Source organism: Panthera uncia, chromosome D4 (genome assembly GCF_023721935.1).
Source record: "Panthera uncia isolate 11264 chromosome D4, Puncia_PCG_1.0, whole genome shotgun sequence".
NCBI classification, from domain to species: domain Eukaryota; kingdom Metazoa; phylum Chordata; class Mammalia; order Carnivora; family Felidae; genus Panthera; species Panthera uncia.
This window is the reverse complement of record NC_064807.1, coordinates 59,012,021-59,083,213: the sequence shown is the minus strand read 5'-3', so window position 1 is coordinate 59,083,213 and position 71,193 is coordinate 59,012,021. Positions and strand designations below refer to the sequence as shown.

At 47.4% G+C, this 71,193-nt stretch overlaps 1 protein-coding gene across 3 annotated transcripts; it reads left to right on the top strand.

Annotated features, from left to right (window-relative positions):
* Positions 1-11,855: 11,855 nt before the first annotated feature.
* Positions 11,856-68,642, top strand: TBC1D2 (TBC1 domain family member 2). Of its 3 annotated transcripts, XM_049627138.1 has the most exons (13): positions 11,860-12,505; positions 16,847-16,988; positions 23,125-23,272; positions 32,110-32,243; positions 37,073-37,263; positions 45,281-45,673; positions 53,045-53,155; positions 58,368-58,555; positions 59,684-60,160; positions 64,048-64,168; positions 65,581-65,766; positions 66,528-66,649; positions 67,347-68,642. In XM_049627138.1, exons 1-13 carry the CDS (start codon positions 12,140-12,142, stop codon positions 67,552-67,554), a joined length of 2,787 nt encoding a protein of 928 aa, XP_049483095.1. In that variant the 5' UTR covers positions 11,860-12,139; the 3' UTR covers positions 67,555-68,642. The 3 variants fall into 3 exon arrangements, with proteins under 3 accessions (XP_049483103.1, XP_049483095.1, XP_049483111.1); XM_049627154.1 differs by lacking the exon at positions 16,847-16,988 and having other exon boundaries at positions 12,434-12,505; positions 67,347-68,641; XM_049627146.1 differs by lacking the exons at positions 65,581-65,766; positions 66,528-66,649 and having other exon boundaries at positions 11,856-12,505; positions 67,347-67,531.
* The last annotated feature ends 2,551 nt before the right edge of the window (positions 68,643-71,193 follow it).

The window sequence follows — 71,193 nt, the reverse complement described above, 5'->3', positions numbered from 1 at the left end:
AGAAGTCAGACAGAAAGAGGACGTACTGTAAGATCCCATTAATATCAAGTTCAAAAACAAGCAAAGCTCATCTATTAGACATGAGAATAGTGGTTACCCTCGGTGGGGATAGGTAGTGGGAAAGATGATATGAGGAGGACCTATGGGTGCTGGTAATGTTCAAGTTCTTGGTCTGAGCACTGGTTACAGGCCTGTGTTCACTTCATGAAAATTCTTTGATCTGTACACTTACGATGTGTGATTACACATATATACACATATGCATATAATCACACACACAAATGTCTATAATCACACATCATAAGTATATACCTCAATAAAATATGCCTCTTCCTGGGCAGGAAAAAAAAAATCAATGTAGAACCTATGAAGATTCTGCAGCATAAACACAGACAAACAGCACACAGGTGCGCCTGCATGGCTCAGTTGAGCATCCGACTCTTGATTTCAGCTCAGGTCATGATCCCAGAGTCGTGGGATCGAGCCCCACGTTGGGCTCCACGCTGAGAGTGGAATCTGCTTAAGATTCTCTCTCTCTTTCTCTCTCTCTCTCTCTCTCTCTCTCTCTCAAAAAAAAAAAAAAAAAAGACAAACAACACACAATACGCTAAGCCTGAACGTGCTTTGGGAAAAGATTTCCTGTAAGAAGCAGAAGTGAATGTCAAATCTCATTCAATCTGTAGTCTCAAGGAAAAAAAAAAAACAGTAAAACCAGGTTTCTGTGAGACAAAGTAGATTTATGGATCAATTGGTGAGGCAATGGGCTGAGAAGAAAAGGAGAGAAGGGAGAGAGGGAAGGCACGGGGGGGAAGATTCTGGGATCAAGGTAGAGTCAGAAGGCCATGCATTTAACTCCTTCCCTCCTAATTTCTTGCTACAATAGCCTACCCAGTAGGGAGAAAGCCATATGACAATTCTACCTAGACCATTTCTGGAAACTAGAGAAAAGAAGTCTCATGCACACTCCTAAAAACTCAGTTTCCACTGTGTGGGCAAGAGTCAGGGAGGAGAGCACCTTCGGGCCAGCCTCTTCCCAGCATCCGTGCAGAAGGCCGCTTTGGGAGTCAATTTTAACTCCACAGCAGGAAAGCCACTGGAATGTTACCAGTGTTTCTGGATTGGGTTTCAGAGCCTCTGCTCTGAGTTCTAAGGACTACCAGATGTGAGGCTGTTATCTCAGTGCAGGGCCCACAGGGAGTCATGATTTCATATGATTTCTGCAGAAAAGACCTGCAACATCCACCTTCACTCACCCCCAACCCTGTACGTACAGCCTGAAGGTGGGGGCGAGGTAGGCTTTGTGGGTGAAAGCTAGAGGAAGCAAGAGAATGTAAAGTTCACGGATCCGCAGCCATCGCTTTCTCATCCCTTGGGGAACAGGGTGGGCTTTAGACAAGTTCTCTTCCCCCGTAAGATTAGGGGTACCCAGAGTATTCCTACGTACCCTTTCCCCACCACCAAGTAAAGGATTCACAATGCCCTTTAGCCAAAAACTTCAGAACCACTGGTCTGATACCCAGGGCTGATGCTGCTGGGGTGTGGAGAAAGGGGCCAGAAGAAGATGGCCCAGCTGAGGAGAGGAGGGGTCTGAGGGTGGCCAGCAGCATTCCCCGTGTGGCTTGGCAGGAGACGTGAGTTTCCCATGGAGTGACTGAACACTAAGGAAAATTGCGGGGGGTTCATTCATCTTAAAGGAGGCTAAGGAGTGGTCTGCCCGTGGGCAGGCTGAAGAGAAAGAAGAGGGCTGAGCTTCCAGAGTAGGCTGCTGTATCTCCTTGCTGTCCTTAGAGCATCCCGAGGCCCCAGGTTAAACACAAATGCAGTGTCATTAAGAATTCCATGGTCGGGGTGCCTGGGTGGCTCAGTCAGTTAAGTGTCCGACTTCAGCTCAGGTCATGATCTCACAGCTTGTGAGTTCGAGCCCCGCGTCGGACTCTGTGCTGACAGCTCAGAGCCTAGAGCCTGTTTCAGATTCTGTGTCTCCCTCTCTCTCTGCCCCTTCCCTGCTCATGCTGTGTCTCTCTCTGTCTCAAAAATAAATAAACATTAAAAAAAAAAAAAAGAATTCCATGGTCATCTCCAAGGAAACTCCCTCCCCAGTAAAATCCTTCCACTTTTCCACATGGCTTTGCAGAAAGTGAGATCTTTCCTTTCCCCATTGTCTGATCTCTTCAAAATATATGTCAAAGGGGGAAGATGTGACTCAGCAAGGCAGATGTCCCCATTTGCTTAGCATCTTGGAGATAAAAGTTACCAGGGGTCTGCATTTATCTCCCTGCCGTCACACCTCCAGTTCTGGCCATGCGCTTTCTGAAGGGGCAGTTCTGGAGGAGGGGGAACTAATTAGTGACAAGCCTAGAAATCATGTCACGGGGGCAGTGGGAAAGCATGGCATGACAACAATTACCTTCTGTGGGAAGCAGTCACATATAAAACGTGCCATCCTCCTCCTTATTGCATCAAAGTGACAAAGGAGGACGGACTGCAGTAAGTTCCAGGAAGACAGTTTTGGCTCAGCAAACGTTAACAGTTTACATAATGGAATAGGGAGCCTCAAGAGAAAGTGGCCGCGCCATCTCCACAAGGATTCATTCAAATCAGGAGGCTGGAGAGGGAATTCTTCCACTGAGTCAGAGGTTGAAATGGGTAAGTCTGAAGACCTGTGTTTCAGTTTGCAAATGGACAACGCACGTGTCATGTTGGGGCAAACATGTGTTTGCTTTTGTTAGCACAACGTTTGCCTACGAAGTGGTTTTTTTATTCAAATTTTTTATTTAAATAAAATCTGCATTTCCAGTTTCTTTTGAAAAGTAGAATAGAGCTGAGTAGAGGTACTCCTTTATATAGGTCATATGTTCTTTAATTCACCATAGCCGCACTGTTCCCTATTATTGTACTACATCAAAGCCAAGTGTCAATTGACATTTACCATCCTGCTTGTACTCTGGGGTTTTTTTCCTTACGCCCAACCTACTTAACTCATATATATTATTACCTGCCTTCTCTCCATAGGCATTTGAGTGGATGATCTTTGTTAAATGCTATGGCTCTCAACCTTCATTTGAAACAATGGTATAGAGCTACGTTCATCTCAATTCTCCCTCTCTCTCCATGTTCACTGAAGGTTTGCAGCGCATGTGAACAGGACAGGAAGTCACAAAAATGCCATATTCACCCAGCCCTGGACCTAGTAGCTCCCAGTAACCCAGTGGAGAGAAGAAAGGCAATTCCTGGGGTATGCTTCCACTGGTGGATCATGAAGCCACACTACGTCTTCAGGACAGTGGCCATTTTCCATTTTTAAAGAAACATTAGGGGGCATCTGGGTGGCTCCGTCAGTTAGGCATCTGACTCTTGATTTCGGCTCAGGTCATGATCTCATGGTTTGTGAGTTGAAGCCCCACATCAGGCTCTGCGCTGATAGCACAGAGCCTGCTTGGGATTCTGTCTCCCTCTCTCTCTGCCTCTCCCCCACTTGTGCTCTATATCTCTCTCAAAATGAAAATAAACTTAAAAAAATAAGAATCATAAAGAGACATTATTCCTCATTGAAGGAACGTTACTATCTAGTTGACTCCATTTAGAAGAGCTCAGAGACCTCTGTTACTTAATGAAACCAGTAAGAAACAGGAAAACTTTTTTGTCTGCTAGCTTGGAATAAAAATAAGAATTTGGACAATGACCTGGATCAAATGCATGTTGGGAGTTCCCTATTAGCTTAAAGGACCTATGATTCTTAGAATTCTTACTAATATTAGTAGCTAGCACTTCTTAAATTCTTTCTATAGCCAGATACTATGTAAGCACTTTACATGGAATATCTCCCATAATTGTGTAATAACACTGCAGGAGAGGTATTATGATTATCTTCAGTTATATAGATGAAGAAATTCAGGCACAGAGAGGATAAGTAACTTGTCCAAGGTCACACATCTAGGGATGATGGAGCCAGAATTCAAGTCCAGACCATCTAACTCCAAAGACAGGAGAAGTGATTAAAGTACCACCAAGATTTGATACTTAATGTCCCAATGGGATTTCCTCTCCCTACCCATTAAATGATGTTGCTACATTTCTTGCCAAGCATACCAGGAACGTAAAACACAAAAGTCTCGTTTTCTTTTCTCTGGCTTATAAAGTTGTGAACATTAAACTAAAAATATTCCTCCGTGTTATTTGATTTTAAAATATAAAATAAATTAAAAAGTGGGACGCCTGGGTGGCTCAGGCGATTGAGTGTCCAACTCTTGATTTCAGCTCAGGTCTTGATCCCAGGGTTGTGGGATCAAGCCCCGCATCAGGCTCCATGCTAAGCATGGAGCCTGCTTGGTATTCGCTCTCTCTCTCTCTCTCTCTCTCTCTCTCCTGTCCCTTTCCCCCTCTTGTGCTCTTTTTCTCTCTCTCAAATATAAATAAAAAATAAATAAATAAGATTTTTAAAAATGAATTAAAAAACAAGTTTCCCGGGATCAGAGTTCCTTTGGCAGAATTTGATTCACGTTCAAATTCAAAGAATTGGAAATGGAATATAAAATAGAAGAGCATTCTGGGAATGCAAGCTGGTGCAGCCACTCTGGAAAACAGTATGGAGGTTCCTCAAAAAACTAAAAATAGAACTACCCTACGATCCAACAATTGCACTACTAGGCATTTATCCAGGGGATACAGGTGTGCTGTTTCGAAGGGACACATGCACCCCCATGTTTATAGCAGCACTATCAACAATAGCCAAAGTATGGAAAGAGCCCAAATGTCCCTCGCTGGATGAATGGATAAAGAAGATGTGGTATATATATATATATATATATATATACACACAATGGAGTACTACTCGGCAATCAAAAAGAATGAAATCTTGCCATTTGCAACTACGTGGATAGAACTGGAGGGTATTATGCTAAGTGAAATTAGTCAGTCAGAGAAAGACAGATATCATGACTTCACTCATATGAGGACTTTAAGAGACAAAACAGATGGACATAAGGGAAGGGAAACAAAAATATAAAAACAGGGAGGGGGACAAAGCAGAAGAGACTCATAAATATGGAGAACAGAGTTACTGGAAGGGGTGTGGGGGGGGATGGGCTAATGGGTGAGGGGCATTAAGGTATCTCCTCCTGAAATCATTGTTGAACTATACACTAATTTGGATGTAAATTTAAAAAAATAAAATAAAATAAAATAAAATAAAATAAAATAAAATAAATGTTAAGTGAAAAAAATAAGATGGGCCATATATATAGTTTGATCTTATTAAATAAAAAGAAAAAACTGAAAAAAAGTAAGGGGAACTAATGATATTAATAAAGTATTTTATTTAATCAAAAAAATTAGAGCATTCAATGTCTGCAGTATCCAGTCATTCCTTCCAGATTCTATAGCTAAACGCTGTCAAACTTGTGCTTGACGTGTGGAGCCAAACCTCCGTTATGTTCAATCATGCAGACCTTAGCTGAGAGATGGATACTCTCTATGGTGATCCTTCCAGGTAACTAACGAGCTGTTTTGACCTCTGAGGTTATATTATGATGACATATCCATGCAAAACTAAACACTATCTCTCTGTTTGCATAATTCAGTATTTTGCAGGAAAACTGCCAATGAGAATCCTATTTGCAAATGACTTGTGGGTTTAAGTGAACCTAATTCCCTTTAAAAAATATGTATTTAAAAATCGTATGCCCCAAGTAAACTTGAATCCTTTGGGCTTATTATCAATTGGAAATTATATTACTCAAAAATAGGTCTAATAGAAAGCATATGATGATGTTTTGCTGACCAGAACACCTAGAGTTTTAAAAATGTGTTTTCAATAAGACTGTACTCCTTCCTTAATAAGAGAGCTAAAACTAACCCCTAGTAAGACGGAAAAAATTTGACAAGGAAGACAACTCCAAATAACTTGAGGCATAATGTTCATTAGTGCATGTAATAAGCCCTTATATTGAACACAAAGAAAGACACGATTTCATTGATAGAAATTCATTTCTCTTGCCTTCACTAAATAAATGGGTTGAAGGAACATGTAAAATATATTCCCTTTAAGGATGTCAAAGTATTAACATGCCTGTTTGGGATAGGATGTGGGGGAAGGGGATATTGTTTGGTGCCTCTTTTAAGTAAGCCCTTTGACAAAATTGAGAACACTCAACATACCCAAGGGCAGTACAGAATAAAGGCCACAAGGGGTCGCTTTCTGCCAACCTCTTGCTTTGCAGCTAACAATATTCTTGCGGGGAAGTAAGGGAGGGGGGGAGAGATGTTAACTATATTTTGATGTAATAACCAGAAGTGCATTTACTAGAATGCCTAACAAACAATATGTCTAGATCAACAGAAGTTTCCCTACACCAAAACTTCAATCGTTTTTTTTTTTTTCCTTTTTATTTTCTTTCCCCCCCCGGGGCAACCCTAAGCCTGTTGGTATTATTAAAGATGAAGAATACTGACGAGAAAGTTTTCTGTAATTACCTTTTGGTCTTCAAAAACATTCGGTGGGATGTCCTGGGGACAAATTATGATCCCTGTCTTACCGGTGAAGAAACCAAAGCCCAGAAAGGTTGTAATTGGCCAATGAAAATTCCAGTGGCCCGGCCTCCTGACACCCACCACCCCTAACTGGGAACTGTATGCCCTGCCTCTCCCCACATCCCTCAGAGTGTAGATGGTTGGGAGTAGGGAGTGACTATTTTGCTTTTCGGAAATTAGTGTAAATAGTTTATATAAAACTGTCTGATATGAACTTGTATTTGATTATGTTTATAAAATAAGGCTTCAGAGAGTTTTCCTGGGTGCTCTAAGCCACTTTGAGCTGTGTCTCGGATGGGTTTACAAAGAGGCTCATTTTGTCGTTAGGAGTGTGTATTTGTTTGTTAGGGCTGCCAAACAAAGTATAGTTTGGGTGGTTTAAACCACAGAAATTTATGTTCTCACAATTCTGGAGGCTAGAAATCCAAGATCAAGGTGTCGACAGGGCTGGTTTTGTCTGACCTTTTGTAGTCGGCTAGAGGTCTTCTCTCTGTCTTCACATGGTCTTCCCCCTGTCTGTGTCTGTGTCCTAATCTTCTCTTCGTATAAGGATACCAGTCATACTGGCACCTCACTTTACTTTAATTACCTCTTTAAAGGCCCTGTCTTCAAAAACAGTCACATTCTGAGGTACTGGGGGAGGGAGCGGTTAGGGCCTCAACATGTGAATTTGGAGGAGATACAATTCAATCTGTAACAGGGTGGAAAAGTTGAGAAACCTTCGTTACCCCTTCCAACTCTTGACCATGACAATGATAGTGTTCTAGTGTGTGTCCTTAGGCTACAACTCTGGAGAGTTGGATGTTATGTATTTCTTTCTCTAGAAAGCTCCTTAATTAATCTTGTTTTTGTATGTAATTTTCTTGATTGTTTCCTATGGGAGTGGAGCTCGAAGAACAGGTTTATGATCTCCATTCTTTTACTTTTTTCTTTAATGCTCTCCACAATAAGGGTAGTTACCATGTGTCAGCATACAAAGTTATTACAACACTATTGATGATATTCCCCATACTGTACCTCCATCCCTGGGACTTCTTTATTTTACATCCAGAAGTCTGTATGATCCCCGTTCTTCAAGTAAGAATTATATTCAACTTTGGAGCAACTTAAAAACAGGAACAGTTGTGTACTTACAAGTACATTTTTTTGAAGTTTATTTATTTTGAAAGAGAGAGAGAGCAGGAGAGAGGCAGAGAGAAAGGGAGAGAGAGAATCCCAAGCAGGCTCCACACTGTTAGTGCAGAGCCCTATGCGGGGCTCCAACTCACGAACCATAAGATCATGACCTGAGCAGAGATCAAGAGTCGGATACTCAACAGACTGAGCCACCCAGGTGCCCCACAAGTACATTTTATTTAAGATTTAAATTACATATTTTTTTAACTGTGGAAAATACAGAAAGCAAAAAAGAAGAAAATGAAAATTATTTTTAATCCCACCCCTAGAGAAAATGCTACTAATATTATGCATGTTTCCAATCTTTTATACATATACATAATACACCATACATATGTAAATATGTAATATATATATATATGTATATATATATATACATATATATATATAATATATTTACCAATAGTAAGTTTTGTGAAAATGGTTTTGTGGTCTGCTTTGTTAACCTAATATTTTCCTTTATTTTAATTTTTTTTTTTACGTTTATTTATTTTTGAGATAGAGAGAGACAGAGCATGAACAGGGGAGGGTCAGAGAGAGGGAGACACAGAATCTGAAGCAGGCTCCAGGCTCCGAGCTGTCAGCACAGAGCCTGACACGGGACTCGAACTCACGGACCATGAGATCATGACCTGAGCTGAAGTCAGACGCTTAACCAACTGAGCCACCCAGGTGCCCCTAACCTAATATTTTCCATATCATTTCATATCCTCCTGCAAAAAGTAATCAGTTACCTAACCAACTTCAGATTTTGGGACATTTATATTGATTCAAATTTTTGAAGTAATAAGTAATACTGTGATGAACATATTTGTAAGCATGTATGATTTTTTTCTTATGACAAATTCTTAGAGATGGAACTTTAAACCACAGGACACACAAAGTTCCAGGACTTTTGACCTAGCTGCCAAGTTATTTTCTGTGTTCCTTGTCCCAATTTACATCACTCTCCTCTGATCCCTCCTCTAGGAGACTGATGTGCCCCCATTCAAGGGACAGATTACATACAAAAAAAAAAAAAAAAAAAAGCTGACCAATATTAATTATAGGTCAAAATTACTGGAGTGGTTAAAAGGTTTTGCTCTTTACACATTTAGTCTTTTCTTTTGTGAATGGATTGTTGATTTGTCCATTATTTTCATTGCTTCTTTGACTTACTGACTTGTGTGTGCAGCTTATAAATATTAACCCTGCATCATATGTGTTACAAATGTGTTTCAGATAATTTTCTCACCTTGCACTTGTCTTTTCAGGTGGTTCCTGATATTTTCTGGTACACACATTTGGAATATGCCTAAGGACAGTCTAGCAATCTTTAGCTTTCTGTGTGCTCTTTTTCATGTTATGCTTATAAAGGCTTCCTTCCCTCAAACCAAGATTACATATACATTTGCCTTTATTTTCTTCAAATACTTATGGTTTCACTTAAAAAATTTTATTGTGGTAAAATTATACATAATAAAATTTACCATTTTAACTATTTTTAAGTGTACAATTCAGTGGCCTCAAGTACATTCATAGTATTCTACAACCATCATCACTCTACATTTCTAGAAGTTCTTCATCATCCCAAACAGAAACTCTGTACCCATTAAACAATAATTCCCCATTTCTCCCTTCCCCAACCCCTAGTAATTTCAATTATACTTTCTTTCTCCGTGAATTTTCCTTTTCTAGATACCTCATGTAAGGGGAACTATGCAACATTTGCCCTTTGGGGTCTTGTTTATTTCACTTAGCAGAATATTTTCAAGGTTAATCCATGTTATAGCATGCATCAGAATTTTCTTCCTTTTTAAGGCTGAATAACACTCCATTGTGTATATATTATTGTTTCATTTTTATGCATTATGTTCTAATCTACATAAACACTATTTTTATACACAATATTAGGTGAATACCTAACCTAACTTACTAAATAAATAGCTTATCATGTCCCCCAATGTTTTGAAATTCTAACTTTATCTTATACTCCAATCACATGCATTCTCAATAAGGACAATATCACCCCAAGGGGTTCAAAATTGGTTCTTGGGGTACAAAAGAAAAATCCTACTCTTTGTATATATAAATCACAGATATACATGCAGTTCATTAAGAGATTCATATTATATTTATGGTGTTAAAATTTTACGGGAGGTGATGATCAGGGGGAAAAGCCTGAAAAGGCTCCTTTAGGGATAATAAGAAAAAAAAAAGTTTGAAACCCTTCCCTGTGCTACATTTCTACACTTATTTGTATGTTTTTCTGAATTTACTTTGCTCCATTTATGTGCCTGCCCCTGGACCAGAAATACTGCATTCTGTTGTTCTTATAATTCTGTTTATTTTCTTCCCAGAAAGTATGAGAATCTGAAGTCACCATGTTCATTTACTTGCTTACCTGTCTATGGCCTGTCTCCTTGGACTACGGTGACAGCCCCATGGGATCTGGGACCTTGTCCCATTCATCACTGCAGCCCTGTATTTTAAATGGTACCTGGCAGTAGGTGCCCACTAAATACTTTTTGGTTGAATCAATACATTTGTGTATGTAGTAGGCCAGATCCTAATTGCTCTTTTTCTTCAAAATTTTGGCTATTCTTGGGGCGCCTGGATGGCTCAGTTGGTTAAGCGTCTGACTTCGGCTCAGGTCACGATCTCACAGTTTGTGGATTCGAGCCCCACATCGGGCTCTGTGCTGACAGCTTGGAGCCTGGACGCTGCTTCTGATTCTGTCTCTCCCTCTCTCTCTGCCCCTCTCCTGCTCATGCTGTCTCTCTCTGTCTCTCACAAATAAATAAATGTAAAAAAAAAATTAAAAAAAAATTTTTTTGGCTATTCTCACCTGCTCACCCTTGGAAATAAGCTTCAGAATCATTCTAATAGGCTATACAAAATGAAAATGCTACCAAACGTCCCCAACCCCCAGAAAGTGGAGCTTCTTGTGGTAGAGATTCAGGGACTCTATTCCAAGGAACAGAGTGTTGAAAGGGGAAAATGGTAACTTTATAGCCAAGGAATCTGGCAGAAACCATCTTAACCAAGGGACAGAGGTTACCATCACCATGTGTGTATCACATAGTTGGATATTAGGTGATGAAAGAGGCACTTCCCCTCTGTCCTGGTCTCCTCCAAAACCTATCACCCCCCTCTCATCATGAGAAAACACCAGACAAACCTAAATTCACAATATTCTACAAAATAGTTGACTAATACCCTTCAAAACTGTCAGGTCATAAAAAACAAGGAAAACCTGAAATATGTCATAGTTCACAGGAGACTAAGGAAACATGATGAGCAAATGTGGAATCCTGGATTAGCTCCTGGAACATTAGTGGGAAGACCTCTTTAGTTTTTCAGATGTAAGGCATATATTTGAAATTATTATAATTGTTCCTTCAAATACCTATCATTATTTAGCTAGAAAATCTAGAACAAGATGTCTGATTTATTAAGAAATTTTGAAACATTATTTCCATAATAATAGTGTTAAACTTCAGAAATGATGTTGAATTTGATCAAATACCTTTTTAGAAAATATTAAGATGCTCATATTTTTTGCACTGCAGGTGTAATTTTTTTATTGTTATTAAAATATCCCTAAAATAACTCCTTCTAGGTGTAGCATATAATTCTTCGTAAAATACTAGAATTGATTTGTAAATATTTTATTTAGGATTTTAGCATCATTATTTAGCAGCAGCCAAGCCTGATCGCCCTACACAACCCGACCAGAGCCGTTGGGTGGTGAGTGGAAGTTGGGAACAGTACCGGGGTAAGCCGGGGAAGTCAGGGGGGAGTCACCGAGGCGCTAAAGTAACGCGGGATACAAGCCTGCGGACAGAGCCCTAGACCTAGAGCGCCCCGAGCTGCGCCGGAAGTGGCGTCACCGAGCCGGCGTCCCTCTCAGCCAATGGCCCCGGAATGCGCCGTCCGACGGTAACCCGCGCGGCACCTGCGGGGTAAAGGCGGACTGCCCTTAAGACGCAAGAAGAACCATCCTTCTACCTTATTACACGAGTTACCAAGGCAGTCTAGTCAGAGACAGGCATCTCTTCCCGCTTCCCTGCCTCCAGTTAACTTTGCTCAGTGTCACCGTGTTTTCAACCTGAGGGCCCCCACACGCCCTGCAGCTGCCCTCACTAAATATGGCTGACTTGGCGGAGCCTGAAAGCCGGAAGCGGGTGGGATGGGGAGAGCCGGCCGAGGGCGTGTCGGGGTGTGGCCTGGCTGCGGAGAGCTTGGGAGGGGCGTGGCCAACCGCCCCACCTGAGTTTGCAGTCAAAGGTTAACTTACTGTAGCCATCCGCATTCCTGCGGTTTCCAGGGGGGCGCGTCACCCGTGGCCCCGCCCCCGCCCAGATTTCTCGCTCTTGGGAGTTACCCGCTGAGTCTCTGGGATTTGGCCAGAGTTGGCTGCGGACCTCCAGTGCCTCGACGGTCTTTAGTGGAGATGGAGGGCGCCCAGGAGAATCCCGCAGAGTCTAGCTCCTCGGTCCTCAGGTCCGAAGAGCCTGCCAGGGGCCCAGAGGTGTTGCCTCAGGAGGAGTCGGAGAGCTGCTCCCGTTCCCTGGAGGCGGCCCCCAAGAAACTCTGTGGTTATTTAAATAAATTTGGCGGCAAAGGGCCCATCCGGGGTTGGAAATCCCGCTGGTTCTTCTACGACGAGAAGAAACGTCGCCTGTATTATTCACGGACCGCGCAGGATGCCAATCCCTTGGACAGCATCGACCTCTCCAGTGCGGTCTTTGACTGCAAGGCAGACGCCGAGGAGGGGACTTTTGAAATCAAGACTCCCAGCCGAATTATTACCCTGAAGGTAAATGGGGCAGTTTTTTTTTTTTTCCTTTTAAAGCCGGGATGAGTTCCCAGGGCACAGCCTGGCACGTGTGGGTGGTCACAGTAAATTTACTGGAACGAGTATTACAGACCCTGATCTCACCCAGTGAACCGTGGGTGCCCAGGATTTAGTGCATTCCAAGACGCATTTGCACCCATTTTCTCATTGAGCTCCCATAACAGGCAGGAATGATGTACCCACATTAGAATCAAGAAACAGAGTCTTGGAGAGATGAAGTAACCAGCCAGTTACTTCAGAGGTCAGGCATCTAGTGAGTGGTGTAACCCACACTTGAAATCCCTTAGTCTTTGTACCTCTCAGTACTGTTTCAAAACTTTTACTTTTTGGTGTGCCTTAACAATGCAGTTACATTAACTTTCTTACTTGGGGCCGAAGGATAGTAAAGATATGAGCTGTGCAGTCCTCTCAAGACAAGGACTCTGAATCACTTTTCTTGATATTTTGGCGGAGGGAATTGAATGCTGAGCAAACATTGGCAGGGATTGGGAGATAAAATACTTAGGTTTCACTGATCGGCCTAGAAGGTTCATACAGGCTTATCTCAATGTGTTTCACCATTAGTAGGTTTTGTTTTATTATCGTCTTTAACTGAGAATGCCTGAAACAGTGGTAAGGCCATATGCTTTGAAATCAGACAGGCTTGGATTCAAATTTTACATCAGCTACTATTAACTAGCTGTGTAACCCTGGGATAGTTACTTAATCTCCCAGAATCTAGGTAGTTTGTGAGATTTAAAACAAGATGTGTAAGCATCCAGGACCTACAAATTTAATTAATCCCAGCATCTAGAATACAGCCTAGCACCCGAGTGGGTGCTCCATAAATGTTTGTTTAATGAACCCACATGGTAATAGAACTGAGGTCCTAATGTTCATTTCCGGAGGAGTTGCCCCAGAACTTAAGTGGAAAGACAGATCTGGGTTAAGAATTCCAGGATTCACACACCCCAGAGAACAGTGTGCCAGGAAACAGCCTCCCCAACCCCACCCCGTCTTCCTGCTCCTTGACCCCCTCTTCCAGCCAACTGGGAATCTACTGAGCACCCTGTATGTAGCCCACAGCTTCAGTTCCCCTTTGATGGCTGGGCCTGGCCAGTGACCAGGCTGGGAAAATCAGACAAAATAATGCAAACCAGGAATTCCAGGCCAGGGAAGGCAGGCATTTTAGAGATCAGGTGGTTTACGGGTCATGTGTTTCCTCCCACAGGCTAACTGCTGTCTACAGAGTCTTGAACACATGGCTTTTACTGTTCCATTGATCTATGTGTGTGCCTGGCTCGGTGCTAAGCACCAGGGTATGGAGCCAAATCAGACCTGCCCCCTGGTTCTCAAACAGCTTAAGGTCTGGTGAGAGAACTCACAGGGGGCCTGGCACACACATGAAATGTTCCTTAGAGACGCCCTGATAAGTCTGTACCAGACAAGTATGGTGAACAGGAGGGTCAGTTCCACTGAGTGGAAGGGTCCATCCAGGAGCGCAGCACAGAGGGGATGACATCTGAGTCCTGAAAAAGGGATTCGGTTTTCTATGAACAGACAAGAGGAAGAAGGGCATTCCTGGCCGAGAGAGCCCCATGAGCAAAGACAAGAAACAGGATACAGCCCAGAGTGTCCAGGCAGATCACAGGAGCCTGGGGTACAGAGGGGCCCAAAAGATGGAGTGGGAGAGTGGAGGCCCAAGCGTGGGGCATTTGTGAGGTAGGCCTGGGAGCTTGGACTTTGTCCTATAGGTTGTGGGAGATTGTTGAAGAACTTTAAGCAAGGAAGCCCTGTGAGATTAGAATGTTTAGAAGGTTCAGTGTGGCTGTTGGGTAGAGAAAAAATGAGAAGGCAAGGTTGCTGAGCAGGGAGTCCATCTGGAGGTGATCGAGAGAGAATGGTGGCTGAGCTAGAGCTGTGACGGGGGAGGAAGACCGATGGGGGTGACTAGGGATGTGAGGGAGGAGGAACGCAAGGGAGGGGTGGCTGACTACTTAGTCGGGCCAGCCACGACCTAGGGAACCCAGGCTGGGGAGGCCGTAGGACACCCCTTTGGTAAACTCTTAAGTTCTAAGAGGATGGGGCCATGACATGAATAGTAGGTGCTCAATATACACTTGTCCAGTGAATTACTAAAATGAGGTATTTGGGTATGCGCTGGGAGCTTGTCAGCACAGGGTCATGGTGAAGCCCTGGGTAGCACTGAGGTCTCTTAGGGAGAGTGTATGGAAAGAGAAGACTGGTAGGCATCATTTTATCTCATGTGGCACCTCCTGACAGGCCTAGGTCCTCTCTCATGGAGCCCCTGGCCTCATGCACACATCATCTGTGGATCACTTAGAAGGGGGAGCTTTGCCCTGGTTGCCCATAGCCTGCTGCCTGCTGGTGTTCTCACCTGGCCTTGATTGTGGGCAACTCTGTGAAGTTCACCATCCACTCCCAGCGAGCTGCCCGGCTGCTGTGGCCCAGGTGATCTCAGCCCTTCTCTGTGTAAGCCACAGTCCCCTGGCCATAAATTGCCACAAAGCTCTGGTCTAAAAGGGGAGACCCGGGTTCCGGGACCAGCTCTACCACCACCTGCCTGGGCAACTTCAGAGCCTTAGTTTCTCCATCTGTTGAAGGCTGATCACTCCTGCCCTGCCTCCCTCCTGGAGGATCCAACAATGTAATAGATGTGAAAGTAGGTATTTGGACCATCCAGTGCTGGGAAATGAATGACCAGTATCAACCATTACCTTGTTTGGGGTGCCTGGAGGGTGCCACTATGTTGTTACTGTGTGCATATGGCTTTCCAGTCCCCAACCAAATCCATGATTTCAGTGCATCCCCAAAGCAGAGGAAGGATTCTCTCTGTTCCATAAAAAGTCAGTCTTTTAGGATTCTTGGACCCAATTCAAACATGGGGCATGGATCCCCCCACAACACCAAGCAATTCGCAGGCACCAGCTGGTGTCCTAGAATTCAACTTAATTCTAACACTGTCTACCCGGAGACAGCATCAGATCCCATGGGTTAAGGGCTCAGTCCTACGAGACTTCCCACCTCACTTCCACACCTCACTTCAGATGCCAGTCACAAGCCCCGGGCTGTTACTTGTGCTGCTGACAGCAGGCTACAAATTGGAGTTTCCAGTGACCTCCTCCTTAGGTTTGATTATTTTGCTAGAGGGGCTCCCAGAACCCCCAGGGTAACACTTATGTTTACCAGTTTATTAAAGGATATGATAAAGGATACCAATCAATAGCCAGATGAAGAAGTGTATTGGGCAAGGTATGGGGAAGGGGTAGGAGCTTCCATGCCCTCTCCAGCTATGCCACTCTCCCCACATCTCCATGTTCACCAACTCAAAAGCTCTCCAAACCCAGTCCTTTGGGTTTTTATGGAGGCTTCATTACATAGTCATGACTGACTAAGTCATTGGCTATTCTCTGGTTCAGCCTCTTTCTTTCTGGGGGTAGGGGTGGGACTGAAAGTTCCAAGCCTTGGGGCATCTCAGGGTGGCTCAATGGATTAAGCATCTGATTCTTGATCTCAGCTCAGGTCTTGATCTCAGGGCCCTGAGTTCAAGGTCTGAGTTGGGCTCTATGCAGGGTATAAAGCCTACTGAAAGTTCCAAGCCTCTAATCACATGTTTGGTTCTCCTGGCAACCAGTCCCCCTCATTAGGTTCCCTAAGGGCTTTCCAAGAGTTAACGTATGAACACAACAAAAGTCAGCTTTATCGCCCTTATCCCAGGAAGTTCCAAGGGCTTTAGGAGCTGTGAGCCAGAAACCATGGACAAAGATCAAATACATATGAGAAATATATCTGGGTCATTTGAATGATCAAATATACGTTTCTTATAAATCGCAATATCACAGTCAGTTAAGACATTGCGATGTTGCACAATGAGGTGCTGGGGCCCCACTCAGGTCAGAATTTCAAAGTTCTTTCCCTCTCTTATCCCCTCCAAATTCCTTTGTCCAGTGAGCACATTTTGAGCACCTCCAGTGTGTCTGGTACTATGCTGGGCATTTCACTTCCCTTACCTCATTTCATCCTCATAACTGCCCCAGGACATGAGTGGTATCTTCACCATAGTACAGATGGGAAAACTGAGACCCAGAAAGGTTAAGGAACCTGTAAGTTTGGGACTGATGCCTGATTCTCTTCTGGGGCCAAGAAGCAGGTGGTGTTTCAGAAGCAGGCACCCATCTGCAGTGATAGTTGTTTTCCCTGGGAGGGAGAGAGTCACTAAGCCTCCCATGACCTTCCTGCACCCCACACCCAGTGCCACGCTGAGGGCACAGGGCCATACCAATTAACCCCTGTGCTTCTCAGGCCGCCACCAAGCAAGTGATGCTGTACTGGCTGCAGCAGCTGCAGATGAAGCGCTGGGAGTTCCACAACAGCCCGCCTGCACCTCCCGTCGTCCCTGATGCCACCCTGGCTGGGAATGGGCCCGCCCTGCGCCTCGAGCTAGGTACCCAGTGGGTTCGCCTCCTGCACACACACCCAGGGGTCTTGGTGACCAAGCCTTTCCCCTCCTGTTGGGAGTGAGTGGGAGGAGCCTCTGCTAAAGAAGCAAAGAGCCAGGGATGTGACTCAGGATCAGTTAGGGCACAGTGTAGTGTCAAGGGCAAGAATACGGGCCCTGAGGCCAGGACGTCTGGGTTCAAATCCTAATCCTGTGTGGTCTTAAAAGTCAGTTGCTTGATCTTCCTGAGCTTCCGTTTCCTTCCGTATAAAATGAGCGTGATAAACTATACCTACTTCTTAGGGTTGTTATGAAAATCAAATGAGTCCATACACCTTAAGTGGTTGGAAGCATGCCACACGTTGTCAGAGCGCAATAAGCGTCAGCTACTGTTACGATGACCGCCATGGGAAGGTCCGAAGAAATGAGACTCTCACGGGGTTGCTGTGCAGAAGGGTAATGAGAACACGCAGTTATTGTTGCTGCCTCCTACACAAATGCTTCTGTGTGTGCGTTGGGTAGGTCAGTGATTTTACCCGTAGTATTCCCTTAAGGCGGAATCCTTCACCTCCACGTGGCCTACAAAGGAAGTTGCTTGATCCCAAATCCTAGAACATCCAAGTATGGAGGAGTCCTGGAGATCACACCCTCCCACCCCCACGCTGCAGCCAGCCATATGGTTGGCAGGTAGAGAATCAGGACAGACCACCCCCAGCTGCCCCTGTAAGGGCTCGGAGCCTTGTCCCAGCTCAGAGCTGCAGCATGTCTGTAACGCCTCATCCTCGGTTAGCAGGGAGACCGAATAGGCGAGGGCGCGACTTGTGGCCAGGCACCTCTAGAACTCTGTACCCAAGTGTTTTCCGTGTCCCAAACCGAGCTCTTCTGCCCTTGACCATCTGCTCCCCCAGTTTCTTTCCCGTCGTTAAATGGCCTTTTATTCACCCGGCTGTCCGGTAACAGGGCGCTGCCCTTGCCCCTTCGGCAGTCTGGGCTGGCCAGGCCGGTGGGTCACCATGTTGGCCGTGTCCACCCTCTGGTGTCCGCACCAGGCCGGCCCCTCCTCGCTGCTGTACCTTGGCTCTGGCCTCATAGCCCCTGGCTGGAAAACCACAGTAGCCTCCTCACCCGTGCCCGTGAACCGGCCCGCCACCTCAGACCCATCCTCCCCACTGCAGGCCGAGCGGACTTTCTAAAGTGAGCGCTGGAGCCCCCCCACCTGTGACCGAGGCCCAGCTTTTTAGCCCGGTGCCTAGGGCTCATCCTCCCTCGGCTCACCTCTGCCTGCTCCCCCAGTGCCCGCCTCACGCCGTGTGCGCTTCAGCAGCACCAGAAGCTTGTCTGCCTGGCAAATTCCCGCTTATTCTTCATAGCCACGCTCCAGTGTCGCCTCCTACTCCTGCCAGGCTCCCCTTAGAAGCCTCCCAGTGCTAGGCTGGCTGGACTCTGTATGAGCCCTCGACGCTTTTTTCGCATGGTTCTAACAAGGCCTGTCACGCTGTGTTCTCCTTACAGCATCCTTGTAGGTCCCTGCCCTCGGGTGGGGACCATATCTTTGTCACTTGTGTCCCAGTACCAGGTGCCCTACCTGGCACATTGGATATTTGTGAACGATTGCATTGGATTCCATAATTAAATGAGGAAAGGAAGGTAAAGCCCTTAGACTAATGCCAGGCACACAGTAAGTGCTCAATACATAGTAACTGTTCTAATAACTTGTTGTTATATGTGTATGTGTACATTACTACTCTTAACATAACTGCTCTTTTCAGTTGTTAATAGTAATTATCAGTCATTTCTTCCGAGAACCTTCCGGGTGTTTCATGTGAGTAAGGGCTTTCTCTGGGGAAGCGTTTGTTTGTGCGTCTGCACTTGCAACCCACCCTCTCTCCGCCAGAGAGCCAGACAGCCCCGGCTGGTGTGGGAAACTGCAGCCTGAGTTGGCACAATTGGCCGAGATCAGCCTCAGATTTGCAGTGACAAGAAACCCTCCTGATGACAGAATTCTGGTGTGTCCGGAACTGAAATTGGAACTGAACTGGCTTTGGGATCCCACAGGTTCTTCTGCTGTGCTGAATCCTTTCCAGGTTCTTGAATTCTGTGGCTTTGGTTTACTACATTTAGTGAGCCTCTCCGGGGCCAGCTCCTACTGGAGACGTGGCGGGGGGCCGGGGGGTGGAGGAGGGAGAGAGCAGTTGTCATAATGACCAGGACACCAGTCTCCCAAGGAGGACCCTGGTAGGAGATGCAGGAAGCTGGGATGTGGGCCTTTACCCTCTGGATCATGTCCCCTGCGAACCTTTCCCGGCCCACCCAGAAGGACATTTGTGGAGCTGTGAGCGACCTGGATTTGCTGTCTGGAGCAGGTTGCCCCACAGCCGGTCCCCACCCTTTCTGGGAGGAAGCAGAGCCGGCTCCGGGACACTGAAAGCCAACTGACTCACATCTGCCTTTGAGTCACAGACACTTCATCTGGTAAAAAGTGTCCTATCACTGCTGTTGAGCAATCTGCAAGGCACGTTGTCTGCAGCTTTTAAGCGTTTACACCATTATTTCATGCTTTACCTAAACGTTGGTCTCCACAAGAGCTGAGAAAGATCAAGGGCAAACCAGCAGATTAATGATAATATGTTGCCAAAGTAGGACACGATTTACACAAAATAGCACTTAGGTAAGAATATATTGTTGTAAAAACATGCATACCACTTACACCGTTTCTAACACTTTACGTGTTTCTTTCATGTCATCTAATCCTCACATCAATCTTATGAGGTAGTGTTGTACCCATTTTACAGAAGAAGAAACTGAGGCCCCCAGAGGCCAGTGGACCTACCTGGTCAAGGTAGCAGAGCAAGAAAATGTCCGCACTGAAATTTGAACCCGAATCTGCAGGCTCATAACCCCCTCCTTATGCCGAGGAGGCCACCACCATGTCCAGGGCCCTGCAGGGAAGTGACTGGCTGGCCCAGGCCCTTTGGTTGGGCAGTGACCTCCTACTGGTGGTGGAGCAGCCCCTGCAGCTCAGGCAAAGGGAGAATTCGGATGAACGCTGCTGAGAATTCCTTGTGCGGCCTTGGAGAGAGGCCCAGAGGCCCCAGACCAATCCTCTTACCCACAGGAAGTGCTAACCTTCACTGTGACATCACTGTCACGTGCCACCCATCTCTCAAACACCTCCTCGCGCTGGGGGCCTTCCCACTGGGCCTTCCCGGGCAGCCCCTCTCATCTTGGAACCGTCCGCCTGCCACAAAACCTGCTCTGACAAGCCACGTGGTTTTAGTGGACAAGCAAGGAACTGTGTTTGAGTGCGTGGCTCTGCTACCGGCTGTGTGACCCTGGCCACGAAAATCCTCCTGAGCCACTGTTTCCTCACTGGCGAATCCAGCCAGTGGGTGACATTCACCCCCAAGGCTTAGTTCGTGTGGCCTCAGGGTGGATTTAGGGCCAAAGGTGGACATTAAAGGAGAACAGATATTGGCAGTTAGGGAAGTACTTGCCAAGACATTAAAAATCTTAGGCAAATTGTACATTTTTTGTTTCTTCTGCATGAGGGAGATTAAAGATGGTTAAAGTATTGATAAACAAGAAAACCGTAATTATTTTGAATCAGCTCAAAGTCTGGATTAAAGACTACTTTTGAAAGATGCAAGTCCATGGGGCGCCTGGGTGGCTCAGTTGGTTAAGCGGCCGGCTTTGGCTCAGGTCACGATCTCACAGTCTGTGAGTTCGAGCCCCGTGTCGGGCTCTGTGCTGACAGCTCAGAGCCTGGAGCCTGTTTCAGATTCTGTGTCTCCCTCTCTCTGACCCTCCCCCAATCATGCTCTGTCTCTCTCTGTCTCAAAAATAAATAAATGTTAAAAAAAAAAATTAAAAAAAAAAAAGAAAGATGCAAGTCCACAGAATGGGGCTTTTATGGTTTCCTAAATATTTTGATATACTTTACCTCCGAAGGAGACAGGATGGAGAGTATCCTTCCCATTTTAAAAATGCGGAACCATGCGGCGCCCAAGTGGCTCAGTCAGTTGAGCATCTGACTTTGGCCCAGGTCGTGATCTCATCGTTCGTGGGTTCGAGCCCCGCATGCAGCTCTGTGCTGACTGCTCAGAGCCTGGAGCCTACTTCGGATTCTGTGTCTGCCCCTCCCCAGCTTGCTCGCTCTCTCTGTCTCTCAAAAATAAATAAACATTAAAAAAAAATTTTTTTTTTTTTTTTTTAAATTTAAAAATGGGGAACCTGGGGCCAGAAGAGAAAATGCGATTTCCAGTCTGGTCACAGCACCCTTCTAACAGAAACGTGGATTGGCTTCGGTTCTTCCAACACCACAGCTGTAACCCAGGTTTTTTGGAGCTTTTGCTGAAACCCTCAGGGGTCCCGTGGGTCCAGCCAGATGAGATCCCCTATTAGCCCCCTCCTGCCCATTTGTCCTTCCCAGCCCCATCTCCTCTGTTCCCTCCTGGCATCCTCCTTCACTCCTTTAGCAGTTCAAAATCCTTTCCAGCCCTCTAGGCCCTGCTCGAGTGCCCTTCCTCCAGGAAGCCTTTCCTGACTTGTGGTGAAACAATCTGTCTTCATCTCCCAGAACTCGCCCGCACCTTGCCTGGCCTGCCCTCCATCTTCTACTCACTTGGTCTTCCTGAAGTGCACACTTCTCCCTGCTCCTTAAGCTGGGAGCTTCCTATGCCTTTGATTATCTAACTTTCTCCAGCTCCACCAGAAACCTCAGGGCAGATGCCAGAAGTGTTTGGTGAGAGAGTGAATTGAAGACAGGGAGCTCAAAAGAATGACTTGGGCCAAGTCGTGGCCCATCTGCCGGATGTGACAGGGCCTATTAGGAATTAAATATATTGATTGCAAAGTCTGTTTGTGAGTAGATGGAACAGCTCCCCCGCCCCTGCGGTTGTAGTCAGTGTTTTTGCACCTGCACCCTGTTTGAAAATGGAGTGCAAAGGTAAAATTCCTTCTTCCCTTACATTTCACCCTCTCAGTAAAAGGGCTCCAGTGGAAGGTGCCTGCTGCCCTCCGTGTCTCAGGAGCTGCCTGATCCAGATCCTGCCGCCCAACAGGTGGTCTTAATCCTCCCCTGCTTTTTGTAACACTCAAAACTAACTTCTGAGTATTTCACCTCCTCTCTCTTATACTTCAAATAATGTTACCTTAGCCTCAAAACGTTCCTTAATGTTAAGTGTTTTGAAGCACTCACTGTATCAGAATCGTTGCAGAACATTTACAAAAAGTAGAAAAGTGGAAGAAAAAGTAGCCATAATCCTGTCACCCAGAGACAGCCAGTGTTCACATTACATTATGACCCCCGCTTGCCTTTTATTTAAACATATTTCAGATCATATAATAATACAAACACCCTACCTTGCTCTACGGTACTACGTATCGTGACCCTAATGCCTCCATGTTACAAAATCTGTTTATAAACTTCTACTTTTGATGAGTATACATTATCTTTCTGTTTATAAAAAATAACCCATGTTTAGCATAGACAATTTGGGCAAAAACACGAAGCGATAATGAGGACAGCCTGCTTCTGATCCCACTATGCCCTTCTGACCTCTGTCCATACCACAGAGTGTATTTCTGTGAGACTTTCTCTACAGTTGAGATCATGATGCTCTAACCCAATTTTTTTACTAGCTGTTTTTATATCCCACACCTGTTCCTCATGATTTTAAGCATTCTTCATTAGTGTTGTTTTAAACAGCTGAGTAATATCCTATTTTCAGAAGGCATCATGATTTGTTTAACCCCTCCCCAGAACTTTACTTCTAGTTTGAGGGAGTTATTTCCAGTGTGAGGACAGACGGTGCCAGGATGAACCCCTTGGCTCATAAAGCTTCGTCTGCATGTCAGGTAACGTTTTTAGGGTAGATTCTCAGATGTAGAAGTATCAGCAGTTCTGCATATTTTAACAAGGTTTTCAGGAAGACTTTCTCAGTAAGATGCATCATTTTCCTGGAAGAACATTTAATGAAAAGCCTGCCTCTTTGGCTGCTCTTAACCTTCCAAAGAAGGCTTGCTCAGGCAGCCCACTGACTCCCACTTGTTCCCAGTGGGAACCCAGCCCAGTGCGCCTCTGTCTCGTATGTACAAGTGCAGCGACCCAGGTGGATGATTACCCTGTTTCTCTGTTCCGCAGAGCAAGAGGAAGTGGAGCTGGAGGAGTTCCTGTGCCCTGTGCAAACGCCCCCTGGGCTCGTGGGTGTGGCAGCCGCCTTGCAGCCGGTGCCTGCCATGCCCTTAGCCCTTCAGAATATTTCCCTCAAGCATCTGGGAACCGAAATACAGTAAGTGCAGTGGGACCGAGGGGCCGGCCACGTTGCAGACAGCCCCTTCTTTGGAGCTTACAGTGATCTGGTGTGATCCCTGCAGGGATGTGGTCCTGGGGAGAGGGTGAGGGGCTTTATTTTTAATTCGTCACATCATTTCTTTAAAATACTACATTTGTGCTTCTGATTGTTAAAGTAGTGCATATTCTTTGTAGGAAATTAGAAACATCTAGAAAGGTATAGGTTTTCAGTTACCCATGATCCTGTCTCCCAGACAGCATTCTTAGCATGTGGTATATCTCTTTCCTCTTCATTGTCGATACAGGTATACGCATAACTGAGATCATATTGAATGTAATGTGATGATCGTGTCACAAGTGTCCTCATATGTGAAACGCATCAAATTGTTAACTTTTTTTTTCCAGAGTGATTGTATACGACCTACTTTTTTTTTATTTATTTAAGAGAGAATTTGCACATGCACAGCGGGGGAGGGTCAGAGAGAGAGAGAGAGAGGGAGAGAGGGAATCCCAAGCAGGCTCCGTGCTGCCAATGCACAACCCGATGTGGAGCCTAAACTCACGAATCCATGAGATAATGACCTGAGTGGAAATCAAAAGTGGCATACTTAACTGACTGAGCCACCCAGGCGCCCCTGCAACCTACTTTTTAAAAATTTTTTACCTGAGTTTCATTTTATTTTTCATCTCGATAAGTGTACTCTTTAAGTTCCATCCCCTATTTCACCCATTCCCCTCCCCCCACCCCCCGCTTCTCCCCTCTGGTAACCGTCAGTTTGTTTTCTATAGTTAACAGTCTATTTCTTGGTTTGTCTTTCTCTCTCTTTTTTCCCTTTGCTCATTTGTTTTGTTTCTTAAACATATGAGTGAAATCATAATGGCATTTGTCTTTTTCTGACTGATTTATTTCACTTAGCATTATACTCTCTAGCTCCATCCATCTTACTGCAAATGCCAAGATTTCATTCTTCTTATGGCTGAATAATATTCCATTGTGTGTGTGTGTGTGTGTGTGTGTATACCGCCTCTTATTTATCCATTCATCTATTGATGGATACTTGGTCTACTTCCGTAATTTGGTAAATAATGCTGCAATAAATATAGGGATGCATGTATCCCTTTGAATTAATGTTTTTGTATTTTTTGGGTAAATACCTAGTAGCGTGATTACTAGATTGTAGGGTAGTTCTATTTTTAATTTCTTGAGGAAACTCTATACTGTCTTCCACAGTGGCTGTACCGGTTTACATTCCCACCAGCAGCACAAGAGGGTTCCTTTTTCTCCACATCCTCACCAACACTTATTTCTTGTGTTTTTTATTTTAGCCATTCTGACAGGCTTGTGAGGTGATATCTTATTGTAATTTTGATTTGCATTTCCCTGAATCACTGATGTTGAGCATTTTTTCATGTGTCTGTTGGACATCTGGATGTCTTCTTTGGAGAAGTGTCATGTCTTCTGCCATTTTTAATAGGATTATTTGGTTTTGGGGTATTGAGTTGTATCTGTTCTTTATATGTTTTGGATACCAATCCTTTATTGGACATGTCATTTGCAAGTATCTTCTCAAGTACCTTCCATAGGTTGCCTTTTAGTTTTGTTGATTGTTTCCCTCACTGTGCAGAAGCTTTTTGTCTTGATATAGTACCAATAGTTTATTTTTGCTTTTATTTCCCTTGCCTCAGGAGACATATCTAGAAAAATGTTGTTACAGCCAATGTCAGAGAGATTACTGCTTGTGCTCTCTTCAAGGATTTTTATGGTTTCAGGTCTCACATTTAGGTCTTTAATTCAGTGATCCAGTTTCATTCCTTGGCATGTAGCAGTCCAGTTTTTCCAACACTATTTGTTGAAGAGATTGTCTTTTTCCCATTGTATACTCATTCATTCTTTGTCGAAGATTAATTGGCCATATAACTGTGGGTTTGTTTCTGGGTTTTCTATTCTGTTCCATTGATCTATGTGTCTATTTTTATGCCAGTACCATACTGTTTTAATTATTGCCACTTTGTAATAAAACTTGAAGTCTGGAATTTCATACCTTTAGTTTTTTTTTTTAATTCAATTTTAATATGTTTAATTTACTGTATGTTGATAATTTCTCAGCTACTTTTTCATTTATTATTCATGTATATACAATTTCCCGCTAGCAGGATTTGATTTAAATAGTTTTTAAGAAGATAGTAATATGGCCTGAATTTTAGAGGCTGACTGCATGGATTTGTATCCTGGCTCCACCAGTCATGGGCTGTGCTGTCCTAAGCATCTTGTTTGATTTCTCTGTTTCACTTAAGTTTTTAGTAAAAGTGAATACAATAGTGCTTGCCCTACAAGATTAGTGTGGGAGTTAAATGGGTTAATGCATGCAAACTGCTTTAGAACTGTGCTTAGTACTTTATAAATATTGTTTGCTGCTGTCATAGACTCTGGGTCTAAAGTTCTCTCTTGTCTAGGAAAAAAGCGGGATGTAGGATTAAAGCAAGAGGTGGCTAATGTCTGGGAAAAGACAAGAGCCCCGAATAAGGGTCCTTGCCCCGTTTTTATTAGGATCAGAAGGCTTACAAACATGGCGATGGACGTGCACAAAGGGACAATGAATCTGTGAACATTAACTTGTGGACATGAGGGAAAGGGAGCCTTGAGAATATTTGGGGTGAGGGGTTTGGGTTAATACAAAACAAAATCTGGGTACCAGGAGGAAGGTTGTTTACAGCAGACACGAGAGTGCACCTCTGTTTATCTTAGCCTAGGGGATGAGACAGGTAGGGGGAGTAACCTCAGGGTTAGTAAGGTACTTCTTCTTTTGTTAACCATCTCCATTCTGGGCTGCTTTGTCTGCAACGCAGTGGTCCATAGTCCAATTCACCAATTTACCTAACCTGGCCCTATTCTCCTGTGAAAGTGGCTTTTCTGCTATAGTACTAAATTGGGGTGCTTCCACCCTGAATATCTAATCTTGTTTATTTCATATACCTATGTATTGGGCATCTTTGTGCCATTCCTATTTTAGGCCTTTGCCTCTCCCTCTCTATTCTGGGGGCTCTGCACCCCCTCTCTATTTTGGGGTGCCTTTGCACCTTCCTATTCCTGGCACCTTTGCACCTTCCTATTCTCGGGGTGCCTTTACACCCCCCTATTCTTGGGGTGCCAGTCTGATTTGCCCAAACTCAGGATTGAGCGTTTTATGACTTTGTATTTCTTTATGTCTTGTTAACCCATGGGTGTAAGCCCGAGGAATTCCTAGGCTTATCCCCTACATGCTGCTATTATCATTTGTCTAACCAAAGAGAAGGAAGCTTTTGGGAATTCATACTGTATCCAATACTGATCTGTTGTGGTGCTTATTTTCTGTGTGGACTTCAGACAGACAGGGATGTTTTAGGAAGCAGACTAGATTGTTACCTGGACTTGGATTAGAGACCCCTGGCTCTGTGTGGCTCCTTTACAGAATTTCCCTGTCGGCTTCAGCGTTTGAATTCTCTCAAGTAACTAGGAGTGTAGTGATACTGATGCCAGGACAGAAGCAGGTCTTAGGGGAAAGACGATAAGTGTCCTCTAGGCCTGCTGGCTGGAGGTAAAAGTAGCCCAAGAGACATTTGGATGGAAGGACCTGGAAACTCAGGAGAGACATACGAGCTGCAGAGAGAGACTTAGGAGGTGTAATGGGTGAGCCCCCTGGTGTGAGTAGACAAAGAAGGTGGCCTGCAGGGGATTTTCCCTCAGGGGGAGCTGGAGGGAACTGGATGTGCTGGGAGCCTGTTGGGGCGGTGGAGGGGAGTCCAGCCATCCAGCCAGGGTGTATCCAGGGGGGTCTCACCAAGCTTAAGCCAGATCAGTGCCTGATGAAGGCCACAAACAGCAGAAGTGGAAGAGAGAACATGCAGAGACAGAAAGGAAGGAAGTTTCAGAGGATCAGTTGGTGACTTCCGTCCTGACATTTGTAATAACCCACAGAAAACATGAGGGAAAAGTGCAAGAAATGGGCTACTTGCCCTGGGCTGTTGCGAGCCCCCATAAGATTGGGGTTGCTTTTGTCTCCCGCATCCTGGGCCCTGGCTGTTTTTACAGCTTGCTGTGAGCTCTGTCATGAGCCCGGGTCATACTCTGGGAAAGGAAGTCAAGGTATTCCAGAGCGCTGTGCTAGGTGCGCGTGGCACTGGCGCTGAGTTGTCTGAACAAGCCTGTGAGGTGGTGTCAGAATGGCTAATTCTCAGACCATAGAGTTAGACGTCCAGGTCTAATGCTCAGTCCCTCCACTCGCTGGCTCTATGGCTTTGGTTACTTAGCCTTGCCAAATCTCAGTTCTCCTCTCCCTACAATGAAGCTGGTACTAGTACTTCACTGGGCTGTGCGGAGGATTAAATGAGTTGAATGACTAGTGTTAGCTTAGCGTCTGGCCCATGGAAGGGTCCAGTCATTGTCTGTTGTGGACATGTTCCTTATCCCCATTGCAGACAAGGAAAGCCAGCCTCTGGGAGGATAAATGGCTTGCCCAAGGTTATCCTTCCAGAGCAAGTCTTTATGACCGCTCCACCCATGCTGACCAGGCCCTTCAGACCTGGAGCTAATCCTGCACAGAAAATGACCTATGAACTGCTCCATACAAGGTCAATAAATTTATGGAATGGAGATACCTCTTCCAAGTGCAATAGTTCAGCTAGGTAGTGGCCACCTGGGCTGCATCAGTAGTTAATGAGCATCTATCTCCAGAGGTGATGTGTGCTAGAGCTTAGGAGGCCCTTTGCTGCCCCGGAGTCAGGGTTTCTGTACCCTCCCCTACCCCAGGAATGACTCTTGTGAGCCCCTAGACACATAGGGGAGACAAGGGGACATGTAGGCAGCAATGATGGTCACCCACCCAGCAAGTGCCTCTGGCTATAGGAATGTGTTCCTGAGTCCTCTCCAATTGTGTGGCTGTGATTTGTGAGATGCATGTAATGGGGCTCAGCACAGGACCCAGCACAAAGTGGTACTCAGTAAATAGTGCTCCTCAGGACCACCATTTTCTTTTTAATATGACCACTACCCTTTTATTTGTAGATGAGGAAAGTAAGAACTGGGAAGGGGAGGTGACTAGGTCAAAGAGTCAGAGGCATCTTACAATAGAATCTTAATAACAACAGACAAGAGGGCGCCTGGGTGACTCAGTTGGGCATCTAGCTCTTGATTTTGGCTCACATACTCTCAGTTTGTGGGTTCTAGCCCCTTGTCAGGCTCTGGGCTGATGATACAGAGCCTGCTTGGGATCCTCTCTCTCCCTCTCTCTCTGTCCCTTTGCTCATGCTCTCTCTCACTCTCTCTCAAAATGAACAAATAAAACTTAATAATAATAACAACAACAACAACAACAACAGAACAAAAGCAATCAAAGACCAAATTTGGAATGCTGAGTTCTAATTTCTTCTCTATTCTTAACAGATTGATTTTCCCTCCATGAGTCAGCTATACTCTCCATTAAAGTACAATTTTCTATCTTTCTCTGGACCCAACTGTACCAAAAGACTGGATTTTGTTTTAAAAACAAATTTCAGATCAAATGATGGTTCTTTGAAAAGATCAACAAAATTGACAACCCTCTAGCCAGACAGACCAAGAAAAAGACATGAGACTCAAATTACTGAAGTCAGGATCAAAAGATGGAACATTACTACCAAGCTAACAGAAATAAAAAACATTATAAAGGGATACTATGAACAGTTTTATGCCAACAAATGAAGAAAGGGACAAATTCTTAGAGAGACACAAATTACCAAAACCGATGCAAGAGGAAAGAGAAAATCTGAATAGACCTATACCATGTAAGCAGATTAAATTAATAATAATAATAAAAAAAAAAAACTACCCCCCGCCCATACAGACGAAAAACCCTAGGACCAGATAACTTCACTAGTGAATTCTACCAAACATTTAAAAAAGAATCAATACCAATTCTTCACAAAATCTTCCTTCCAAAAAAGAAAAGGAGGGAACACTTCCCCAATTCATTCTGTCAGGCCAATATTATCTTGATACCAAAACCTAACAAAGATATCACAAGAAAAATTTTTGAATGCCCAGAGCCTTCACCTAGAATTTCCTTGTGTTGATTTTGCCAGCAGGCGTGTTTTTTCCTAACTCACCTCATCTTGGGACTCCCAGCTGTATGTAAGAATTTCAATTTCAACTCTGCACTCTGGGTCCAAATGCTTTCTTTCCTCTCTTGCAACAGCCAAGGTTCTAGGCATCTGGAACCAACAGTTGATCCATGAAAAACATCTTGTGGCCATGCGTGGTGATGGATCTTCAATAGACATATCATGGTGATAATTTCACACTAGATTGGATAAATTTGTTGTACACCTGAAATGAATGTTATGTGTCAGTTATATCTCAAAAAAACAAAACAGTTGACCCCAGAGCAAACTCATATCCTAAGTCAATTTTCACAGCAATAATGCTGCAAACATACTTCAGAATTCAGTGTCATATGATCATTTCTCACACATCTGGATTCAGCTGATATAGGCTAGGTTCACTTGGTCTTAACTCTAAGCTGTTGGTAAGATCTAGGTCTACTTCTCGTATTTCTCATCTGCCACAGACCAGCAGCTGCCTGAGACTCGTTCTTGAAGAGGACTAGCCCTATATGCGAGGACGTTTTAAGCCTATGTTTAGATCACATCTGCTAACATCCCTTTGGCCAAAGCAAATCACATGCCTTGCCTGAGCCCACAGGAGAGGGAAGAAGTACTCTGCTCCTACGGAGGTGGTGGGAAAGGAGTGAATGTTTGCTGAGGACTAATCTAATCTACGTAATCACCTTCTCACTTGAATTCACGTTTAGGCCCCAAGAATTTCCCTTCCTTTATTGGAAATTTAGCTAAATATTTTTGAAATATGCTTGGTGTTTACCTAGCATCTAGGTGTTTGTGAATAAGGGTTTTTCAGGGTAATTTTTCCATCTTACTGCTAGAAGTATATGTTGTACATAGAGGTGGCAGCAGAGCCAGGACTCCATCACAGATCTGTAGACCTTCATGTCCCCTTCTTTTTTGACCACGCTATTGCTTCCTTTTAAGTAAATGACCCCCTAGTGCATTGTTTTCAAACTGTGAGTTTTATAGCTCAGTACACATATATAGCTCAGTAAAACTTACAAAATATTAACTCTTTCAAAGTGGGGTGCATTCTGATATTTTCCATTCCATATTTTAAATGCTGGTTATGATACTAAACTGATTTTATAATCTACCAATAGTTCAGAACCTGCCATTCAGAAAATGCTGACCTGGTGAACTCTTTTAATCATTTCCTCTCCCTTGTTGTTAATTTTGGAATATGTTGGGGCACCTGGGTGGCTCAGTCAGTTAAGTGTCTGACTCTTGATTTCAGCTCAGGTCATGATCTCACAGTCATGGGACTGAGCCCCACATCAGGCTCTGTACTGAGTGTGGAACCTGCTTGGGATTCTCTCTCTCTTCTCTCTCTCTGCCTCTCCCCTGCTCACATTCTCTCCCTCTCAAAAAAAAAAATAATAATAATTTTGGAATACATCTACTTTCGTATCTTTTTAAAGGGAAAATAAACTCAGTTGAATGTCCTTTTATCTGCCTCATTATGAATTTTTCTGTGGCTGTGGTCCTAGGCCAGCCTTTGGTGCTACCTAGTTCCTTCCTACAAACCCAAAGTGTCTTGAGCCTGCACACTGGGCATGTGCAGCCCAGTACCAGGTGCCACAGACATGCAGGTAGGTTACTGTCCAGCTCTTGAAGAAATGACACCATTATTCAGCCTAGACAAGTACTTGGTCAAAGGGTAGCCCATTCACAAAGTGCAGTAAACTCCTTGGAGACCAGATGATTAGTGAAGGCCTCAAGGGAGAACAGATCTAAGTGGGGAAAGAGTGCAAGGGGAGAAGGATCCAGGAGCGGTTTGGAACTTTGCTCAGCAGAAGTAGGGAGCTACTGATGATTTTTGAGCAAGTAGTTATAAAGCCAGATGAAAGTTTCAGGAAGTTCCTTTGGCAAGTTCATTCAGCATTCATTCAGCACGTATACTGTAAGCGCCCTCAATGCTGCAGGCGCTATGCTAGGCATGCATGGGGGCACCTGGGTGGCTCAGTCTGTTGAGCGTCTGACTCTTGACTTCAGCTCAGGTCATGATCTCACAGTTCGTGGGATCGAACCCCGTGTTGGGCTGACAGTGCAGAGTCTGCTTGGGATTCTCTCTCTCTCTCTCTCTCTCCCTCTCTCTGCCCCTCCCCTTCCTCTGCCCCTCCCCTGCCCATATTCATGCGCACGCACACGCGTGCTCTCTCTCTCTCCCAAAAATAAATAAACTTAAGAAACACAAAATATTACAGGACACCTGCGTGGCTCAGTCAGTTGAGCATCCTACTTTGGCTCAGGTCAAGATCTCATGGTTCATGAGTTTGAGCCCTGGGCTCTGTGCTGACAGCTCAGAGTCTGGAGCCTGCTTTGGATTCTGTGTCTCCCTCTCTCTCTGCCCCTCCCCTGCTCACGGTCTGTCTCTCTCTGTCTCTCAAAAATAAACATTTAAAAAACACACACACAAAAACACAAAATATCTTAGTGAACAAAACAGGCAAACATCCCTGCACTCAAGAGAACTTACACTCCAGCAGTGGGTTTGGGGGTGGGGGAATCAAGCTTCTGTTATTAGCAATATCATGTGTGGAAGGCGGGAAGTACAATGAGAACATGAAAAGACGGGCGAGGCGGGTGGGGAGCGCTCGGGCGGGATGCATCTTGCAGGGTGCCTGGAGTGTGGCAGACCGCTCCGGGCATGACTGGGGCTGAGGATGGCAGCCTCATGCTCCTCTGTTTTCCTTTCAGAAACACGATGTACAATATTCGGGGCAACAGGCAGGCCTCAGGAACAGGCCACGGACCTCCAGGGGAAGATTCTCCACTGAGCGGGGAACCTCAGAGGGCAGAGCAGCCTTTGCCCTCTGACCCCAGCACCCCAGGTGAGCTCTGCCCAGGTTTGAGCTGGGCCTTCAGAGGCCAAGCGAGTGCCCTCTTTCCTCCCCCAAAACCAACATCTACGCTTGTGTGTGTCCAATAGGACACTCTCCGGGTCACTCCTTGTTTCTATGGGTCTGGTAGCAGTGACTCCTTTTTTTAGTAATAGCGTTGTGGTAAAATATACATAAAATTTACCACGTTAACCCATTTTAAGTGTATAGTGCAGTAGCATTAAGCACACTCACGTTGACCACTGCCATCACCCACTTCCAGAACTCTTCCTCGTCTTCCAAAACTGACACTCCTGCAGTGATTCTTGAAGTAATGAAAATATCTCTCACTTCTTCTTTCTTACTTTTTTTAATTTATAAGGAAAGGATATGAAAATGCCTGTGTGGGCTGAGCAAAATCAGATCTCTGCCTGAAGAAGCAGAGCAGATGACCTCTACGTGTCTATCCCGGCTCCTCCATAGCACTTAATTATTGCACAAGATGTGAGTGGCCCACACCGCCGTGGGGGTTGGGCTTCTTTTGCAATTAGCATGGGTGCCCCCCCACCCAAGACATACCGTAACCTAGAAATGGAAGAAAACCAGCTGAGGCAGCCCTGTGCGGGCTTCTGGCAGGGGGGACCCCTGCCCTGTGGAGCAGTGCCTCCAGAGAAATCTCCCCTTTGGAGCAGCGTCTGGTGAGGCCACGCCGGTCACAGTGAACAGTCTGAGAGGGGACCGGTGCTCTCTCAAATCAACGGTAATAAAACCAGCACCCACATCTAGCACCTACTCTGTGCCAGGGCTACTCTAAGCACTTTTTTCCCTTTGGTAATGGTTTTATTAAGAGATAATTCACATATCAAACAATTCACCCATTCGAAGTGTACAGTTCACCATAATCTATTTTACTTTATTTTTTAAAGTTTATTTATTTATTTTGAAAGACAGACAGGAAGAGCATGAGTGGGGAGGGACAGAGAGAGAGACAGAGAAAGAGAATCCCAAGCAGGCTCTGCACTGTCAGCATGGAGCTCGATGCTGGCCTCAAACCCATGAACCGTAAGATCATGACCTGAGTGGAACTCAAGAGTCAGAGGCTTCACTGACTGAGCCAGCCAGGCGCCCCTCACCATAATCAATTTTAGAGCATGCTTATTATCCCAAGAAACCTTGCATCCTCCAGCTCTTGGCAACTACCGTTCGACTTTCTGTCTCTGTAGATTTGCCTGCTCTGGATCGTTCATATAAATGGAATCTGAAATATCTGGTCCTTCAGGACTGGCTCCTGTCACTTACCAGAATCTTCTTCCACGTGCACTAAGCACCTGCATTAACCTCTTCGACCCTTCCAACATCCTGAGCGGTTACTACATACTGTTGTTGTTCTCATTTACTAAATAAGGGAACTGAGGATGGAAAAGTGGAGTGACTCGCTCATGGCCGCACAGTGGGTGCAGAACTAAGGTTCAGGCCCAGCACTCTGGCCCCATACCACCACCTCAAGCCTCATTTTCTAAAGCGGTGATTTTTCAGACTACATTTTTCTCGCCATGACTCCTTGACCCCCATAAACAAAATCTAATATACAATGCAGACCACAGCAGACTTGAGGCATCGGTGGGAGTCTGGGCTCCCCTTGGCTCCCCACCCGTCCCTCCCAGTCAGCTCTGCCACCCTCCCATGAAATCCTACAGCACTGATTGAAAAACCACCCTCCTGGGCCTCATTTTCTCCAACTGTGAAATGGGCATAGTGACCCCTACCTTGCCTGCCCTCAGGGTGAGTGGGCAGTATTGTTATCAGAGGGCAACAGGGCTACAGCGAGCCCCCCTGCTCTTCTATACCCCGTGGCAGGAAAGAGAAAGAGACACTGCATTTTTCGGAGCTCTGCGGTCTGATTTGTACGCAGTGCAACCAGATTTCTTTCAAGTCTAGAACAAGACCATTCTGTTCTTGTACCCAACAAGGTCAGGGAGTTTCTGGTTCCCGTCACCTACTCGAGTAGTTTTTTGTTTTTTGTTTTTTTTAATTTTTTTTATTTATTTTTGGGACAGAGAGAGACAGAGCATGAACGGGGGAGGGGCAGAGAGAGAGGGAGACACAGAATCGGAAACAGGCTCCAGGCTCCGAGCCATCAGCCCAGAGCCTGACGCGGGGCTCAAACTCACGGACCGCGAGATCGTGACCTGGCTGAAGTCGGACGCTTAACCGACTGCGCCACCCAGGCGCCCCTCGAGTAGTTTTTTATCTGTTCAAGATTGTTTGGCTGGCCCCAGAAGAAACGTGGTAAATTATTCGGCTCTTCCTCTAAGCCCTCACCTGGGATCCCATACCACGTCCTTACGTTTAACACACTAGTCCCAAAAGGATCGGGGATAGCTTATTAAAATACACATCAGGGGAAAGACAATGAGTCATCTGGGTTAGGAAATTTAAATAAGATCAAGATATCCTATAGAGTAGCAAAGAGTGGGCAGCAGTGTGTCTGAGCTTCTCAGCAGCCAAGGCAAAGAGGGAAATGCAACTGTTAGATGATTTCCAGCATCCCTAAGAATAAACATATATTTTCTTGGAAGAAGCAAACCTTTTCTGGCACTGGGAGCTGTGGATGGCTCAGTTGGGAGAGCGTCCGACTTCAGCTCGGGTCATGATCTCACGGTTCGTGAGTTCAAGCCCCACACTGGGCTCGCTGCTGTCAGCGCAGAGCCTGCTTCAGATCCTCTGTCCCTCTCTCTCTGCCCTGTCCCTCTCTCTCTGTCCCTTTTCTGCTTGCACTCTCTCAAAAATAAATAAAACATTGGGAATGCAAGCTGGTGCAGCCACTCTGGAAAACAGAATGGAGGTTCCTCAAAAAACTAAAAATAGAACTACCCTACGACCCAGCAATTGTACTACTAGGCATTTATCCAAGGGATACAGGTGTGCTGTTTCCAAGGGACACATGCACCCCCGTGTTTATAGCAGCACTGTCAACAATAGCCAAAGTATGGAAAGAGCCCAAATGTCCATCGATGGATGAATGGGCAAAGAAGATGTGGTATATATATACAATGGAGTATTACTCGGCAATCAAAACGAATGAAATCTTGCCATTTGCAACTCCGTGAATGGAACTGGAGGGTATTATGCTAAGCAAAATTAGTCAGAGAAAGACAAAAATCATATGACTTCACTCATATGAGAACTTTAAGAGACAAAACAGATGAACATAAGGAAGGGAAACAAAAATAATATAAAAACAGGGAGGGGGACAAAACAAGAGACTCATAAATATGGAGAACAAACTGAGGGTTACTGGAGGGGTTGTGGGAGGGGGGATGGCTAAGGGGCACTAAGGGATCTACTCCTGAAATCATTGTTGCACTATATGCTAACTAATTTGGATGTAAATTAAAAAAAAAAAAAAAAAAATAGAAACCACAAAAAAAAGAAAGTAACTGAAGACCCCAAAGAGCTTTTGTTAATGTGGGTTATATCTACTATTATTCACTGTACTAGAAATTACAATTGAGAAAATATTAAGTATTTATATGTCAATTCATTTAAAGATAATGGACTTATATAATAAATAATAAGTGAACATAATAAATAAATAAATAAATAAATAAATAAATAAATAAAACACTGAAAATGAAAAATGTCCCTGGATGCAGACTGATGGCAGATCCTTTACTAAAGGATAGACAGAACAAGGCAGCATAGGTGACTGACTCTGATGTTGGATTTGAATGAAGAATAAAATAAGATAAAAATCAAATGAAATAAGAAATTCAGCAATGGTTGGCAAATGTTTTCTACAAAGGGCCAGAGAGTAAATGTTGGAGGCGTTGTGGGACATACGGTCTCCGTTGCCACACTCAACTCTGCCCTTATGGAGCGAAAGCAGCACAGACAATGCACAAACAAATGAGTGTGGTCGTGTTCCAATAAAACTTTATTTACAGAAGCAGGCTGTGGGCTAGATTTGGCCTGTAGACTGGATTTGGCCCATGAGCCAGTGTTTGCTGATCCTGGCTGTAGAGGAAATAAAAGAACTGTGCAGCCTTGGGACGATCAACTATGGGAAATATGTGTCCTAACTTAGCTTGTAATAAGAATCAAACAAGAGGGGCGTGTGGGTGGCTCGGTTGGTTGAGCGTCTGACTCTTGATTTTGGCTCAGGTCATGATTCCAGGGTCGTGGGACCAAGCCCTGTGTCCGGCTCCACACTGAGTGTGGAGCCTGCTTAAGATTCTCTCTTTCTCTCCCTCTGCCTCTCCCCTGCTCATTGCTCGCTTGCTCTCTCTCTCTCTCTCTCAAATAATTAATTAAAAGGAGTCAAACAAGAGTTTGAGTTACTCTCTGGGGCAAGAATGCAGAGTACAGATACTCGATACTCCTATCTTGAACAGTTGTGTGTACTTTGGAACTTGCCCACAGGGTAGAGGTGGGATCCTGAGATAAGAAGCAAGACATCCTGCCAGGGCTTGTGCCTGAGGAGATGGCCGCCTGCACCAGCGGTGTCCTAGGAGATCACCCATGCAGGCAGGGATCCAAGAGCACAGGACAGGCACACTTTAGAGGATGGGCTGAAGGACCAGCCAGTACAGTGTAAATAATGTTTTTAGAGTCTGATGGTTCTCAAAGTGTGAGCCCTGGGCAAGTTGCATTGGCATCACCTAGGAATCTCTTAGAAATGCAAATTATCAAGCCCTGCCCCAGGCCTGTTGATGAAAAGTCTGGGAGTAGGGTCCCACAGTCTGTGTTTTAGCAAGCCCTCCAGGTGCTTCTGCAGCAAGCTCAAGTTTGAGAACCACTGAGGACACTGATCATAACCTCTGTGTTCCTCCTTTTGAAAGATCCAGCGGATTCTCCAAAGCCTACGCCCAAGTCTTCTCTGACCGCCAATCTCCTTCAGAAAGCCAAGCGCCAGAACAACACCTTCCCACTCTTTGCCGAAGGACTCACACGGAACCGAACTGCCCAGGAAAAAGTGTTGGCCTTGGAGCAGCAGGTTCTCATGCTCACCAAGGAGTTAAAGTCTCAGAAGGTGAGCTCTGTCCCCAGAGAGGCCCCAGGCTCCAGTGGACCCCTCTGGGCCTGGAGCCTTTGAACTAGACCCGGCACGTCAGCTCAGCCGGGCATATGGCAGTCTGTGGTCCTTACCAGCCAAACTGCTGGTGGTTGAAAATGCTGTGCTGTTAATTACTAAGGGACATGTGGACACTCAGACTGGGTGTCGGAAGACCCTCAAGGGCAGGTCTCTGGAACTTACTTTGTAATTGCTCTTGGACTCCTCCTGGAGGACTGTGCATGGCCCGTCCCCACACTGAAGGGGGATAGCATTCGGAGGAGGGGGGTCTGGATGCAAGGTCCTGGGAGGGGCTGCTGAAGGAACCGTCAGCTGGTAACGGTGCAGCTCCCTGAAGGACTGTCAGAGGACAGAGAGAGCAGGCAGGTCTGTGTGGCTCTAGGGCTCAAGCAGGCCCGAAAGAGGACAGTGATGAGGAAGACTTAGGCTTAATAGAGAAATTAAATATAGCAGTTAAGAAAAGAAAGAGTCACATGGTCATTGTAGAACACAGATCGCACACATACCCAGACATTCAAATCATCCCCAAATCCTACAACCCAGAGAGTAAGTCGTGTTCACATTCTGGGGTGACTCTGTGAAGTAGTGAGAGTCCCAAGGCAGGGGGTGAGAGGGACTGCAACACTGGGCTCTTTTTGGCACAATAAAAGTGGTTAAGTTAGTGCAGTCGTTACTGAAAACCTCAAGGGTGGTGCCTGGTGATGCCTCACTGGGCCCCACTGAGAACCCACACTTCTCTTCCTCCGAGAAGAAGGCCTAAGTTTTCGTTTTGTGCTTTGGCTGCCCTGAGTCTTTTTCTGCTTTGTCTCCCGGCTCTTGCTTCTGGGGAAGAGGGGGGTACACTGTATTTACCTCTGAATAGTCTCCTTTCACATGTCTTTTCCTTTCTGCTGCTCTGTGTTTGGAGAAGACAGCCTAGAAAAATGCTCTCCCTGCCTAATTTTGCCCCTCCTCTGCCCTTTCTTGCCCTAAGCTGATACCAAGGCAAGTAGCAGAGGCTTCACTCCTGGCAGATCAGCAGATACATTTAATGAAGCAGGCCTTGACTGAAGGTCTCAAGGGAGGAAGCTCATCCGTTTACATGTTCTCAATCCATTTGTTTTTGTGTCAAGTCCTTGTTGAGGACCTGTGGCGTGCACGCGGTATTCTAGGTGCTGGGGACAGTGAGAAGAGACGCAGGCCCCTCCCCTGCAGGGCTTACATTTCATGGCAGAGACAGGTGGTAAGCCCGCGAACACCCACATACATCATCACGGCGTGTGAAGTCCCCTCTGCTATCACTTAGCAGCCCAGCTCTCTTCTCCTCCCATCGTCCCCCGTTCCCGTCGCGGGGTGGCCAGCGGTCCTGAGAGCTAAGAGAGCATGCAGCTGGGTGGGAGCAGCTGCCTGATCCCTGGACCAGTACAGCATAAGTTCCAGGCTGAACCTGGCCAGGAAAAGAAATCTGGATGTGACCTCTGCCTCTCCCTTCATCACACCTTCCCCTTCTTTCTAGGAAATATGGGCAGCCTCCTGTGGCTTGGCCTTTGCTTTGAAGGTGTCGGGAATCATTGAATGAAGAAGAGAGGCCCAGGAGACCTAGATTTCAGTGAGGTTTGCCCCAACATCTGTGCTACCCTGGAGAGTGTGGCATTCTTCAGTAAATGAAGTTAAGCTCTTGGAGATCAGTAAGGCCCACCCAGGCTGCTGACAGCTCCCCTGCCATCAGAGTGAAAATGGCAGGAGGAAGTTGTTCAAGCATTAAAGGACCTGGACTTTATATCTTTTTTTAAATATTTATTTTTGAGAGGGAGAGACAGAGTGCGAGCAGGGCAGGGGCAGAGAGAGAGGAAGACACAGGATCCAAAGCAGGCTGCAGACTCTGAGCTGTCAGCACAGAGCCTAATGCGGGGCTCTAACTCACAAACTGCGAGATCATGACCTGAGACCAAGTTGGACGCTCAACCCACTGAGCCACCCAGCCACCCCCAAGAACCTGGACTTTCTTACTGTTCACTTTCCTGGCCTGGGACAGACAATCAGAAGGGGAGAGTCTTGCAGTTTCACTTTTGACTCATGGGATGAGTGTTTTCTGTGTTCTCCTGCCCATCTCCCAAACGTGGGAGACTGAGCACAGAAGGTATAGGCCGCAGTTCTGGCCGAAGAAGTTTCTTAACCTTGCATAGCCTCAGCTTCCTCCTCTGTACGTGTACAGCTGGGCTTACTGGAGAAGCCTGTGTCCGGATTTGTAAAGCCCGGTGTCTGGCAGCCAGCAGCCGCCCAGCAGATGCAGGCTTTGTTGGTTTGGGCTGTTACTGCAGTATTCCCTGCCCTCCTTATTGATTCCTAGTGGCCTTACAAGAAGTGACATGTTCCTCTGAGGGGCTCTGGGAAGACAGACAGGCACCCGTGAGGACCTCCAAGAAGTGAGTGGCCTACCAGTGATAGGCGAGGGTCAAGTCTTAACCCCACATCAGGCGGGGGGAGCCCTAGCTTTACCGACTCAGGTTTTTAACTCCAGCCCAGATACCAAAACCAAAGAGGGGAAGGAGAAAAGATCAATTCTTGGCCCAGAGGTAGGATAGACGAGGCCTGCAAAACCTTGGGGCGCCCAGCAGTGCCCCGGACACGCAGAAATGCCAATCAGAGGGCCACTGTCCATCTGAGACTCTCTGAGCCCAGTTCTTCAGCTGGGGAAGCAATCCCTTGGATGTCCTGGGCTCACATCTGCAAGATGCTTTCCTGTGTCTCTTCTTGGGAGGTACTCTCTTTCTGCCTGAGGGTGCAGGAGGATGTGGGAACTGGAAGGGGGAAGTGGGTCTTGTCCTGGCTCAGCCACCCAGGTGGCCATTGCCAATAGCAATTGTGATTCTTTAAGAATTTGTATCTCAAAGTCTGTTGGACGCCGTGGAGGACACAGAGGTACACTGGCTCCCTGCCCTTGGGTAAGGAAGAGCAGATAAGAGCACGCATGACTGGTGTTAAGTGTGGCCGCAGCTCTGTGCTGGGGCTTTCCATGCATTATCTCTAATACTACAGTTATTAGCCCCCTTTTCCCGAAGAGGAAACTGAGGTTCTGAGAGGTTCTGAATGCCCAGGGTCTCTCAGCGGCCAAGATAGGTTTCACACTGTGGTCTGTCTGCTTCTAGAGATTTTTCCCTTTTTACCATGCCATGCTTAAGGATCTCAGAGAAGGTAGGTGACTGGCCTGAGGTCACACAGCTGAAGGAGCCAAGACTGAGACCCTGGCCTCCTTCCCCCAATCCAGGACTCATCCCAGCCCAACCACCTCCTCCATGTTCTCCAGGTATAGCCCAGCATGAGAGCACCGTAACTGCTCTTGAGAAAATATGAACACAGTCCTTGTATCTGGTGTCATATTAAACTATAGGGCCACTCCAGTACCTGTTGAGCTATTATCTGTCCCAGGCCCTTGTAGCTGGCCCCACAAGAGATTTGGACTCTGGGAGATAGCACCAGATGGCTGGTTGGCCGGGTGGCTCTCAGAGTTCACAAAACTGCACCCAGCCTGAAGGCTGTCTGCTCTGGCAGAGGGAAGCCCATTGTTTGTAGTGATGTTGGCCATCTGTCGACTGCTGGGAATGATGAACCCCTCCCAGGCCCTACCTGGGGTCAACTTAGCTCCCTCAGGGTAATTTGTTTAGAAAACTTGTTGGGGGCAAAGTGCAACCATGTACTTCCCTAGAACCCCAGCCAGGAACCTCAATGTACACTCCCCTTATACAGAGTACAGAGTTCAAAGATTTCAGCATAGAGGGAGGGTCGAGAGGGACCCTGGCTGTAGCTTCCGCTTGGGGAGAGACACTTGCCACCCTTTTTCTCTCCTCCTTTCAGTGGCTCTCCGAGGTGTAGGGATCATGATCTCCACTTTACATATGACAAAGCCAAAGTTCATTTTTCTGAAACACCCTCATTAGATACCCCTCCATGGACCTGGAATAGAGCCAAGGCCTCTGTGACTCCAGTGCTCCTTCATCTGCACCCTGCTAGCGCCCAGCCTCTTAAGGGTCAGTGGCTGGAGTGCCAGACTCTCAGTCCAGTGCTCTTTCCCCAGCATTGTTGGGCCCATCCACCTTGATTTTAGCGAGTGATGAAAGTATCAGCTCATTATTTAATAAGGTAAAGGATTACTTTTTTAAAAGATGATTTGTTGGATTTTAAAAATTTAAACAATCAACTCTCCTGCAATTAAAAAAAAATTTTTTTAATAGAATGACAACTTGCAGCCAGTTATCAAAGTCTGAAATGGACCAAACATTGATTTGATTAAGAAATATTAAAAGCAGGGCGGGGCACCTGGGTGGCTCAGTCAGTTGAGCCTCTGACTCTGGCTTAGGTCATGATCTCATGGTTCGTGAGTTTGAGCCCCGCATCGGGTTCTGTGCCGACGGCTTGGAGCCTGAAGCCTGCTTCGTATTCTGTGTCTCTGTCTCTCTCCGCCCCTTCCCTGCTCATGCGCTCTCTCTCTCTCTCTCTCTCTCTCTCTCTCTCTTTCTGTCTCTCTCTCTCAAAAGTAAATAAACATTAAAAAAAAAAATGGGGCGCCTGGGTGGCTCAGTCAATTGAGCGTCCTACTTCAGCTCAGGTCATGATCTCACAGTCTGTGAGTTCAAGCCTCGCGTCGGGCTCTGTGCTGACAGCTCAGAGCCTGGCACCTGCTTCGGATTCTGTGTCTCACTCTCTCTGCCCCTCCCTGCTCTCTCTCTCTCTCTCTCTCTCTCAAATAAATAAACATTAATTTTTTTATTTTTTTATTTTTTTATTTTTTTTAAGTAGCAGAGCGCCTGGGTGGCTCAGTCGGTTAAGCATCTGACTCTTGATTTCAGCTCGGGTCATAATCTCACGGTTGGTGAGTTTGAGCCCTACATTGGGCTCTGCACTGACAGCGCAGAGCCTGCCTGGGATTCTCTTTCTCTCCCTCTCTCTCTGCCCCTCCCCTCCACGCTCTCTGTCTCTCTCTGAAAAAATAAACTACGTATGTATATTAAAAGTGCCATTTGATCAGCTCTTCTATTTCTAAGAATTGGTTCTAAAGCACTGCTTATAATTGTGGGAATTGGAAACAACCTGGATGTCCCTCCTTGCGGGTGGGATAAGGGAACTGTGTGTCCATACAAGGAGTACCCTTGCACTGTTGCAAGTGATGGTGTTGCTCCATACTGACAGCTTGGAGAGGTGCTGTAGCATATCATAAGGCCCAGAGAAGCTTCAGAAGAAGATGTATCACAAGCTTCCGTTTTTGTTTTTAATATTTCTATGTAGTATGTATGTACATTTTTGTGACATAATGGCCCCAGGTTCGTCCATGAGGTAGCCTATAACAGGATTTCCTCCCTTTTTCAGGCAGAGTTTATTCCATCATATGCATATGCAACATTTTGTTTACCCGCTCACCGTCAGTGGGCATATGGGTTATTCCCAATCTCTTGGGTGCTGGGGGAATAATGCTGCTACGAACATGGGCTATTTCTATTTTTAAGGAAATTGGAAGAAGTGTTTCAGTGCAAAATCTATTAACTACCCATCATGGAGAAGTGGAAGACCCTAGATTAGGAGTTGGGGGTCCTCACTTATGGTGTGTTTTCCCACCTGTGGGGATCCACCAAGTCCCTGTAGTCCTCTTCCTTCTCCTTTCTTGGTCTTTAGTGCCCTCACATGACAGCAAGGCGACCTGACCAGGTGGTCTCCCCCCAGGCCTGCCAGCCTCCAAGTTTTCTGAATCCGAGGTCCATTCACACTCCTCATCTTGTGCTTCCTGCTCCCACTCTGTCCCTTCCCTGGTTCCTTTCTCCCTATCTCATTCTGTTGTGGGGATTCTGGGGTGGGCGAAGGGCCTCCTGGGCTGGAGGTAGGAATGGGGAGGCACCTGGACATAATGAAATGGGCTTCAGAGTTGACTCTCCCAAAGTTGGCAGAAGGATACCTGCCTGATTCTGAGCCTCAGACAAGTCTGAACAGTGGTCTGCTGGTTATTTCACCCGGCAGTTCCCAGGGTAATCTCCACATCTCAGCCGAACCAGAAAATGGTTTCAGCTTCTCAGTTATCCTGGAACCACAGGAATGGTGAGCTCTCTCCGCAGAGCCTGAGAAGCTAATTCATTCCAAACATTCCGATTTGGTTTGCAACCACCTCCCCACCCACCTTCCAGCCACGCCCAACGATGCCCACAACCCCACATGGGCTCTTTCCTTCCTGTGGGCCTTTGCTTGAGCTGTTGACTCAGCAAGTGTGGAAAGCCCTTCCGACCCTCATCTCCTACTTGCTGCTTGGCCGTCTCTGGCCCTTCTTATTTTTCACGAATGAGTTCAAACTGTTCTGCCTTTCTATAGAATATACTGGTCTTCCCCCACCTCCACCCCAGGCAAAAGTCCTTGCTGTCTTCTCTGTGTCCCCACAAACACCCTTGCTTCCCTCTTGTAGTAAATCACTGCATTACAGTGTTTCACCTTCACTCCCACCGGCCTTGGTGGTTCTTGACCAATCCCCATCTAAGCCCCAGCACCCACCCCAGGGCCTGGCACTGAGTAGGGCTTCGTAAAGTTTGGATGGAGGGAGGGAAGGGAGAGAACCAGAAGAGAGACAGTCCACGGTTCCGAGGTTTCAGAAGATGCGTGCTAATTTGATCTCGCCATTAATTTCTCATATGAAGCCATGGTTTGGTGCAGTTCTCTTCCAAAATGGAATTGTTCTCAGCAGTAATCCTATCCAGCTGATTCATCTAGTTAAATACTTTGGCATGGATACAGGTAACTGGTCTCTAGAAACCATGTTTTTCCAGATGAGACTGGCATGGATCATAGCAACGGCCCCAAACCCCTCCCCTGCCTACCAGGCTCTGAGGTTCACATGGGACTGGCCACTGGGCCTCCTGGCTTCTGATATTCTGACCCTGGTCTTAAATGAATCCATATCTTTGCTTTGGGGCAGCACAGGTCCTGGGGAGATTGGGGGTTTGAAGATGTGGGGAGCCAAGCAGACCTTGAGTTTCATTCTGAGTCCAGTACCCCTTCACGGGATAAATAGAGGTCTTTGCTTCTGAGCTCTCTCAGGCTTTCTTGCACCAGCCCTCCAGGCATTGCTTGGTGGCCTAAGAGGCCGGGCACAGTGGACTGAATGAGGCTCTCTGTGTGGTTTAGTGTGAGGATTGCCCATGTGTTTCCTCCCCAGTGCTTTCCCAGCTCCATTGGTAGTGACTACTGTTTGCTGTATTCAGGATTCTGAGGCCTCAGTGAGGCTTAGCAGGAAGGAATAGGGAGCTTAATTAGTAAGGTCTGCCTGGGAGCGAGAGAGAGAAGTGCTGGCCTGTCACTTTGCTGCCGCCCCTGCCTTCATTACTGACCAAGTGCAGACTTAGGATTTGGGATGAAACTGCACCCTACTCTGCAGGGCATCAGTTTTCTCACTTCTGAAATGGACATGGATTAATTAGTCAGGGCACAGGCTCGGCTGCTGTAACAGAGAAGCCTCAGACCACTATCGCCTAAAACAGTTTGGAAGTTTATTTCTCTCCTATCTTCTCACAGAGAATCCAGAGAGGTAAGTGAGCAGTTCTGAGCTGGTAGGGCAACTGCCGTCCTCAACATACACCATCCGCTTATGAGCCCAAGGTGGCTGCTCTAGTTCTTGCCATTTCCCAGCCAGAAGAAAGGGCACCCAGACCAGGGGAGCACATGGGTAGTGGTTTCAAAGGCAGGACCCACAAGCCACCCACCTAATTTCTCAAATCGCGCTTAAGCGGAACAGATGCTAGGCTACACTTAGCCATAAGCCTGGCTACGAACATAGCCTTTAGCTGGGGAACCATGTATCTGGGTAAAACTTTCTTGGACAGAAAAAGAGAAAATGAGGTGGCCGAGAGGATGATGCTAGCCACCGCCCAGGGCTGTTAGGAGAACCGGGGGTAGCCAGTGCCGAGTCTCTGGCACCTCACGGGCCTTCCCCGAGTTCACAGAGCGCTTCCCTTCCCCCGCCCAGGAGCTGGTGAGGATCCTGCACAAGGCGCTAGAGGCTGCCCAGCAGGAGAAGAGGGCGTCCAGCGCGTACCTGGCGGCCGAGGACAAGGACCGGCTGGAGCTGGTGCGGCACCAAGTGCGGCAGATCGCAGAGCTGGGCAGGCGGCTGGAGGCCCTGGAGCGGGAGCGGGAGAGCCTGGCACAGACAGCAAGCCTGCAGGAACAGCAGGTGCGGGAGCTGCAGCAGCACGTGCAGCTGCTCATGGACAAGAACCAGGCCAAACAGCAGGTCATCTGCAAGCTCTCTGAGCAGGTCACCCAGACCTTCATGCGCCCGCCTCCCCAGCCCTCTGTGCCCTCAGGGACTGCCGACAGAGACGTCCTGAGCCAGCAGGAGAAGATGGAGCACCTGAAGGTAGGGGCCCCTCCCCCCAGGCCCTGGGCCCTCTGGGAGGGCACTGTTCGCAACCCTGAGGGTTTCTTAGATAGAGCAGGGATAGCCCTCAATACTGGAATATTCGTGTTTGAAATAGATCTTGGTGGAAATATTGCTGTTTCTTTCTTAACCAGAAGGCCCTGTGCAATTTGATCTCTTCCTGATATCCCAGGCTGGAAAGGGAAGGGATCTCGAGATTATCATTAGCAATGGAAGAGCACAAGATGAGGTCAGAACTCCTGAGTGCCACGGCAGCTAAGTGCCACGGTGACGCCCTCAGAAGCCCCCAAGGTGCCTGGCGGCCTCCCCCGGCACACAGTAGGTGTGTGTAATGTGTAGCTGGCTGTGACTTGCTCATAACGATGGCAGTACTCGCTGCTCCTCTGTGAGACTGTCTGTTGTGTGGCGGCCACTATCCCAAGTGCCCTGCTTGCATCACCTCACCTGATGCTCCATCAGCCCTGTGAGGCTGTCACTCTGTGCCCCCCACCACGTGCACGAAGGCTGAGGCTGACAAGGGGCCCCGTGCTGAGGAGGTGTGAACGTGGAACTCTCTGACTAGTGTCTGTTCTGCCGCCTTCTGGTCTCTTTGGGCCTTTCAGCTACTGCCGCCCTCCCTGCCTTCCTTACCCAGGCTTGTGGCTCCCACAGAGACCCACTGCGGCGCAGAGAGCAGGAACTTGATTTTAGGTGTGATGCCTGCCGTGGACTGCGGTGTCCTCTCCAGGACATGGTGACAGGACCTGCCAGACCTCCCAGGGGCCTGAGGCTGGGGATCGGCGCTCATAGCCCCCACTGTCCTTAAAGGCAGCTGTATAACCGGGGCCAGTCCTGCCCCAAACCCGCCACACACAGCCACACGTGTATACATACGTATAACTGTGGGAGCTCCTGTGCCATGGGACCGAAGCACTGCTACTGGAAGAGGGGAAACAGAAGGAAAAAAGAAAAATCCAGAAGCTTTTGCAAGACCAGTGGGCAGTGGTACAGTGGTCCCTGCCCCAGCTCTGAAGTCAGGCAAACCTGTGTTTGGATCCAGGCTCTGCCTCTTACTAGCTATGTGACCTTGACCTTGGGTAGGTCCCCTCACCTCCCTAAAAAATGGCCTAACTGTTCTTACTCACATGGTTGATGGCAGGGTAAAGGAAGATAACATGAAACCCAGATTCCCTTCCAGTTTCCTTCAGCATGAACAAACCACATAACCAGTCTCTGAATCTTTTTCCTTTAAGACCAGAGATTCTTTTGAGTTCAGAATGAAAACAAAATCTTTTCAAATGCAGATGGACTTAAGTTGTTAGAATGCTCTCAGGGCTGGGAAATTGCTTCCATCAGATTGCTTCCCTACCCTCTTAGTTTTGTTGATTGTTTCCTTTGCAGTGTAGAAGCTTTTTATTTTGATGAGGTCCCAATAGTTCATTTTCGCTTTTAATTCCCTTGCCTTTGGAGATGTGTCAAGTAAGAAATTGCTGCAGCTGAGGTCAGAGAGGTTTTTTCCTGCTTTCTCCTCTAGGGTTTTGATGGTTTCCTGTCTCACATTCAGGTCCTTTATCCATTTTGTTTATTTTTGTGAATGGTGTAAGAAAGTGGTCTAGTTTCATTCTTCTGCATGTTGGTATCCAGTTCTCCCAGCACCATTTGTTAAAGAGACTGTCTTTTTTCCTTTGGATATTCTTTCCTGCTTTGTCAAAGATTAGTTGGCCATACTTTTGTGGGTCCAATTCTGGAGTCTCTATTCTCTTCCATTGGTCGATGTGTCTGTTTTTGTGCCAATACCATGCTGTCTTGATTACAACTTTGTAGTAGAGGCTGAAGTCTGGGATTGTAAAGGCAACTGACGAAATGGGAAAAGATATTTGCAAATGATATATCAGACAAAGGGCTAGTATCCAAAATCTATAAAGAACTCTCCAAACTCCACACCTAAAAAACAAATAATCCAGTGAAGAAATGGGCAGAAAACATGAATAGACACTTCTCTAAAGAAGACATCCAGATGGCCAACAGGCACATGAAAAGATGCTTAACGTCACTCCTCATCAGGGAAATACAAATCAAAACCACACTGAGATATCACCTCACGCCAGTCAGAGTGGCTAAAATGAACAAATCAGGAGACTATAGATGCTGGAGAGGATGTGGAGAAACGGGAACCCTCTTGCACTGTTGGTGGGAATGCAAACTGGTGCAGCCGCTCTGGAAAACAGTGTGGAGGTTCCTCAAAAAATTAAAAATAGATCTACCCTATGACCCAGCAATAGCACTGCTAGGAATTTACCCAAGGGATGCAGGAGTGCTGATGCCTAGGGGCACTTGTACCCTAATGTTTATAGCAACACTTTCAACAATACCCAAATTATGTAAAGAGCCTAAATGTCCATCCACTGATGAATGGATAAAGAAATTGTGGTTTATATACACAATGGAATACTACTTGGCAATGAGAAAGAATGAAATATGGCCCTTTGTAGCAACGTGGATGGAACTGGAGAGTGTTATGCTAAGTGAAATAAGTCAGGCAGAGAAAGACAGATACCATATGTTTTCACTCTTATGTGGATCCTGAGAAATTTAACAGAAGACCATGGGGGAGGGGAAGGAAGAAAAAAAAAAGAGAGGGAGGGAGCCAAACCATAAGAGTCTTAAAAACTGAGAACAAACTAAGGGTTGATGGAGGGTGGGAGGGAGGGGAGGGTGGGTGATGGGCATTGAGGAGGGCACCTGTTGGGATGAACACTGGGTGTTGTATGGAAACCAATTTGACAATAAATTTCATATTAAAAAATAAAGATTGCTTCCCTACCCTCCTCCGCCCTGCTAAGAGTCTTCTCTGTGCCCATCTTGCAAGGATCTACAGTTGAAGACCCTATAAAGCAGCTCTGGGGTCAGAGAAATAGATCCGTTGGGTGCCTCTAGACTGCCCCCGAGAATTGACTGGAAGCATGGACTCACCTAGGAGACTGAGAATGCCCCTGGATTTGCATGTTCAGGAATTTATCAGTGAGCCCAGATATGGGGAGATTCACAATCAACCAACTGTACCTTGTAACTGATCCTCAGAGGCCCAGCATTTGTGCTAGAAAGAATTGCAAGTTCTAGAATTCCTCATTTGTTAGCCTTTAACGTGTCCGATCTAGAAAAAAATAGAACACTCATCAAAAATCCACTGTCTTTCAGTCTGGGGACAGAGCATGTTCACTTGCTTGCCGTGTGACATGCAACTTTAACAAAGTGCCCCCTTGTTGAAGGTGTCAATTTGAGAACAGAATCATCGACCTCCTGAGTAGCAGAGCTGGGAGACGCAGAGATCTCATTTTCTGGCAGGGACGGCTGACCCCTGGACAGGGGAAAGGACCGGCCCAGGGTCACACAGCCCAAGCAGCAGGTTTGGGCTAGACCCCAGGTCTTCCTCTACTGTCTTCCCCACTGTCTTCCCCACTAGCACAAGGGCTAGTCCATGCAGCATTTCCCAGAGAAAATTCCCAGGCTCCTGATCCCTATGAAGGCAAACAGGCAGACTCTCTTCTTCCTGTCCCCTTTCTCCAGTTGTGTTTTCCTCCTTTGCTTATTGGCGACTGTCGTGTGGCATTCTCTTCTCTGAGCTCTCTCTTTTTCCTCCCTACAGTTCTGAGCCAAGAAGAGCACTCAAGGTAGGGCGACAAGCCGAATGGGAAGGTGCTGCCCAGAGGCCACCCCACTGCCGCTCCAAGGGTGTGCACTCCCACCCTCCCTGACTGGGCTGGAGGCAGGCTGCCCCACGCAACATGTCCAAAGCCTTGGAGACGCCAGTGAGCATCTTCTGGGCCTGGACCGAGGAGAGAGGGACGGTGCCAGGAGGCAGAAAGGCGGTGGTGCACTTTCACCCAGCAGTAGTTTTCGATTCCTGCTGAACACACCTGGTGAACACACCTGGATTTGGATCCCGCCTCTCTTGTGTTCTAGCCCATGACGAGGAGGACTTACCCTCTCTGTACTGTTTCCTCATCTGTAAAATGGGAACAATATTCTTTAGTACCCATCCCACAGCATTGTGTGGATAAATTACACGCAGTGACATGTGTCAGGGAAACGGGTCTGGCCATAGCAGGGACTCAGGCAATGACTGGTAGCTCTATTCCTCCCGTGCCTGGAAGCTTGTTGTATTCTCCCAGAAACTTGTTGTATTCTCCCAGGCATTCGGGAAGAAGGCACAAGAGCAGCAGTGGGAAACGTCTCAGCAGAACGCAGGAGGAAGGCAGGGGGTGAGAGCCTGGACAGGGAGGTGACGCCTGCTTTGTATTCACCACTTGGCCCACCATCCTCAGCCTTTGCAGCACTGACTCCCAGCAGTGCCTGAGGCAGCACTGTTACTCTGACTTCCAGATGAGGGGATGAGGCACTTGTGCTGGGGCTCAGCGGTGGAGGCAGGGTTTATATCCAGGCAGCACGGCCCCAGAGTCCACCCCCTGACCACCAGGCAACGCCGGCACTCGGCAACGCCTGCATCTTTGATGTGTTGTGATTAAACTTGAGCCGGAGAGGTCAGACAAGCCTATGCACGCTCAGCCAGACTACTGATCCCAACCCTTGAAAGACGGACTAGAGTTTTGGCGTCCGGGTGGATTGCAGCGGGGACAGAGCATAGGGAATGTCTAGGCAGTAAGTACAGTGCTTGGACTTGGCTTTCGAATCCGAATCCGACAGCCCTGGGCTCAGTCACACCCTGTCTAGTACAGCTGTGTGACCTCAGGCAACGGGCTTGTCCTTTTCAGAGCCTCTGAGACTTTCAGGACCACTGGAGGGATTGAATGGGATGGTGTGCTCAGTGCGGGGTGGAGGCAGGGGGTGATGATGGTGCAGGGAGCCCACACAGCCTCTGTGTTCCTAAGTCTACCAAATCTCCGGACACCAAAACGGAAGAATATTGCGGGCAGCGAGAGCAGCCCTGGAGAATTCTGATGCTCACAGGAGGTTGGTCCTCATGCTGCAAACATGCAGATTCACACCGAGCTCACTGCCCCTCCACATAAGGATAAGGAAATGGGGGTCATGGAGAAGAAGCAGGTGGACACTTGTGCAAAACAGCAGCTGGCACCCCCTGAGAAAAGGGAGCCCAGAGTTTGCTGTAGGACAGACACAGTTGGAGTGTAAGAGGAAGTACAGGCTGGGAGTTGGAACTACCTGGGTCCAGGCCAGGCAGAGAGAGCAGAAGCAAACTCAGCCTGAGTACACACAGCCTTGCACCCTGGACACAGTGGGGGCGGGGGGGGGGTGCGAAAGCAGGCGTGTCTGGGGTTAGAGACCCCACGGAGAGCCAGAGAGCCCAGCTGAGTGGTGACAGGCCAAGGGATGCAGTCAGCCTGGGGCTTTGATTTCCAGCTAAGGAGCCCTGGGAGTGTGTGGCCCTCCCACTGTGTCAACCATCTAGGGAGAAGGCAGTAGAGCCTGGGTATGAATTGGAGCTTCTGGGCTGGGAAGGATCTTGGCCAGAATGCAGGCCCACCCAGGGAGGGTCAGGATGGCCTGTGAGCTGTGCACAAGTGACACATCCCTGATAATGAGGTGCCAAGGGCATCACAGGCGTGATGCTCTTAATTTCCAGATAAATCAGGGCCTATCCAAAGTCATGCCCGCAATAGTGTCTCTCACATTCACCTACAGCCCAGCACATTGCTAGAGTGGGAGCAAAAGGGGTTGAGTTTCAGCTAGTGAATGTCCTGGAATTGGTAGGTATAGCTGTGAGCGTGTGCTGTCCATTGCTTCTGTAATGTCCATCCCAGCAGAATGAAGGTTGAGAGCCAGTGCTGTGTCTGCTCCTTTCTGAGGCTCAGACTCCTGCTTGAACCTCCCCAGCGTTTGGCCAGCTTCTCCTCGAATGCCGCAGCAGCATGATCATATTCTGTCACTGGACAGCTTGCAAAAGGAAAACTCTAGGCTCAGAGATGTGCATCACAGCATTATTCATAATCAAAAACAAACCAAAAACACTCAGGACTCAAATAAAAAATAACAGAGGGATTATAACTATGTTATAATAAATTCACCCAACAGAATAGTCATCAGACATTAAGAATGATCATTGGGAAGTTTATGTAGCAACATAGAAAAGTACAGTAGACCCTTGAACAACACGGATTTGAATTGCATGGGTCCACTTACAGGCAGATTTTTTCTGATAAATACAGTATAGTAATGTAAATGTATTTTCTCTAGCTTACTTTATTGTAAGAATACGGTATATAATACACATGGCATATGAAATAGGTGCTCTTTATGTTATCAGTAAGACTTTGGTCAACAGCAGGTTATTAGCAGTTAAATTTGGAGGGAGTCAAAAGTTATACACAGATTTTTAACTGTGCAGGGGGGTTGGTGCCCAAACCCCAGTGTTGTTGAAGGGTCAACTGCATATTTACAAAGTGACTTAAATAAAAATTTTCCACCCAAAATTGTTCAGTATGATTGCAAATATATAACAGCAACATATGTTTATTTTTTTTTATTTTTTATTTTTTTTAATTTTTTTTTTCAACGTTTTTTATTTATTTTGGGGACAGAGAGAGACAGAGCATGAACGGGGGAGGGGCAGAGAGAGAGGGAGACACAGAATCGGAAACAGGCTCCAGGCTCCGAGCCATCAGCCCAGAGCCTGACGCGGGGCTCGAACTCACGGACCGCGAGATCGTGACCTGGCTGAAGTCGGACGCTTAACCAACTGCGCCACCCAGGCGCCCCAACATATGTTTATTTTTAAAACAAACACTACTTGGATGTTTGTTTTGGTCTCTGTACTTTTTTTTTTTTAATTTTTTTAATCTTTATTTTTGAGAGAGAGAGAGACAAAGTGCGAGCGGGGGAGGAACAGAGAGAGGGAGACACAGAATCCAAAGCAGGCTCCAGGCTCTGAGCTGTCAGCACAGAGCCTGATGCAGGGCTCGAACCCACTAACCGTGAGATCATGACCTGAGCTGAAGTCGGGTGCTTAACTGACTGAGCCACCCAGGCGCCCCTGGTCTCTGTACTTAATGTTATGAGACGTGTTACCTCACATAGTCTCCCAGCTGCCTAGTGGAATAGTTAGTATTTGCCCCTTTTACAGATGACAAAACAGAGGGTCACAGTTGTTCAGTGAAGCCTCGCATCCAGGAAGTCAGAGCCAAGACGTGAACTCCAGACTTGATGCTCTCTCTACTGTATCATGTGAGATCAAGACTAGAGAAGGGGACTGTCTGTAATACTACTTCTTGAAGACTTTCTTTTCTGTTGTCATTAGAAATTTCTAAAGGAAGGAAGTGTTGGCACCAACAGCTCATGCGGAGGGTGAGGATCAGGGAGATGGCAATTCATCAGATGTTTTGCTCTCTTCTCCAGGATGACATAGAAGCATATCGGACCCAGAACCGCTTCCTAAACTCCGAGATCCACCAAGTCACAAAGATCTGGAGAAGGGTGGCTGAGAAGGAGAGGGCCCTCCTGATGAAGGTAAGAGGCAGAGTCCGTCTACATGCCCAGTCACCCTTCAGTCCCTTACCTTCTCCGCCCTGTATCGCTCTGTCCTTATCACCTGCCTGCCCTGCCTCTGGACTGTGCCATTTAAAAACTGCCTTTCTGCCTCAGGCATCTGTGCTCTGATTGCTGCTTCTGATCACAGAAGTACAGAGGAAGGGACAGGCGGCCATTGTTGTACCTCCCCTCCGGGCTAGAGTAACTGCCAGAGGATTCAAAGGGCTGCCCCACTTCATTTTTCTCTTTTCCCCTTTTGGGAGCTAGAGCTTGAAGACTAGACATTCAAACACAACTGCATAGATGAGGAAATTAGAAAGTGGCCATGCATACCCAGGGAAAGACTCAGAAAAGAGATGACCTCTCTTGGCCCAGAGACAGCCTATAACAGCCAAAAAACAAAAACAATTTTTTCTTAAATTGGGAGACTCTGATTCCACTACTACCACATTATTAGATTCAGATGTCTAGTTTTCAACATAATAATCACAAGGCGTACAAAGATATGTAAAAGTATGGCCCATTCAAAGGAAAAACATAAATTAGTAGAAACTGCCCCTGACAAAGACCTGATGCTAGATAATACTAGACAAAGATTTTAAAACAGTTGTCTTAAAGATGTTCAGAGAACGAAAAGAAGATGTAGAGAGTCAAGAAAGCAATGTATGAAGAAAAAAGAAATATCAATAAAGAGATAGAAAACCTACAAAGAAATCAAGAAGAAATTCTGGAATTGAAAAGAACAATACCCAAAATGAAAAATCCACTAGAGGGATTCAGAGGTAGATTCAAGCAGGCAGAAGGAATCAGTGGACTTGAAAATAGGATAGTGAAAATTATTAAGTCTGAGAAACAGAAAGAAAAAAAGATGGAAGAAAAGTGAACAGAGCCTAAGTGATGTGTGAGACACCATTAAGCAGACCAACATACCCATTATAGCAGGGGAGTCCCAGAAGGAGAGAGAGAGAGAGAGAGGGGCAGAGAGAATATGTGAATAAAGGCTGAAAATTTCCCAAATTTGATGAAAGACATGAATAAAAATGTCCAAGAAGCTCAACAAACATCAAGTAAAATAAATTCCAAGAGATCTACACTGAGACACATTACTATCAATCTTTTGAATGCCAAATACAAAGCAACTGCTTGCAAGCAGAAAGAGAAGTAACTCATCACATACAAGGAATCCTCAAGAAGATTATGAGCAGATTTCTCATCAGAAACCTTGGAGGCCAAAATGCTAAAAACAAAGACAAACAAAAAGCAAAGCAAAAGAATTTATATCTGGCAAAACCTTCTTCCAAAAATGAGGGAGAAATTCAGAGAAATTCAGAGAAACGAAAGTTGAGAAACTTCATTCCCACTAGATCTGCCCACAAGAAGTGCTTGCACAGTCCTGCGGGGTGCAATGGAGGTACACTAGGCAGTAACTCAGAGGTGTTTGAAGGTATACAAATCTCAGTAGAGGTAAATACATGGGCAATTATAAAACCTAGTATTATGGTAAAAATGGTTTATAATTCCACTTTTGTTTTCTATATGATTTAAGAGACTAATACATTTTTTTAATGATTAATCTAAAAGCTAGTATTATTACAACTTTGGTTTATAACTCCACATTTTGTTTTCTACCTAATTTTGCATTTAAAAGAATCATTACATTATGTTTTGGGGCTCACGATGTATAAAGATGTAATTTGGTGACATCAAGAACCAAAAGGGTAGGGATGGAACTATAAAGGAACAGAGTTTCTGCATGTTATTGAAGTTAAGCTGATATAAATTCAAATTAGAATGTTATAACTTTAGAATTTTAAATTAATCCCCATGGTAACCATAAAGAAAGAAGCTATAGAATATACACAAAAGGAAACAGAACAGGAATTTAAACATTTCACCACAAAAAACACAGTAATGCAGGAAACAAGGGACAAAAATGGTATAAGTCAGCAAATAAATAGCAAAAGGACAGACATCCCTTATCAATAATTACTTTAAATGTAAATGGGTTAAACTCTCCAATTAAAAGAGTTTGACAAAATGGATTAAAAAAAAATGATCCAACTATATGCTGTGTACAGGAGACTCGCTTTATATTCAGAGACACAAATAGATTGAAAATGAAAGGTTGGAAAAAGATATTCCATGAAATAATAACCAACAGAGAGCAGGGTGGCTTTGCTAATATCAGACTGGAGTGACTTTAAAGTTTTTAAAGTTACAAGAGACCAAGAAAGACATTATATGTTAATAAAAGGTTCAAGACAGAAGATACAGCAATTATAAACATTTATATACTTGATAACAGACCAGCAAACTATAGGAACCAAAAATGACAGAACTGAAGGGAGAAATAGATAATTCTACAATAATAGTTGTAAACTTTAGTACCCCACTCTCGGTAATGGGTAAAATAACCAGACAGATGATAAGTAAGGAACTAGTGGCCTTGAACAACACAATACACCAACTAGATCTAACAGGTATAACACAGAACACTCTACCCAGCAACAACAGCACATGCATTCTCCTCATTTTCCAGGACAAACCATATGTTAGGCCACAAATTATATCTCAGTAGATTTAAGGAGACAGGTATCTTCTCCAACTAGAATGGATGAAGCTAGAAACCAAAAACAGAAGTCAAACTGGAAAATTCACAAACTTGTAGAAATTAAGCAACATACTTTGAAACAATGAATCAAAGAAGAAATTACAAGGGAAATTCGAAAATACTTAAAGGCAAATGAAAAAGAAGACATGTCAAAACTTACGGGACACAGCAAAAGCCATGCTGAGGAAGAAATTTTTTTTTATGTTTATTTTTGACAGCAAGAGAGACAGAGCATGAGCAGGGAGGGGCAGAGAGAGAGTGAGACAGAATCCAAAGCAGACTCCAGGCTCTGAGCTGAGGAGGGAATTTATAGCTATAAACACTTTCTTTAAAAAACAAGAAAGATCTCAAATCAACAGCCTAACTTTACAACTTGAGGAACTAGAAGAACTAAACCCAAGCTGGCTGATAGAAGAAAATAATAAAGATTAGAGCAGAAATAAATGAAATAGATAACAGAAAAGTAATAGAGAAAATCAATGAAACCAAAAGTGATTTTTTTGAAAAGATGAACAAAATCGACAAACCTTGGGCTAAGTGAACTAAGGAAAAAAAGAAAATTCAAAATCAGAAATGAAAGTGGGAACATTACTACTGATTTTACAGAAATAAAAAGGATTATAAGAGTACTATGAACAGGGGCGCCTGGGTGGCTCGGTTGGTTAAGCATGTGACTTCAGCTCAGGTCATGATTTCACAGCTTGTAAGTTTGAGCCCCGCGCTGGGCTCTGTGCTGACAGCTCAGAGCTTGGAGCCTGCTTCGGATTCTGTGTCTTCCTCTCAGCCCCTCCCCCACTCATGCTCTCATGCTCGCGCTCTCTCTGTCTCTCTCTCTCTCTCTCTCTCTCTCTCTCTCAAAAATAAACATTAAAAAATTTTTTTAATAAAAAAATAAAAATAAATTTTTAAAAAAGTACTATGAACAGTTGTATACCAACAAATTGAATCACCAAATGAAATGGACAAATCCCTGGAAACATAAAGCCTACCAAGACTAAATCATGAAGAAATAGAAAACCTGAATGGCCTGTATAACTAGTAAGGAGATTGAGTTAGCAATCAGAAATCTCTCAACAAAGAAAAGCCCTGGACCTGATGGCTTTACTGACGGATTCTAATGAACATTTAAAGAAGAACTGACAAAAGGCCTTCTAAGACTTTTCAAAGAGGGTGTGTGCAGACTAGTGAGGATCAAACACAATCAAGATGCAGTTGGGCACGCAGGATTCTTTGGGGCCCAAAGGAGGAAAGAAAGTCAGGGAGGACTTCCTGGTGGAGGTGCCTTCTTGAGCTGAGTCCTAAAAGTGAGTTGGTGTTATCCAGACAAACAGTGGAGAAAGGCCTTTCAAGAAAAGAGACAGCATGGTCAAGACCTATGGATTGAGAGGAAGGGGGAAGGTGAGAAAGGAGACGTGAGGCTGAAGGGGGGAAATGTTGGGACGTTCTCTGAGGAAACTGGCAGTTGTAGAAGGGTTTTGAGTGGGGCAGTCGGGGGTGGGGGTGGGGGGTGGTGCTCAATCAGATTTATGTTTTGAGAAAGCCAGGGGCTCATTGGGCTTACAGAGGTGGGCTGGAGAGCAGGAGATTCGGGGGTCTCAGAAGTGCCTGAGAAGACTACTGGGAGGGGACTCGGGAAGCAGTCTTGCAGGCAGAGGGACATGGAAGTGGGAGCCGCCTGGGTTGGGGAGGAGGGCCGGCTCACCCGATGGCCTGGAGTTGGTGCTTAGCCAACGTTTGGAGATGGTAATCTGGGTAGAGGTGCAGCAGATGGGCACCCTTGGCCAGGAAGCTCCCACTCTGCCACCCCAGGATGAAACAGGAGCCAGGCTGGCCCAGAGGTCACAGCAATACTATGAGGTCGATTTTTCCTGTCCAGCTTACAAAGAAGGAAAATGGGCCTAGGAAAGTGACGAGACTTGTTCAGAACACTCAGTTTGTGTAAATAGAAATACAAAAGTTCAAGACGGGCAGGGAGGGGCAGGGAGCGTGCAGGAAGGCCACCGATGGGAGAGAATGATGCGTAGCAGGAATGGAAGGAGCCAGTGTTGTGGCAGCAGGAGGCCCAAGGGCAGTGTCCGGAGCCTCATGGCCATCTCCTGGGTGCTGCTCAGTAATACCACCTGCAGAGAACTGCTCTAGGCTAGGTGCCCTGAGAGGGACTTTACACACATCAGCTCATGTAATCCTCACCAGAATCCATATGATTTCCATTGGTTAAATGAACAAGCTAGGGCACAGAGCAGTTAAGTAACTTGCCGTAGCTCACCCAGCCAGCAGTGGCCGAACCAGGATGGGACTGCAGGCTATGCAAGAACCTGCACTGCCCCTGTCCACCTTTCCTCTCTTTCTTCTGAATCCAGCCCAGCCCTGGGCCTGGCTCTCTTGCCTGAAGCCTTCACTGCCTTGCTATAAACCCTTGGGTTTGGGGCCCATCTCCTTTCCCTTATACGATGGGCTGGGGGGTGGGGAGGGGATGCAAGATGAGATGGGAGAAGAGCTTTGCTGCCTGTAGCTGCTCAGGCCTCTAGGGTGGCCCAAGCCCAACCAGGTGGCCTGACAGCCCCACCCCTCCCTCCACAGTGTGCCTACCTCCAAGCCAAGAACTGCCAGGTAGAGAGCAAGTACCTGGCGGGGCTGCGGAGGCTGCAGGAGACCATGGGGGGCGAGGCGAATGACTGCTCAGAGCTGCTGAGGCAGCTCATCCGGGAGGCACTGCAGTGGGAGGCCAGGGAGGCCTCGGCAGAAGGCGTGGAGCTGAGCCCTATCAGGTGAGCCCCTCAGGCAGCAAGGGAAGGTCTTGGTCTGCCTGACCTGGGGAGCCCCAGCTGCTCTGCTGCTGGTTCCTGCTGACCGTGTACGAGCACTGTGCATCCCTTACTTTCTCGTATCTTCAGGTATTGAGCATGTGGTTGCAATGAGCCCCCTCTTACGGCTGAGGTGGCGTCACTTACACTTACACCTCAGCTGTAAGACGAGGTGGCGTAAGCTCAGAGGAGGCAGCCCCTTCCCCAAGGCCATGCAGCATACTAGTGCAGCTGACCTGGGTCTGCCTCTGAAGCTCTGTTTTCTCCACTTCTCCAGGCTCCCAGAGATACTTGTCAGAGAGGGGAGGAGGAGAGACAAGCCAGCTGCCTTCCCCAAGCAAAGCCCTTGCTGAGCCCAGTGGACATGGGCAGTTAAATATAACAAAAGGGGCTGTGGCTGGGGTCCAAAGGCCCCCGAGGCTGGGAGGCTCGGTGGAAGGAGCCCAGGCTTTGGAGCCACCCCTGGCCGTGTCACCATGTGACCTTGGACAAGTCACTTTACCTTTCTGGGCCACATATACAGCCTCCATCAGATGTGGGCTAAGATTGCTGCTTTGCAGGATCAGTAGGACCAAATGAGACCGCACATGCAGAGCACACAGGGCAAATAAATGTTAGATCAATGAAAAGCTATGTGGAATGGATCCCCAGCTCACCCATCTTGCTTGTCAGTGATGCTGTCTGTTCCCCATCCATCCTTGGGCTTACTGTCTTGTGGGAGTGGGATTCTATATCAGCAGTGCAGGACTCCTTGAGCCTAAGGCCTCATGGGGTAAGAAGAGGGTTCTTTATATCTGCACAGAATCCACTTACTATGCACTTACCATGTCCCAGACACTGTCTAGGCCCCCAGCATTTTACAACAGGGGATGTCAATGTCAATGGGTCTCCATGGGGCAGAGCAGGAATCCTACCCCTGGTACAGATGAGCAAACTGAAGTTCGGAGAACTGAAGTCACCTGCCCAAAGCTGCATGGCTAACCCGCAGTGAAGCCCCGGCAAGAACCTTGCCTGGGGTCCAGCCCCTGCCCACTGCCCCTTCTCCGGGGAAGGACTCTGCAAGGTGTTGCTAATGTGCATTTTTGCTGACAGCGAGTATGACGAGTATGGCTTCCTGACGGTGCCCAACTACGAGATAGAAGACCTGAAGCTGCTGGCCAAGATCCAGGCACTAGAGGTGCACTCCCACCACCTGCTGGCCCATGAGGCTGTGGAGCGGCCTCTTCGGGAGCGTTGGGCTGCCCTGGGTGATCTCACGCCCTCGGTCGAGCTCAAGCAGCTGCTGCGGGCAGGTGTGCCCCGAGAGCACCGGCCGCGTGTCTGGAGGTGGCTGGTCCACCTCCGCGTCCAGCACCTGTGGAGCCCCGGCCGCTACCAGGAGCTGCTGAGCCGGGATCAGGTTCACGAGCACCCTGCAGCCCGCCAAATTGAGCTGGACCTGAACCGCACCTTCCCCAACAACAAGCACTTCACCTGCCCCGCCTCCAGCTACCCCGACAAGCTACGCCGGGTGCTGCTGGCCTTCTCCTGGCAAAACCCCACCATCGGCTACTGCCAGGGCCTCAACAGGTGAGTGTCATGGCTCTAGTGAGGGCACAGCCCTTGTTCTCTAGAGCACCTCTCTGTCTCTTTGGAGTCTCCCAGGAACATGGAGAGGGGAGCCCAGGAGGCTTGATTCCCACTGTACAGATGAGGACAATATGGACATGTTCAAGATGGGGACAAGGACAGGTTCAAGACCGCGGTAGCTCCTCATGCCGTGCTCTCTGCTTTGATCTGTGCTCAGGGTGGGGCCACCCATGTAGGAAGCATCGGGAATGGTCTCCTGGGATTTTGTAGTGTGCACAGCTCAGCTCACACATTGCAGAACTGTGGATCAAGGCTCATTTGCTTCAGACAAAATCCATTCAGAGGAACCCAAGAGAAAGAGAATTTGTAAATGTTACAGGGAAGCTCCTAACAACCAGGAAAAGAAAAGAGAGGACGAGACCCCATGGTCATTAGAAACCGCGGCATCTCCTGTCTCTAGCAGGGCCACAGCACCACACAACCCCAGGGGTGCCAATCGCGCCATAGTCCATGGGGCCAGGTCCCGACACTGTGCAGCACCACACCCTACTCTTCTGCAGCCTTTATGGGGCCTCACAGTCTCTGGACTCTCTTGCTTTCAGCAGACCAGCCTCGGTCCATCATTCTTTGGACATTTAAGGCCCATTGAGGCTGTTCTGTTCAGAACGGAGAACTCAGCCCCTGAGTCTGGAGCTTTGTCAGCAAGTCATCCCACTTGTCGATACCCTCTTGCCGCAGGCCTAAATTCCCAAAGGAAAGAATGCAGCCGGGCCAGCCTGGAGTTGGTTCTGCTTCTGGTGCAACAGCAGGAGATAAGGGATTGGGGGTGGAGGGGGGGTGGTGACTGGTAGGGCTGCCCCCTTCAGGACTGTGGAGGACTCTCATGGATGCCCTTAGCTATCCTGATAGAGGTTATGTAATCTCAGATATTTCCCAAAGCAAGTTTTGACTCTATTTATTTTTAAAGTTTTTTTTTAAGGTTTATTTTTGAGAGACAGAGAGAGAGAGAGAGAGAGAGAGAAAGAGAGAGAGTGAGTGGGGGAGGGGCACAGAGAGGGGGACAGAGGATTCGAAGCGGGCTCTGCACTGACAGCAGAGAGTCCAATGTGGGGCTGGCACTCACGAACTGTGAGATCACGACCTGAGCCAAAGTCAAAAGCTCAATGGACGGAGCCACACAGGCACCCCTTTGACTCAATTTAATTTAAACATGCATGCACTCGAGCAAAATTTACATAAGACCTTCTGGTGTTTTTTTCAAAATAGGTGGTGTGTGACATTTCTTTAACACAGAATAAACATTCACAGCGTCCCTACTCAAATTTGAATGGTTCCTAAGGGTAGATATTTTTGATACTTGATTTCCAGCCTAAATTGGGTGAAATTGAGCATATATACATGTTCAGTTACTGGGAATTCAGAGTTAAACCACAGCACAGCTAATCTGCGCTGAAGGGGCGGGGGAAATCCTATAGTGGGAAGGATCTTGAGATAAACCTAGAAGGAAAGAAACTGTTCCCTGTGTGGATAGAGGCAGCACAAAGGCTGTGGAAGGGTATGTAGGAATAACAGACGGAGAAGGAGGTGACACCCAAGAATATTTCTTTAATTCTTTCTCTGAATACTTTTTTTCTTACTGATAATTAGTGTTTAGGCACACATCCATATTATTGCTTAAAATCGAAAGTTATTTGTAATGGGAAGAGCCCCTTCATACGTGGAGAGCGCGGCCCTTAAACCCCACCTTGCAGGCCCCTTTCACTCGTCTGACTGCCACCATCTAGTGGCAACTGATAGAACTGCATGCATGGTGTCAAAAGAGGACACACCCTGCTTCTATGCAACAAATCAACCTGTTTAGAGGGTGACAGGTATCATGGTAATAATACACTGCAGATTTAGGGCAAAAACGTTAAAGCTATTTCCCTTTAGAACATAAATGGAGTGCTTTAAAAGTAGCTGTTTCCCACATCACCATGCTACTTCCTTTGCAGACCCACTTGAGCCTGAAGGCCTTAAGTCGGAGTCTGGTTGTAGCCCTGAGCACTTGGTGGGCCCTAATTGGTACCAACAGCCTCTCATTACTGATCTTTTTAATGTGTAGAGAGATCTAAGCTGGTGCCAGCAGCCAGCTCCTGGACTGAGCATGTCCTGAGGCTCCAGTGGAATGGGGTAGGGTGGAGAGAACACCAGCCTGGGACTTTGGGAGCCACTCTACCACCAGCTGACTGTGTGACCCTGAGCAAGTCATTTCTCCTTTCCAGGACTCAGGTCTTCCCATCTCTGCAATAAGTTTATCTAGACCCAGGATGACCAGTAGGAAGCATCTGTCTAGAGCCTTCTCTGGTGAGAGTTTCTGAGGCAGCCTCCAGAGTCAGTGGGAAAGAGAACAATGATGAATTAGTTATGTCTGCCCTGGGCATAGACAAAGGGAATGGTGTCATGATTGATTAGTTATGTCTGCTCTGGGCATAGACTAAAGAGTGGTGGCCCGTGTTTCACACGTTTGCTATCCCTGAACTAAATGACCTCAGAAGGCACCCCTTCCCCAGCTCTGAGAGGGCAGAGCTTCCTATTTCCAAAAAGACCTTTGACTCTTCTCTTCATCCACTCAGCTTAGACTCAGGAGAATTTGTACAGATGGTTTAGCCAGAGCGAAAAGAAATTCCTTCCCAATCTATTGGGGAGAGAAAAGGGGTTTCTTTTTTCTTTTGAGAATTGGCCTTATTTCTCTAAACAATATGAACCTCAGAAGAGGTTGGAGGTCATGAATCCAATCTTGTAAGAGCTCAGAGAAGGATAAATAGCTAGACAATGAAATGTGTTTTTTAAGCCCGTCAAGTGTGTGAGGCTTCATGATACTGTAAGGTGGCATCTCCCTAAGGGTGTTCAGTGGGTGCACTGTACAAAAGGGGCTCTACAGCCCCAATGGACAGTCCTGGGCTAGGGTCACATGGGGTTTTGTCACTGCAGAATTTCTAAGAGGCTTTTACTAAGATGTTGTATATCACTGGCCTCTAAAAAGGGGCTAGAGTATGCAGCATTTCCCAAACATCTTTGAATTTGGGACCTTGTGTTCACCTAGCATCTTGAGAGACCATTGCATCTTGGAAAATGTATTCCTGGATTGGCCCTGGGTGAGACCTGCCAGGAAGGATGGGAGAGGTAGAGAAAACAATACTTCTTCCAGGCTGACATCCCTGCTCAGCACTGTGGACTTTTTCCTTTCTTCCCATGATCTCATTAGAGCTTCATGGTAACTTTAGGGGAAGGGGAAGCAAATGAGAGAAAGAATTTTGTGTAATGAGCACCTGCTATATGCCAGACGGTTAGCAAGACACTGTAATTCTGTCTTCTTGCTCAAAATGCCTCACAGCCCTAGGAGGTAGAGATTGTTAATCCCACTTTACAGATGATCAAAGTAAGGCTCAGAGAGGTTAGCACACTTGCCAAGGTCTCAAAGCCTGTGGATATTAAGATAAGGATAACTAACATTCATAAAGTGCTCCACTACATGTCAGGTGCTATGCTGGGCATTCATCTCTTGTTAATGTCATTCACCCTCATAATAGTCCTGTGATTATTATGAAGAGGTTGAGGCTCAAAGAGGTTTAGGAACTTGCTTCCAGCAAGGAAGCAGCAGGTGCAGAATCACACCTAGGCAACAGGACTCCAGAGCCCCTCCCTAGAGACTCAGATCTCCCCATTGCTCTGGAAATCCCTGTGTAGTCCCCAAAAGCAAGTTCCTCTCACCCCAGGTGCCAGAACACTAGACTGGTTAGGGTTAGACACGACAACCCCCTGGGATCCGGGAAGCGACCTCTGCCACCCTCTGCCTGGCTGTGACTTCTGCACATCACCCTAAGCCTCCTTTCTTCCCCTTCCAGGCTAGCGGCCATTGCTCTGCTGGTTCTGGAGGAAGAGGAGTGTGCCTTCTGGTGCCTGGTGGCCATTGTGGAGACCATCATGCCAGCTGACTACTACAGCAAGACACTCACATCATCCCAGGTGAGCAGAGCAGGGGCAGATGGGACTTGGAGGCCACACAGGTTGGTGCTCCTTGAGTGGTTCCTTCAAGCCAGTGAATCAGAAAAATCAGGAACCTCTCAGGCCTCCATTTCTCCCTCTGTACAGGGGCCAGTAACCCCTCCCTGGGACTCCTGGGAGGCTCTGGTGAGGTGATGGCCCTTTAGAGTTGTTGGGGCCCTGCCCACGGGACAGACTTGTTATTCCAGTGGTGACACGATGTCACTAGGAATGGTTGGTCTGTTTCTTTCTTTCTTTCTTTCTTTCTTTCTTTCTTTCTTTCTTTCCTTCCTTCCTTCCTTCCTTCCTTCCTTCCTTCCTTCCTTCTTGAAGTCCCCTTCAAGCTCTCTGCTTTGCCATCCCTGGCATATTGCTTTCAGCCCCCTGCTCATGGTCACAAGATGGCTGTACCCTCGTGGTCACAAGACAGCCGCACCACCTCTGGCACTGAAGCCATGGTCCAGCTCTGGAAGAAGCAGAGGGTAGAAGGCAAGGGCTGTCTCCCCTACAAACAGCTCCCGCCCAGCAGTTGCTGGTTATACCTTATTGGTCAGAACTCTATCACAAGGCACCACTTGCCACAAGACAGGCTGGGAAATGTTCCATATTTTATTTTCATGTTTTAACACCTCCGAAATCAAGGTGTGTTGTGTAACCAGTGTGCTGTGGTGGGGTTGTTGGAAGGTTTCTCTCTCTCTCTCTCTCTCTCTCTCTCTCTCTCTCTGTATAGAAAATTTCAAATGCAAAAACCTCACTTTGCTCCACTGTCTCATGAAATGTAAAAGTTAAAAAAAAAAAAAAAGAAAGAAAATTTTGAATGTACAAAAAATAGAGAAAATAGTATATGAACCTCCATGTATCTATGACCTAGTTTGAATAATTATCAACACAGGCACCCACGTGCTGTTCCGTCTCTACTCCCACCCATCCCCGGTGAGACAAATCCCAGACGTCACATCCGTTGATCTAGGAGTCCTTCAGGTTCAGTGGCTCCTTAGGCTCAGTGAGTTACCCGAGGTCTGGAGCTGGACGCACCGAGCACCTTGCGTGTCAGACCCCAAATGGATGTAGCGTTGAGGCCAATACAAGCCTGAACTGCTTGGCCTCAGGTTCAGGAGGGCTTCAGGTTCACTGGCCAAGAACGTAGCCCACAGAGACCTCCGCGTCAAAGCCCAGCGCTCCAGCTCGGAAGACTGCCTGCCTGTGCTGGGAGCAGCAGAGCGGTGTGCCGCGTGCCTGTCTCCTGGCCACGGAGGGCTCCGGCTCGTCCAGGCACTCGTGCCCCCGGGCCGGTGGGGGGCGACTCCACGACTGTGTGTGGACTGGCTCTCTAGGGAGGGCGGCGGCCCCTTCCCTAGGGTGGCGGCCAACGAGCCCTGTCTCCCGGCTCCCAGGTGGACCAGCGGGTGCTCCAGGACCTACTTTCAGAGAAGCTGCCCAGGCTGATGGCTCACCTGGCGCAGCACCGCGTGGATCTCTCCTTCATCACCTTCAACTGGTTCCTCGTGGTCTTTGCAGACAGTCTCATCAGCAACATCCTTCTCCGGGTCTGGGACGCCTTCCTGTATGAGGGCATCAAGGTGGGGCGCTGCCAGGGGTGAGCAGGACAGTCCCGAGCAAGGCCCTCTTGGGCTCAGTTCCGCCCCTGGAGAATGGGAAGACGGTGCTCCCCTGTCAGGGCTGTTGAGGACCCCTCGTGGGAGCATGGCTTTGTAAACTAAAGTGTTTTGCACACGTGAGGAGAAGAGAAGTTGGGGGGATTTCCTTTCCCTAGGGAGGAGGCACGACCATGATCCGGGAGGCCCATCCCTATTCCATCCACTGCCCATCCAGTCATGTGGGTCCCCCCTTCTCTCCCCCCCCCCATATTTGGGTGTGGTCCCAGCTTTGCCCCTCGCCTTTCTAGGAGACCCTAGGCAGGCCCTCCCCACACCCCACCCCAGTGTCCCCATGGTGGTTGATGACATACCACACCGCAGATTACAGAGCACCTTTGGATCTGTTAGTCCAGTCAATTCCTGCTGATGCCCCATGTAGAGACAGTATCACCCCCCTTAGGTCCAACAGGGTAGCAGCTCACCCAGGGTCCCGGGACAAGTCAGGACAGAGCCAGAACTCCGTCCCCATCTCCGGATTCCAAGCTTTGCTCTCTCCCCTTGGGGTCCCCAGTCTGCCCACCCCCTTTGGCCTCCTTGCACACATGTTGCCTCCAGGCTTTCAACCCTGAAGCCTGTCCTGGGAGCCCCACACTGTCTGGGTGTGTGGGTTCTCCTCCCCCTGGGGATTACCTGCCTGGCCCCCCCCCCCCCTCCCCCACCTGAGCCCCCCGCTTTGCCCCCAGGTGGTATTCCGCTATGCCTTGGCCATTTTCAAGTACAACGAGGAGGAGATCCTGAGGCTGCACGATGGCCTAGAGATCTACCAGTACCTGCGCTTCTTCACCAAGACCATTTGCAACAGCCAGTGAGAACCCTTTTCTGCCCCCACCCCTGCCGGTCCAGCAGTCCTCCCACCCTCACATGCCCCCAGGACACGTAGCAGAGGGTATGCTGGTGTTTGCTGAGTGCCGATTCGTTAGGGCTGCTGATGCTCCGTTACGGCTTAGAAAACTTTAGGGACGTTCCACTGCCTCAGTGGTCTGTCTGCCCCTTAACATGGCATTCAAAGCCTCCATGCAATTTCATTTCCTTCCCACCTTTTCCTGCCCCTAATACTTGCCATGCCCTACAATCCTGCCAAACAGAATTATTTGAGTTCCTAGGACAACAGCCACCTCTGGGCTTTTTGGTCTTGCAGTTTCTTCTGCTTAGACGGCCTTCCTGCCACCTGCACCACCACCACATTTGCCTGGCCAACTTCTACTCATTCTTCAAAACTCAGCTCACATGTCACCTCTTCCAAGAAGCCTTCCTTGACCAACCTTTCCTTACTGGGTTAGAGCTCCCATAGTCCTAAGCTTTCTCCTGCCCCAGTACACATCACTCTGGGTGGAAGTTGGCTTCTTATTCACTGTTTCCTTCTGGGAAGGTGAGCTCCCTGCAGGCGGGGGCCAGGGCCTCAGCCACGTGGACAGAATGAATGCCAGGGTGCCTGGGAAGGCCGGGTGAGTGTAGGCCCAGTGGGGCGCTGGGCTCTGGGCTGACTGTGCTCTCCCCCGCAGGAAGCTGATGAACATCGCCTTCAACGACATGAACCCTTTTCCTATGAAACAGCTGCGGCAGCTGCGGACAGCCCACCGGGAGCGGCTGGAGCCTGAGCTGCGTGAGCTGGAGCGGCTGAAGGCCGAGTACTTGGAGACTCGGAACTCACAAGCCCCAGTGGTGCCGGAGGACTGCGCCAGTGAGGACGAGGTGGAGGGCGAGGCCTGACTTGGCCACCTGCCCTCCCCAAAGCCCTTTTTCCCTCTTGGCTGACAGGCCCCCAGGAGGATGGATGGCCATGGCGTGGTGGTCCAGCCCGTGAGCCCCATCACCACGTTGTGCTGGGCAAGTCCCTTCCCCTCTCTGGGCTTCTGTCTCGCCATCAGAACATCGTCTGCTGGGAAGCCTTTGGTTGCGTCATCCCCTCATGAGCACATACCCAGGGATGCCAGCCCTTTCTCGCTTCTTCCACAGAGCACTTTAGCACATAGACGAGCAAGAATGCTGTCTTCTAGGGTAACCTTGAACATTCCTTAAATTTTGTCTATATAAAACAATATAAACATTAGAATTAATTGACAAGCTTTGGAAGCTTAATGATTCCCAGTAACCAACTTCCTGAGTGGGCCCAGGTCTCCAGGGTGTCCCATCACTAGGGCCTACCCGGTGTGGGACATCCGTGGATTCTGTTTCCTTGGATGTCTCTGCAGGGCCAGCCCCCCTCCTGGGTCCCTGAGGAGCTAGGGTCCTATGCATGCAGGGTGTGTCTTCCTGGGTGACAGTGCCTCCCCAGTGTTGGTTAGGCTTCTGTCCCAGGCCCAGCTCCCATCTACCAAGGCCTTTTTCCTGAGCCCTGCACCTGTGGTCTCCTCTCCATTCACAGCCCGTTTTGAGGGAAGAGGTTCCCAGGGAAAACCCCTGCCTGTACCAAAAGGAACTTGGTGTGGGTGTTGGGCAGAGAACCCTGGGTCAGGCACCCAACGGCTGGCTTCCCTCTACCAACTTCACAGGCCCAGGCAAGAAGAGTCACCTCTTCTCTGAAAAATGGGTGGCTGGAGGGTGAGGAAGAGGTGTTGAGAGGGACATAGCTATAGCCTGTCACCAAGTCAGAGCTGTCTCTTCTGGCACCCACTGCATGCAGGAACTCAGTTTCAGTTCTTCTGGGTTCTTCCGGGCCCTTCCTCAGCAGTCTGCCACCTCCCCCATTCCCCTCTAGGCAGGGAGTCAAGGCTGTATAAGTGATTTGGGCAGCCCATTTCTCAACAAACCCTTCACTGTGTCAGTACAGGCTCAAGCTGGGCAGTCTCTGGCAGGAAGGAGTGGGGGTGGGGGGGCGGGTGTGTGATTCTCCAGCAGGAAACTTCCAGCTCTGATCAGAGGTTCCTGTCACTGAGGACCAGGAACCGGCCTGCTCACCCACAAGTGTGAACTTAGAGGGACTGGTGCACCAGGCACCCAGTTCACCCACACCGTGTACACAACTCTGGGGAAGAGGCACTCAGAGTTCTTTCCTCCCACATGACATGGGCTACTAGCCGACCCCAGGGCCCCGGGTTTCCCATTAACACTCCACATAGTGTCTTGATAACCTTCCTCATTTTTGCTGAACTTTTACCTCTGCTGAGATCCTTTCACCACCAAAGGGCATCTGTGAGGCGTGATGGTGGCCGGCGGGGGTCCTAGCTGCACCCCCAACAGGCTGGGTGCTGTACCCTTTAAGGGCTATCACTGGGGAGACAAGGGGTCTAGCCTCTCAGAGCTCCCAGGAGATGAGCTGGTTCCTGGCAAGAGGAAAGCACCACCAGCAGCAGGGAGTTGCCTTTTTATAGAAAAACTACCCAGAGGGCTTCAAAAAGGCCCAAGGCTCCAGGAAAGGCCCAGCTGGTCCTTCAGCTCCAGCCCTGAAATTCAAATTCCCTCCCAGCCAGGGAGGGGGTGGGGTGGGGGGGTGATCAATCCCTGATCAGACAGGGGCTGTCTGATAAATGGCACACCCCTCTCCCTTCTTCCCTTCCTATCTCTCCCCTGCTTCCTCTGCCTCTTTGCTCTCCCTCCCCTCTTCTCCCTCCTCCCTCCTCTTTCCCCTCCTCCTTCTGCCTGTTCTCACCCTTCTTCCTTTGTCCCCTCTTCTCCCTTCCTCCTCTCCCCTCCCCACCCCCAGGCAGAGAAGCTCTGCTCAGAGCTGGGCACCATACCTTGCCCCTCCTGGGCTGGGGGAAGGCAGGTGCTTTGCCATTGACCCAGCACTGTAACCTCTGGTTTACACCACAGAATCACCTAAGCAGCTTTTAAAGAATATTGGTGCCAGGCCGACACAGAGCCTTTTGTGGGGCCTGGGCATTCTGATACACCAGGAGGGTTGGAGATCACAGGACCGAGTCTGCTCCGGCCTCCTCCAGCCCTAAAATGAGATGCTGGAGCCAGGAATGAGAACTGCCTGTCCTGGAGCATTGCTCACCCCAGGCCAAACTCGGTTTAGGAATGAGGAGATGAAGCCTCAGAGGAGTTAACTAACTTGCCCAAAGTCACACAGCTGCTAAGTGTTAAGTCATGCTCAAGCCTTAGAGGTGCTAACTGTAAGACTAGGGAGGGTTAGTTCCAGCTCACCTCAATGTCCCTGGAGCCTAGAACACAGAAGGATTCAAAGGAAAGAGCCGGCCCAGCCTATAGCTCCCTGAGTGATGTAGGGCCCTGTGGGATAGCTCCAGGCAAAGGAAGATGGAAGGAAGAACCGTCCACCTGACAGGGAGGCTCTAACAGGGACTGGTGGAGATGGGTGTGTGTGTGTGGGGGGGGGGGTGACACCTCAAGAAGGGCTGTGGCTGCTGCTGCTGTCTTCCCTCCCTCCCCCTTCTTCCTAAAGAGCATTTGGGGCCCACCCCTGGTGTCAGATTCCTGGCCTCGCACCACAGCTGTCGCCCCCCCATCCCCAGGGGCTGCTGCCTTCTAGGGCTGGAGGATCTGATCCCTCACAGCCCCACCTTCCTACCCCAGGGGATGGGACCTCTCCACTCAAAGCAGACACTAGGCCCCAAGCATTGTGTAGAGGAGGGGACAGGAGTTACTCAGGGAACCTCCCTGGAGCAATATTGCCAAGAATAAAGGGTCTCCTCAAAGGAGAAGGAAGGGCCTGGAGGGCTGTTTGGAAGACTCCCCCCACCTCCACCCCAAAGTGGGGGATGTACACTGACTTCTGCAGAACACCTGCACTCAGGGCTACTATCCCCCACACTTGGAACCTCACCTCTCAGGCACTGCTCTTTGTTCCTTCATTCTTTTTTCTTTTTTTTTTTTTTTTTAAAGAAAAAGGTTCGTTTGGTTGGTTTTGTTTTGTTTAGAGAGAGAGTGAGTGCCAGCACAAGCAAGGGAGGGATAGAGAGAGGGGTAGGGAAAGAATCCCAAGCAGTTTTTCCCTCCATGCTGCCATCGCAGAACCCCGACGCAGGGCTCGAACTCAAAAACGGTGAGATCATGACCCAAGCAGAAATCAAGAGTCAGACAACCAACTGAATCACCCAGGTGCCCCTGTTCCCTCATTCTTATTTCAATCTCCCAGGGCATGAGCCATATTGCCCAGAAAGCTCCAGGCAGGGCAGGTAGATGAAGAATTTGCCACCCTTCCTCACATATAGTCTGGTCCTTTACAAGGCATTTACCCAACACAGTAGATTAAACAAAGCTGGCCATGCTGACATATAGGGAAGGAAGGGGGCATTGGTCTCCTGGCTATCCCAATCAACAATAAGGCCCAATGTAAGGTGCTGGCAGATGGGCCCAACTTTGAAGCCAAACCTACTGTGTGGTTTTCTAACTAGGGGCCCCTGGGCAGGCTACCCTTGCTCTGGCCTCAGTTTCCCCATGTGTGCA

Bases quoted from the DNA above. Each gene is read 5' to 3' on its own strand.
- TBC1D2 (XM_049627138.1), top strand. From the start codon at position 12,140: ATGGAGGGCGCCCAGGAGAATCCCGCAGAGTCTAGCTCCTCGGTCCTC. The intron at 37,264-45,280 runs GTGAGCTCTGTC...TCCCCCGCCCAG, and splicing joins AGGAGTTAAAGTCTCAGAAG to GAGCTGGTGAGGATCCTGCA. The intron at 64,169-65,580 runs GTGAGCAGAGCA...CCCGGCTCCCAG, and splicing joins AGACACTCACATCATCCCAG to GTGGACCAGCGGGTGCTCCA.